Source organism: Rhinolophus sinicus, chromosome X, assembly GCF_036562045.2.
Source record: "Rhinolophus sinicus isolate RSC01 chromosome X, ASM3656204v1, whole genome shotgun sequence".
In the NCBI taxonomy this organism is placed as follows: domain Eukaryota; kingdom Metazoa; phylum Chordata; class Mammalia; order Chiroptera; family Rhinolophidae; genus Rhinolophus; species Rhinolophus sinicus.
This window is the reverse complement of record NC_133768.1, coordinates 36,622,442-36,694,530: the sequence shown is the minus strand read 5'-3', so window position 1 is coordinate 36,694,530 and position 72,089 is coordinate 36,622,442. Positions and strand designations below refer to the sequence as shown.

Here is a 72,089-nt window from a genome sequence, read left to right as displayed (position 1 = left end):
TCTTTTAATATGTGCTTCATTTTAAAGTCTATTTTGTCAGATATAAGTATTGCAACTCCAGCTTTTTTCTCATTTCCATTTGCATGAAATATCTTACTCCAACCCTTCACTTTCAGCCTGTGTGTGTCTTTTGATCTGAGGTGAGTCTCTTGTATACAGCATATACAAGGGTCTTGCTTTCTTATCCACTCAGCCACCCTATGTCTCTTGATTGGAGCATTTAATCCATTTACATTTAAAGTGATTATTGATAGGTACATAGTTATTGCCATTTATAAATTTGTAGTTAGATTGTTTTCATCTTTCTTCTATTTACAGAAGTCCTTTTAGTGTTTCTTGCAATGCTGGCTTGGTGGTAATAAATTCCTTTAGCTTATTCTTTTCTGGGAAGCTCTTTATCTCTCCATCAACTTTAAATGATAGCCTTGCTGGATAAAGCAATCTAGGTTGTAGGCCTTTGTTTTCCATCACTTTGAGTATCTCCTGCCACTCCCTCCTGGCCTTCAATGTTTCTGTAGAAAAGTCATTTGATAGTCTTATGGGAGTTCCCTTGTATGTAACCCTCTGTCTTTCTCCTGCTGCTTTTAGGATTCTCTCTTTGTCTTAACCTTTGCCATTTTAACTATAATGTGTCTTGGTGTGGACCTGCTTGAGTTTATCCTGGTTGGAACTCTCTGCACTTCCTGGGCTTGTATGTTGGTTTCCTTCATCAGGTTAGGGAATTTTTCGGACACTATTACTTCAAATATGTTCTCAATCCCTTGCTTCCTCTCTTCACCTTCTGGTATTCCTATGATGTGCATGTTGTTGCGCTTGATGTTATCCCAGAGGTCTCTTAAACCATCTTCATTGTTTTTTATTCTTTTTCTTTCTGTTGTTCTGTTTGGGTGATCTCTGCTAACTTGTCTTCTAAGTCGCTGATTCGATCCTCTGCTTCATCTAACCTGCTGTTAATTCCTTCAAGTGAGTTCTTTATTTCAGTAATTGTGTTCTTTAGTTCTAACTGGTTGTTCATTATGATTTCTACATCCTTCTTTATGTCGTCTCTAAGCTCCTTAAACATTCTTATCATCAGTGTTCTGAACTCTGTCTCTGATAGGTTGGTTACCTCTGTTTCATTTGGTTCCATTTCTGGAGGTTTCTTCTGTTCTTTTATTTGGGACATGTTTCTTTGTTTCCCCATTCTGGCTGACTCTCTGTGTTTGCTTTGATGTATTAGGTAGATCCCCTAGAGTTCTTAGTTCTTGCTGGGTTATCTTATGTAGTATGTGTCCTTTATATTTGACTTGCACTACTTCGTTCTTCTCCTCTGCGTGTGCTCCAAAGGTGACTCTTGTGTTGTGTATATTGTCCTGTTAAAGAAGCTCTTTAATTGCTTTTCTTTTGTGAGTAGGTGGGGTTAACTCCTAGGCTGGCTAGTTGTGAGATTTAGCTCTGCCCACCGCAGGGTGTTCTGCTACGTGAGGTTTGACCACTTAAATGTGGTTTGGCCTCTATGGGCTCTTGTGCCTGTAGAGAATTCCCTCTGGGTGTGTCACTTGTAGGTCAAACCCGGTAGTACTCTGGTTTGGTCTGGAGTTGGCCTCTGGGTGTGTTAAATCTTATGCCTCTTAAGCTGGGCCCTGGTATGGTAATTTCAGAACAAAGCAAATTACCAAGCACAATAACAACAACAACAAACAAAAAAATCAAATACATTCACATGTAAAAACAACCGACAACCCCAACTCAGATATCAAAGATATAAAGACAAAACAAAACAAAACTAAAGAAGCAGCACCAGTCTTTGCTTAAGCCCACCAAGTAATCTCCAGGTTGTCCTCTGCTGTACCAAAGAGTCCTCTGTGTATTGTGCAGGCTGAGCCGGTCTCCTGGTGCCTAGAGTGACGTTGGGACTGCAGATTTAGATGCGTGGGGCTGAGGGGTCTGGATGGTAGTTTCTACAAAGTCAGTGCAGTTTCTGCCCTTGCTTTCACATGTGTGCACTGAGAGTAGCATCACCAGCCCTGTGTCCAGTTCTCCTGAGTCTTAGGGCACTTCTTCCTTGTGTGTGTGTGTGTATGTGTGTGTGTGTGTGTGTGTGTGTATGTGTGTGTGGCGGGTGGGAGATTTCTGAGCTGTTGAAAGCCCGGAGCTGTGTCTGCTGCCTACTGCTGATCCCTGGGTGTGCCTCCACAATTGTAATTGCCCCGCCCTAGGCAGGCCAGAAAGGGTAGGGGTTGGGGATGGAGGGGTCTTCTCTCTCCCAGCCCAGCCATGTCACACTCTTCCCGCAGGCCAGAAAAGGTGGTGGCTGGGGGTGGAGGAGTCTCTTCTCTCCTAGTCCAGCAAAAACCACACTCTTCCCAGCCTCTTTCCTGGGTCAGAGCTGCCTGCCAGTCTTCCCAGAGCCTGAGCACTAAGGCTCCTCTGTAATCTGACACTACTCCTCAGTTCAGGGTCCATTTTAAGTCTCTGGAAGGACGGGGGTAGGATTGCAAGACTGGGGGGAGGGGCCCAGGTATATAGTTTGTGTCCTTTGTCTGAGGTAGAGCCCAACTGGAGGTCTCAGCTGAGGTTATTGCCTCAAATGCTGGATATGCTGCCCCCTCGGCGGGAGAGATCAGCTGTGGGACGCAGAGAAAGAGCCCACCTGCTGGCTTTTGCGATCTCTGTTCCCTCCTGGTGTCTCCTGTGTCTGCGGATGCCGACCACGTTTCCACAGCCACAGATGTGGACTGCGCTTCCACAGCCGCAGATGCGGGCCGCGTCTCCACTCTGCTCCCTTCCCTCTTCCCCTGCTCGCCCAATTTGCCCACCTTCAAGTAATCCTTGCACGAGTCTCTTAGCTGTTCTGCGGGATGAGCAGAGAGTCCTTTGATGGGTTATAGATGTCCCATTTGTGATAAGATTCAGAGAAGATCTCAAAAATTGTGCCCCGCTGCCACCTTTCCTATTTCTCCTTCAATTTTAAATGATAGCCTTGCTGGGTACAGTAGTCTTGGTTGTAGTTCCTTGTGTGTGTGTGTGTGTGTGTGTGTGTGTGTGTGTGTGTTTGTGTTTAATCATTTTGAATGTTTCCTGCCACTCCTTTCTGACCTGCAAATTTTCTGTTGAGAAATCAGCCGATAGTCTAATGGAAGTTCACTTGTAACTAGTTGTCTTTCTCTTGCTGCTTTTAGGATTCTCTCTTTGTTTTTAAACTTTGCCGTTCTAATTATAATGTGTATTGTTGTGAGTCTGTTTGTGTTCATCTTGTTCGTGACTATAGTTCCTGGGCTTGTATATCCATTTCCTTCACCAGGTTAGGGAAGTTTTCAGTCACTATTTCTTCAAATAAGTTCTCTATCCCTTTCTCCCTCTCTTCTCCTTCTTGTACTCCTATGATGCAAATCATGTTACTCTTGATGTTGTCCCTGAGGTACATTAAAGTGTTTTTGTTTTTCTTTAATTCTTTTTCCTTTTTGTTGTTCCTATTTGGTGTGTTCTGCTACCTTGTCTTCTAAGTCACTGATTTGATCCTCTGCTTCGTCTAATCTGCTATTGATTCCTTCTAGTGTATTCTTCATTTCAGTTATTGTATTCTTTATTTCTGACTGGTTCTTTTTCATGGTTTCTGCATCCTTCTTTATGCTTACTATCTTTTGTTGACGTTCTAAGTTCCTTAAGCATTCTTATAACCAGTGTTTTAAACTCTGTCTCTGGTAGATTGGTTGCCTCCATTTCATTTAGTTCTTTTTCTGTAGTTTTCTCCTGTTCTTTTATTTGGGATGTGTTTCTTTATTTCCTCTTTCTGGCTGCCTCTATTTCCTCTTTCTGGTGTTTGCTTCTATGTATTAGGTAAATCTCCTATGTCTCTCAGTCTTTGCCTGGTGGCCTTATGTAGTATCTGTCCTGTGTGGTCCAGTGGCCTGTGGGTGTATTTCAGGAGTGTCCCTTGTGTGTATTGTGTGTATTCTCCTGTTGTAGTTGAGCCTTGATTGCTCTGGGTATGTAAGGGGGTTGGGTTGACTCTCAGGCTGACTGGCTATGAGGATTGGCTATGCACATAGTGTATGAGCTGCTGTATGGGGGCTGACCCCTCAGCGGGGGATTTGCCACAGTGGGCTCTTGTGCCTATTGAGACCACCCTTTGGGTATACCACTTGTAGAGCTAATCTGGTAGTACTCTAGTATGGTTTGAAGCTGGCCTGTGGGTGTGTTGTTTTGGTGTCTCTTAGAAGGGGCTCCCATGCAGGCCAACCTCAGCCTTGCTTATGGCCAACCTGGGGTTCTCTGGGAGAAGCTAGAAAGCTATATGTGGTTGGTTGCTGCCTGTGCTGGACCTGGAGGCATGTAGGGGTGGCCTCACTGTGAACCGAGGCTGGCTGCCATCAGTATTGTGCCTGGGGCAGCTTAGCAAAAGGCCCAGCCCCTCCACCCCCAGGCCAGTTGCCACCTATCAGCTGCCTGTAAGGCTCAGCCACTAAAAGAACCTCCTTAGGTGTGTGGGCCAGGCTGGTTCACCAGGAGTTGAGAGTGCCCCCAGTGATGCAGTACTAGCTGGGTGGGGTGGGGTCCCAGGGAGTCATGGGGTTTGGGCAGTGGTTTATTTTTACAAAGTTCATTCAGATTCAGTTCTTGCATCATTGGCGAGCCTGTGACCATTCTTCAAACCTCCCTGAGAACACTGTGGCCAGCCACTGCTTGCCTTGGACCCAGGAGCCAAAAGTGCCCCCAGTAATGCAGCAATAGCTGAGCAAGGCGAGGACCCAGGGTGTCACCAAGGTGGTGCTCATGGATGGATTTTACCAGACCAATGCTGTCTCAGATTTGGCCCTTTAAGGGAGGGTTCAACGTAGGAAAGATGGCGCCCTCCTGTAGGCTACATGTGAGGAACGCTTCAGTGTCCCTCCAGCCCTTGCCTCAAAGCCACACAATTCAGTCTTTCCCCATGTGTCTCTGGTGCCTCTCGAGTTGCTGCCCCTCCACCAGAGTCCAGGTAAGTGTTTGCAAGTGAGTGAGTCTGTGTGTGGGCCCTTTCAGAGGACGTCTGGGTTTCCAACCACCTCTGTCTCAGTGGGATGGACAGAGGGAGTCCTCCCTGATTTTCACTTTCAGATGCTATAGGGACTCCTCTTCCTGGCATAGGACCCCAGGAATGGAGAGCCCAGTGTGGACCTGGGAACCCTTCTTCTTCAGGGGGGACCTCCCCTACAGAGATGTCCGTCCTGGTGCTCAACCACTACCTATGGGTTTCGTGTCAGTCCATTTGGCATCTCCACCTTCCTAACAGTCATGATGTGGGCTCTTGTTTATATCCTTAGTTATAGGAGTTCTCTTCAGCTAGTCTTTAGATGATTCTTGATGTTGTTTGTTCTATAATTTAGTTGTAATTTTAATTTGACCCTGGGAGGCATCAGGCATAGTGTTTACCTATTTTGCCATCTTGGACCTTTCTAGGCATTACTTTTTAAAAGAGAAACCAATAATAAAGATACTAAAACTAACAAAATACATTTCTAGTGAAAAAAGACAATAATTTTATGCAACACACTTATGGAAAATTTTCTTCATGAATTAAAAAAATCTTTAGCAAGCTTAATCAAGAAAAAAATGAGTGGAATAAAATTCAAATAGAAGCTAATTATTATGTTACTGTAGAAATTAAAAAAAACAAGAAGATAATATTGTTAACAAATTTGTGCAAATAAATTAAAGAACACACAAAATGGAATATATATATATATATATATATATATATATATATATATATATCCAAAGTTGATTCAAGAAGAGGTAGAAAACTTGAGCAGACTACTAATCACGAACAGTAATTTAATTGGCAATAAAATATATTTATACTCACCAAAGTCCCAGGTAGTTTTACAGGTGCATTTTATGAAATTTCCAAAATTCATTTTATGTAAACTATGTCAGATAATTTTTTAAAAGTTACTTAATTTATTTCATGAGGTATAAGAAAAATTATAGACTAATCACATCTTATTGTAAATTCAAAGATCCTTAATAAAATAGTAGCAACTTAACTATAACCCTGCATAAAAAAGTAATATAGTTTGACTAGGTAGGGTTGTCCAGAAGCAGAAAATTTTATCAACAGTATTCATTTCATTAGCAGAACTACATGTTCATGTTAGTAGATAGAAAAAGCATGTGATAAAATTCAGCACTGATTCAGAATTAAAACTTACAGCAAACTGGGAATATAAGGTAATGGCCTTAACTTTAAAAAAAACCTAGAGCAAACTTCCTGTTTAATGGTAAAATTTAAGAAACATTACCTTTTTAAACTAGTCATATATGCCCATAATAAGCATATCTATTACAAATTGTGTTAGTGTCCTCAAAAATGAAACAAAAAAGGGAAAGCAATTAGGAAGCATAGGTCACCAAGGGAGACATGGTGCTGTTATTTGTAGACAACATGATTTGTCTAGGTAGAAAGTCTAAAGAAACCTAAGAATTAGTAAGAAACTTTAGCAAGATTGCTGAATGCAAGATCAATATATAAAAAACAGTAATATTCTTAAAGCCAAGAATTATATAAAATGCAATGTGTGTAATTATAGCATTTGTAATAGCAAAAAAATTATAAGAAAAAGTACTAAACATTGTTAAAAGACAAAAAAGAAGAGCCATGTAAAATCTCCCCTTATGATATGAAAAATTATGTAGCTCCATTTAAAAAATTAACCATTCGGCTACAAATACCATTATTTATCAATTATAAACATATTTTTTAAAGCATGTCTAAGATTAAGATGTGTCTTACAACCAATGGCTTCTTACTTCTTGTCCCTTGGGATAGATTGTGATGTAGCTGTTATTGTCTAAGCCTGGGTAAACTTTTGGCCGTAGCTGGTCATATTCTTGATACTTCAATTGAGTTATGTGCATTTTTGGACTACATTTGTTGAGTTAAATGGCTGTTTAAAAGGTCTTTAAATGGTAACATTATGATCTAGCATGAAAATGAAATTTTATTGTGTGCAGAAAGGCACAGAAGCAGAGTAGGGGGCATAAATTTGGTACCAAAGAAGCAAATCTCTTTTTAGAAAAATGACTGAAATTGCACATTTTCCTGCAAAGAACAGTCAAGGACCTAAGAAGAGAAGATACTCACAAGTAGGTGAAGCTGAATTATGTTTTTGTAGTGTGGCTGGGAAGAACATTTCAGAGACCGCAGCGGATGGACATTATCAATGTCCTTGATGGCACAGAGGTTATTACTATGTGGAAAAACAGATATTGAAATTTTATAGTCATTCAGAAAAGTCAGACTCTGAATGTCAAGAAGTTTTAGGGATATCTGAACCAATTTATTTCACTTATATTTTAATTTCTATGGACACATAAAAATATGATAGAAGTATGTATCTAAATAAGTCTAAAGAAGCTTTTTCAAAAAGTATAAAATAAGAAGTCTAAGTAATGAAAAACAACATGTCATAGTTGAATGGGCAGCAATTTTTCTTTTTTAGTGGCACATAAAATAATGATGTATCTTAAAATATAGCATCACAGAATAGATGAAATCTACAAATGTGATGCAATTCCAAAATAATAATAATAATAATAATAATAATAATAATAATAATTTTCTTGGAACTTGACAACCCAATTCGAAAACTGTAAAAGAGTAGAGCTATAAGGTGGAAGGTGCCAGGGACAAATCACAGAGGGCTTTGTGGTTCAGTATAAGGAATTGAACATGTTTCTAAGTGTGGTGAGAACTGATTAATTCTTTTTAAGCAAATTAGTGCTCATTTATGATATAAAAATTTACAGTAAAAAGAATAAATCATCCTGTCTGTAATGCAAAGAAATTTTATAGAATACCCCCAAATCTCCTGAACAGCAAGGAGGTGAATTTTCTCTACCAAGTATTGGGACTTATTACAAAGCTATGGTAAAATAAACCAGCATGCTAATAGTTCAGTGATAGATATATTGATTGAACATAGTAAAAAATTTAGAAACTGACCCAAACAATTATGGAAATTTGATAAATACCAGAGGTAGCACTGTAAATCAACAGCAAAAGGCTAGCTGGATAATGGGGCAACTGGAACAAATAGAAATAAAGAACGATTTGATCCTTAAACAAAAATGAATTCCAAGTGAATTGAAGGCCTCAATGTAAGAAGAAAAACTTTTCAATAGAATATGTAGGGTTTCCTCAGGAAGACATAAAAATAAACACAAACCATAAAAAAACCAATACATTTGACAACATTAGAAATTTTTTAAATCTATACAAAAAAGAGCTCATAAACAATAAAAAAACAAATCAGAGACTAAGAAAAAGTTACTTACAATCCATATAACTGATTGAGGATCAGTATATCGATATATAAAGAAATCCTATAAATCCAAAGAAAAATAAAAGGGGACAATAAGGCTTTCACAGATGAGGAAACTTGAATGATCAATAAATATATGAAAGTGTATGAAAAGATGCTTAATATATGAAATAAAATGATGTATTTATAACCAAAATGTTGACAAAATTAAACAATCTGACAACATCAAGTAAGGTCATGATATGAAATAGGAATTCCCATCCATTGTCAATATAACTGTAAGTGAATACAACTACTTTGGCAGAGAGCAATGCTCTCTGACCTTACAAATTCCCATCATTGATGGGAACCTAAAGAGGTTCTCATTCATGTATACAAACGAAAATACACAAGGATGTATATTGGTTCTATTAGTAAAAAATTGGAAACCTCATTTAACTTAAATAGGAGAAAATATTAGCGATCTTGGATTAGGGAAACATTTCTTAGATATAGCACTGAAAGCAAAACCTATAGATATAGGACTGAAAGCCTTTATTTTGAATGGGTTTCTATAATTCCTTCCAGTCTTTTGACTCCCAAATCTTGCACCTGCTGCCTGGGTTGTGGTTATAACTACTGTATTGGCACAAATTTCTACATGTGTTGGCACAAAGTGTAGAATCAATTTTATATGAACTTGGTCATTGTATTTGAGTTTTAATTTTATTTTTCCTTTGGGTAAGAATGAAATTCTTTATCCTAATAAGCAAAGCGTTACTATTGCCTTCTCAGGGGACTAATACAGCATTCTTTTAATTTGTTTAAAATCTGAAACTCATGATGACAAAATGGATCTTTGTATTTTCTATGTTTATTACATCTGTTGTCACAATGCAGTCTGCGTTTATTGTAAACACCAAACATCTTGTTGCATTAAAAGCAAAGAACCATGATATATGGTATCAGTTATGATTTAAAATTCTATTGTTTTTCAACTTTTCTTCATTAGTGTGTTGTATAATCATTTTTAGGTAAAAGAGAAATAAATTTTTACCTATCGATATTTGAATTATTACTTATATAAATTGAATTAGACATAGAAATATAGAAAGCATCAAACCACATTATAACCAGCTAGGATACAGTTTCACTGCCAAAATGGGAAATAATTGTTGTTAATTTTTTTTAAATTTACTGGGGTGAGAATTGTTAGTAAAACTACATAGATTTCAGGTGTACAATTCTGCTTTATGTCATCGATAAATCCCATTGTGTGTTCACTACCCAGAGTCAGTTCTCATTCCATCACCATATATTTGATGTCCCTTACCGTTATCACCCGATCCCCTCCCCACTTACCATCTGGTAACCACTAAACTATTGTCTGTGTCTATGACTTTTTGCTTCTCATTTGTTTGTCTTGTTCTTTTGTTGTTTTTGGTTTATATACCACATATCAGTGAAATCATATGGTTCTCTGCTTTTTCTGTCTGACTTATTTCGCTTAGCATTATACTCTCAAGATCCATCCATGTTGTCACAAATGTTCCTATATCATCTTTTCTTACCGCCGAATAGTTTTCGATTGTGTATATATACCACAACTTCTTTATCCATTCATCTATCGAAGGACATTTTGGTTGTTTCCATGTCTTGGCCACTGTAAACAAAGCTGCAATGAACATTGGAGCACACGTGTCTTTATGGACAAATGTTTTCAGATTTTTGGGTAGATACCCAGGAGAGGGATTGCTGGGTCATATGGTAATTCTATTCGTAATTTTTTGAGGAACCTCCACACTGCCTTCCATAATGGCTGCACCAGTCTGCATTCCCACCAACAGTGTATGAGGGTTCCTTTTTCTCCACAGCCTCTCCAACACTTGTTACTATTTGTCTTGTTGATGATAGCCATTCTGACTGGGGTGAGGTGATATCTCATTGTGGTTTTATTTGCATTTCTCTGATGATTAGTGATGTTGAGCATTTTTCATATGTCTATTTGCCATTTGTATGTCCTCTTTGGAGAAATGTCTCTTCAGGTCCTCTGCCCATTTTTCAATTGGGTTGTTTGTATTTTTTTGTTGAGTTGCATGAGTTCCTTGTATATTTTGGATATTAGCCCCTTATCGGAGGCACTGTTTGCAAAAATCTTCTCCCATTCAGTTGGTTGCCTCTTTATTTTGTCGATGGTTTCTTTTGCTGTGCAGAAGCTTTTAAGTTTCATATAGTCCCATTCGTTTATTTTAGCTTTTACTTCCATTGCCTTTGGAGTCAAATTCATAAAATGCTCTTTGAACCCAAGGTCCATAAGTTTAGTACCTATGTTTTCTTCTATGCAGTTTATTGTGTCAGGTCTTATGCTTAAGTCTTTGATCCATTTTGAATTAATTTTGGTACATGGTGACAGATAGCAGTCCAGTTTCATTCTTTTGTATGTGGCTATCCAATTCTCCCAGCACCATTTATTGAAGAGGCTGTCTTTTCTCCATTGTATGTTTTTGGCTTCTTTGTCAAAAATTATCTGTCCATATTTATGTGGATTTATTTCTGGGTTCTCAATTCTATTCCATTGGTCTATGTGTCTGTTTTTCTGCCAATACCATGCTGTTTTGATTATTGTAGCCCTGTAGTACAAGCTAAAGTCATGGAGTGTGATACCTTCAGTATTGTTCTTTTTTCTTAATATTGCTTTGGCTATTTGGGGTCGTTTGTGGTTCCAAACAAATCTGATGATTTTTTGTTCTATTTCTTTAAAAAATGCCATTGGGATTTTGATGGGGATTGCATTAAATCTGTATATTGCTTTGGGTAATATGGCCATTTTAACTATGTTGATTCTTCCAATCCATGAGCATGGAATGTCTTTCCATTTCTTTGTGTCTTCTTCAATTTCTTTTAAAAATGTCTTATAGTTTTCAGCATATAGGTCTTTCACACCCTTGGTTAACTTTATTCCTAAGTATTTTATTCTTTTTTGCTGCAATTGCAAAAGGAATTGTTTTTTGTATTTCTTTTTCTGAGATTTCATTGTTAGTATATAGGAATGCAATGGACTTTTGTACGTTGATTTTGTAGCCAGCAACTTTACTGTATTCGTTGATTGTTTCTAATAGCTTTTTGTGGAGTCTTTAGGGTTTTCTATATATAGCATCATGTCATCTGCAAAGAGTGATAATTTAACTTCTTCATTCACAATTTGGATGCCTTTTATTTCTTTCTCTTGCCTGATTGCTCTGGCAAAGACTTCCAACACTATGTTGAAAAGCAGAGGTGATAGGGGACAGCCCTGTCGTGTTCCTGAATGTAGAGCAAAGGGCTTCAGTTTTTCACCATTAATTATGAGATTAGCAGAGGGCTTGTCATATATGGCCTTTATTATGTTAAGGTATTTTCCTTCTATACCTATTTTATTAAGTGTTTTAATCATAAATGGATTTTGTATCCTGTCAAATGCTTTTTCTGCATCAATTGATATAATCATATGATTTTTGTCCTTTATTTTGTTTATGTGATGTATCACGTTGATGGATTTGCGGATGTTGAACCATCCTTGTGCCCGGGGATGAACCCCACTAGGTCATGATGAATAATCTTTTTAATGCATTGTTGTATTAGATTTGCTAGAATTTTGTTTAGGATTTTTGCATCTGTATTCATCAGAGATATTGGTCTGTAGTTTTCTTTTTTGTGTTGTCCTTACCGGGTTTTGGTATCAGGGTAATATTGGCCTCATAAAACGAGTTAGGGAGTACTGTCTCTTCTTCAATTTTTGGAATAGTTTGAGCAGGATTGGTATTGGGTCCTCTCTGAAGGTTTGGTAGAATTCACTAGTGAAGCCATCTGGTCCTGGACTTTTGCTTTTGGAAGATTTTGGATGACTGATTCAATTTCGTTACTGGTGATCGGTCTGTTTAGATTTTCCAGTTCTTCATGGTTCAGCCTTGGAGGCTATATGTTACTAAGAACTTGTCCATTTCTTCTAGGTTATTGAATTTGGTGGCATATAGTCCTTCATAGTATTCTTGGATGATCCTTTGTATTTCTGTGGTGTCCGTGATAACTTCCCCTTTTTCATTTCTGATTTTGTTAATTAGTGTCTTCTTTTTTATCTTAGTGAGTCTAGCCAAGGGTTTGTCAATTTTGTTAATCTTTTCAAAGAATCAGCTCTTTGTCACATTAATTTTTTCTGTTGTCTTTTTGTTCTCTATTTCATTTAGTTCTGCTGTGATTTTTGTTATTTCCTTTCTTCTGCTGACCTTGGGTTTCACTTGTTCTTCTTTTTCTAGTTCTTTAAGGTGTAACATGAGGTTACTTATTTGGGATATTTGTTGTTTCTTTAGATAGGCCTGTAATAATATAAATTTCCCTCCTAAAACTGCTAGTGCTGCATCCCCAAAATTTTGGTAGGATGTATTTTCATTGTCATTTGTTTCTATGTATCTTTTGATCTCTTCCCTAATTTCTTCTTTGACCCAGTCATTCTTTTAAAGTATGTTGTTTAATCTCCATGTATTTGTGGTTTTTCCTGCTTTCTTTTTGCAGTTGATATCCAATTTCAAAGCCTTGTGATCAGAGAATATGCTTGGTATGATTTCAATCTTCTTAAATTTGCTGAGGCTGATTTTATGTCCCAATATATGGTCTATCCTTGAGAATGTTCCATGTACACTAGAAAAGAATGTATAGTCTGATGTTTTAGGATGAAGTGCTCTATAAATGTCAATTATGTCCATTTCATCTAATGTGTCATTTAGGGCTGCTATTTCGTTATTTATTTTCTGTTTGGATGATCTATCCATAGCTGTCAATGATGTATTTAAGTCCCCTAGTATAATTGTGTTTTGGTCAATTTCTCCCTTTAGTTCTGTTAGTAGTTGCTTGGTGTATTTCGGTGCTCCCTGATTGGGAGCATAAATATTGATGACTATTATGTCTTCTTCTTGTATTGTCCCCTTTACCATTATGAAATGTCCATTTTTGTCTCTTGTTATCTTTTTCACCTTGAAGTCTGTTTCATCTGATATCATTATGGCTACACCTGATTTTCTCTGGGTACCATTTGCTTGGAGTGTCAATTTCCACCCTTTCTCTTTGAGTCTATGCTTGTCCTTGTAGCTGAGATGTGTCTCTTCGAGACAGCATATGGTTGGGTTTAGTTTTTGATCCAATCTGCTACTCTGTGCCTTTTTATTGGTGAGTTCAGTCCATTTACATTTAGGGTGATTATTGATATGTGAGGATTTCCTGTCATTCTATCTTTAGTTTTCTGGTAAGGCTGTGTCTCCATTGTTTCTTTGCCTTTTGTTGTTGTCTATTATTTCTGTGTGGTGGTATTCTATGATGTTTCCTCTGTTTCTTCTTTTATTACAGTATATATTTCAGTTCTGGATTTTTTTGAGTGGTTACCCTTAAGTTTATGTAAAAGAAAGTTTGATATTTAGAGTATTCCATTTTCTTCAGCACGCTTACTTTCTCCATTCCCATATTCCGGTTCAGGCCTTTACTCTCCCCGTTTTTATGTTTTGGTTGCCACAAATTGTCCCTGTTGATGGTGGTCAAAAAGCCTCCTTTAGTATTTCTTGTAGTGCAGGTCGCGTATTAGAAAATTCCCTCAGCTTCTGTATGTCTGAAAAGGTCTTTATTCCTCCTTCTTATCTAAAGGATATCTTTGCTGGATATATTATTCTTGGCTCATAATTTCTCTCTTTCATTAGTTTGAATATTTGGTTCCATTCTCTCCTGGCTTGTAGAGTTTCTGCTGAAAAATCTGATGATAATCTAATGGGCTTTCCTTTGTAGGTTACCATCTTCTTTTCCCTGGCTGCCTTGAGGATTCTTTCTTTGTCGTTGATTTTAGACAGCTTCAATACAATGTGCCTTGGAGAAGGCCTGTTGGGATTGAGGTAATTAGGTGTTCTATTTGCTTCTTGGATTCGAGGATCCAGTTCTGTCCACAAGTTTGGGAAGTTCTCATTGACAATTTGTTTGAATATACTCTCTGTTCCCTTCTCTTTCTTCTCCTTCTGGTATGCCCATTATTCTTATATTGCTCTTTCTGATGGAGTCAGAAAGTTCTTGTAGAGTTCTTTCATTTCTTTTAAGTCTCAAGTCTCTTTCTTCTTCCATCCGTGTAATTTCCAGGTTTCTATCTTCGATGTCACTGATTCTTTCCTCCATCTGGTCAACTCTACTACCTAAGCTGGCTATTTCATTCTTAATTTCTTCTATTGAGTTCTTAATCTCCAGAAATTCTATTTGGTTCTTTTTAAAATTTCAATCTCTTTCGTAAAATGCTCATGTTGTTCTTTGATTGTGTTTCTGAGGTCAGTAAACTGCCTTTCTGTGCTTTCTTGCATCTCGTTGAGTTTTTTCAGAACTGCCATCTTGAATTCTCTGTGATTTAAGTCACATATTTCCATATGTTTAAGTTCTTTTTCTGGCGACTTTTCACTTTCTTTCTGAGCTTCTTGTTGCCTTGGTTATTCATGGCAATTACTGATTTAGTATTTCTCTTCCTAGACATCTACAAGAGTGGCTTCTGTAACAGGTTTATATGAAGAGGTCTTTCTTTTGTTTTCCAGTACTTGTTGGTAGAATGTTTTATTTTCTCTCTGACTGCAGCCTTTTTTTCTTTCTGACACGGTAGTGTTATATTTTCTGTGCACTCTTCCAGCTTCTCACACAATGGTTGGAGTTCCTGGGAGACGGACTTCTCCTCTGTTAATAGTTCGCCTGGGTCACAGGCCGCAGTGTCCATGTGGGTATGCGGAGAGCTTTTGAAGTTCCAAAGCTCTTCCTGCACCAGATTCAGAGCCAGTATGTTTCATCAGTTCTGTTTACTCCTGCAGGGATCCGCCCTGATAGGTGGGGTCAGGGGCGGGGTGAGTTGTGAGAGGCAGCCTAGAGCAATGGCGGCTACCACCACCACAGCTGGTCCTGCTTGCATAGCTCCCTTCCCTCTTCCGGAACTAGTTGCGCTGCGTATCTGTGTCTGCGGCCCACAGTTCTCAGAACAGCAAATATTCTGTTCTTTTGATCTGACACTGCTACTGTTCCGTTTCTAGCACCGGGCAGGTGGGGGCGGTGTGAGATCTGGAATGGTAGGTAGGAGGCAGCTAAGGCTTCTGTTCTGTGCAGCAGTGAGGGCTTAAACCACCATTTTTAGCCTTCTTCCCTCAGTCTTTGCTCTGAGGTCTCTGCCGTGAGTGTTGGGGTCAGCGGTATTATATGCTGTCCCCTCAGCCCTGTGGGCCATAAGCGGAGCCCTAGCAGTCCGAGTTCTTCCCTCTCCCACAGGTGCAGTAGTTCCGGGATGCAGCGAGCTCGGAGCACTTAGCTAGGTCTGAGTCCTTTGCCCGCGCAGCTCCGTCTCTTCACTTCTCTCTTCCCTCCTCCCCACCCTTGTGGAATTCGCCCACCTTTAGGTGAATTCAGTAGTGGGCCTCTTCGTCTTGCCTGTCTGCTCTGCAAGGAGTCCTTTGTGGAGTTATAGTTGTTCGAGTAGTTGTAAATTCTAGGAGATATTTACAGAAGCTCACCTCACGCCACCATTTTGATGACATTCCTTCATTATTAAATTTATAATTCTCTGAAGGAAGAAATCTGTTGATTGGACCTGCTATTTGTTTTAGTGGATATCTACTTAACTAAGTACAGTGTTTTGTATTGCATTAAGGGTAGACCAGAACTTACTGTATTCTCTCTAGTAGGGAAGGACACTGTTAAAGATAATATTTGTTCATAGTGTAATAGTCTTTCACTACAGAAAGACATTTGTTATGATTAGTTGTCTATTTTACGAACATATAACACATCAATATGGAGCACCTACACAGTGGGAAACATAAAGATGAGTGAGACACACCTTGCCATGAAGAGCTTTATAATCTGGCAAGGAAAGGATGGACATAAGTAATGACACCATAATGACAACAGCTGCAGACGAGATAGAAATAAGAAGGGTACTACCATAAACATTCAGAAGAAAAGTCATGATAACCGCTATGTATTTATTGAGTATTATTTATATGCCATGTATCTTACAATGGTGATTACTAATGCTAATACTCTAATACTAATACCCAGAGATATGACTTTGATACTTACTGTGTGCCAGGCACTGTTCTAAGCATATTATGTTTGTAAGGGTTCAGAATATACACTCCCAAAATACACCACTTTGGCATAATGATTATGAGTATTTTGAGGTGAAGACAATTGAGAAATAGTAGGTGCCAGAAAAGGTTTCTGCTCTCCCTTCCATTTGCCTAAAAGCAGGCTCAGACTCTTAATCATCTGAGATGGAGACACTTATCAGCCCAGAGACTGCCCCAGGCGGAATCTGTATAACAAACCTGACTGAAACAACTCTTATTTTCTGTTAGTTGCCCCCGTATATTTACCTTCCCACAGTTTGCTGGTCTTAGAAGTTTAAAACTCTTTTGTTTTGTCTTGTCACTTCTCTAAAAATTTATTATTCTGTTAAGATGTTGTTATATAAGCCCACATTCTAACCATCTCTTTGAGTTACTCTTCTCGAGCTTGTTTCCTCCCCTATATACATATGTTGGCAAAATCTTTTGATCCTCATGACAATACCATGAGGTAGTTATAATTATTCCCATTTTATGGAAGAAAAAACTGAGGCTCATAAAATTTCAGGAATGTACCCAAGGTCATACAGCTAACTAAGTTAACAAATTACGGTGGAACCCAGATCTGTCTGAATTCAAGGTTTAAGCTTTCTGAAGTGGCTTTGGGTCTTGTCTTCCCCATACCAGTAACTTAATGTGTCAGTTATCTAGCGCTGGGAAGCAAATCACCTAAAACTTAGTAGATTAAGACAACAATGATTTATAATTTCTCCTGATTCAATGGGTTGGCTGACACCAGTTCTTCTGTTGGTGCGACCTGAGTCAGTCATGCTACTGCAGTCAACTAAAGGGTGAACTGAGGCTGCAATATCTAAGATGGCCTCATTTATATGTCAGGCCCTTGATAGGAGCGATATACTGGCGCCTCTGGACTCACCTCCATGTGGCCTTTCATTCTGAGTTCTTCACAGCCTAATAATTCAGCACAGGGGTATCAGGGGTCCAAGAAAGCAAGCCCCAGTACATGAAGGCTTATCAAGCTTCTGCTTGTGTCTCATTTGCTGATGTCCAATCGGTCAAAGAAAGTCAGTTAGTCAAACCCAGAGTAAATATGGGAGGAGACTATACTAGGGCCTGGCTACCAGAAGGAGCAATTCATTTGGAGACATTAATGTAACAATCTACCACATTTATCATACAACTTTTTAAAAAATCCACTGAAACTCAGGTTCTTCATCTGTAAAATTAAGTGACAAAACGGAGTTAACTCTAAGATCCTCCTACTACTTGTGATTGGGAAATAGAGGGCATGGGTGACTTCTATAAGTTTTCCTTCTGCAGCTCAGCTCCATACTCCTTGACATGTTGCCCACTAACTTCCTCCTTTCCCTCAAAAAGAACCTTCCTAAACTTTCTCAACAGTCTCTGCAAATATATTTTTATGATCTGTAATGTCTACCTTAACTTAGGGGGAAAAAGAAGAAAAGAAAAATGAGAAATATAAAAGCTAAAGCACTGTAGTGCAGTGCTTCTAAAATACACATTGTAGATCACTGAAGACCCCGGGGATGGGGGGCAGGCGGTGCATCTGTGGATGGTGTGTTGACTTCAGAGGAAAAGGCAACAAAATAACTTCATTCATTCACTTTGGTCAAATTTGAAACATAAGATTATCATTTTCACAGGAATCCTGTTATTTTGTTAAGGATCATTGCCTTTGTAGTGTAGCTGGGGGGATGGTGGAGTGGTGAGCGGGGAAGACCCCTGAGCAGATCCTGCAAAAAGGTTAACTTTTCAGCAATGTATAAGGTACCATGTTGGCTTGACAATTGTTAACATTATCAGTAAAGGCTGTTAGATGTAGCAGTAGGAAAAGCTAGACCTTAACACAAGGAGCAGGTAACCAATGGTCTAGGTCCTTTTAATGTGCTCATAACATGCTCATTCTCCCACCAACCAGTGGTGTGGGCTCAGCCCACCGCGTACCCTCCCCAGCTCTGGCTTCAGAGCGCTGGCTTCAGCTGTTAATGTTAACAGTGTTCTTGGGCTTGGCTAATATTATCTCATATTGTTTCCAAGTTATTGAATATGTTTGTTAAATTTACATTTTTTTCATGATTACTATTGTGTTGTTATGGTGATCCACAATACATGTAAATGGGTCAATGACTCATGAGTGGTTCATTGAAAAGTAGTGATGAAAAGAGTGATATAAAAGCTTCAACTCAAAATAATACCATAAATAAAACCAACAGGCTCCAGTTTGATTTTACTGTGAGTAAATGCTACCGCAAGTGAATCTGCTAGTGATGCCTTCTGACAAGTGTTGAAAAAGTTTGAACTGGAAGTATAACAAAACAATATCTGAAAATTGGATTTTATTTGGCTTGTGATCTGTTTAAATTTTACCCCACTGCCCCCAAGGCATAGTCTGTTATGTAACTTTGTTAAGTAGTGGGACCAAGACATTGAAACTTCTGTCATTTTCAAATAAAACCTTTCTGGTAAATTTATTGTGTTTATTCAAAACAAAATAAAATAATGCTTCACATTATGTAAATTATTAATCTTATACCTAAAGAAAGAGAAGAAACTGATCTTAAGAGATATGATTCAAAGTCTCCTTTCCTGTGGACAAACACATACATAAATTACATTACTTCTGGAAGCTTGTAAAAGCAAACTCAAAATTCGTGATACGTATTACACTCAAAGAAAAATCAGATTCGATACTGGCAAAAGTATCACGCACTAAGTTGTTATTATGCATTACAGTGAGGTGAAACCACTACTGAAGTGTCAAGTATGACTCAGTGCTTAGCAAATATGCTGCACATATAGGAAGAGGAAGGCCTGGATGACAGCTTGTTCAGATTATAACTGAGAAGTCATGCAGGAGAGATGTTTTGTTCATTAGTGGTTATTTGGTGAGCCACGATGTAGCTTGGCAAAGTGAGAGGTGTACCTGGAGCATGTTCAACTTGATGCTAATCCACACCCTGATGTATTTCCAGAAAATAATCCAGGGGAAACAACCAAACCACGTGACTTTGTACATTACAAGAAAAGCGAATGCTCTACATGTAATTAAATCATTTCTTTTCCAGCATCATGTGCAAAGAAATGAGCAATAAATAAAAAACTAGAAGTCTTCCTTTCCAGACTGAAATATGCTCCCTGGTGAGGGGAAAGGTGTCCACATGAGTTTCTGAAATGAGGAATGTAATTACAAAAAGAAAGTCCTCCACACATCGATAATATCAGTCAGTAAAGACTATTTCAATGACTTCAAATTGCTTGTTCAGATAGTGTACCTCAGTCAAATAATCCGGGTCTTGAACAGAATGAACTTGTCACATGATGGCTTGTGTTCAATCATTCATTCTACAGCTATTTATTGAGTGCCAGCAATGTGTTGGATGGATGGTCAGCCAAAAAGCTCTCTTGCATTGCCAGCCTTTGAGTAATAGTGCACAGATGAGGTACTTACATTTCCAAAGTGGCTGGTATAAACTATTTTTTTCCTTTAAATTGTAAAACAAAGAAATGTAATTTTTCTGTATACCAATAATATACAAAGCAACCAACATGCTTACTGGTCAACAGGATTTATATAGTCATAATAATGTAAATACCTAATTGATCTAGCCAAAATCTAGCCACAATGCAACTATATTGAGAGAATAGCCATAATTGGGATGGGAGTCGCGCCTGTAGGAAAGAGATGAATCCTTGTCTACTGTAGAAGGAAGACCATAGATAGGGCCATAAACTTTAAAATCAAGAATATTTGGAAATATCAAAATTGTTAAAGAGAAAAACACAGGTCCAAAATGGTGTCACCCATGCTAAAAACCCATAATACCAAACCTAGATTTCATACCCAATCTAATTATAGTTTCAACTTCTCCCAGATACATAATCTTAATCAACCCATCTGGAATTTTCTGGTCAACACCAATGAGGTAATCTGTCACGTGGGCCCTCTCCATCCTTCCCCGCCTCATACAAAGAAGAGACAATCTGCGTGATCAAATCCCTTCCAATTCTCTTCCCCCCCCCCATAAAATGATGATGTCTGGTTCCAAAATAATCCTATTTTCTTTTGTTAATAGCTCTCTTGCTCCACCCTTCTTTTTAAAAGCTTTCCATTTTGTACAATCCCTGAGAGTATCCTTCTAATAGATGGGATGCTGCCTGATTCAGGAATCATTTAATAAAGCCGATTAGATCATCAAGTTTACTCCATGGAATTTTGTTTTGTTTTGTTTTGTTTTTTAACAAGATAAACACCAAAACAATCAGTTAAAGAGTTGAAAGTTGCTGACTCTGGAGATATGGGCTTGCAGGATTGGGGAACTACTGTTCTTTGCAACAATCATGTTATAATTATTAAACTATAGGTATGTATAACTTCGCTTTAAAATATTTTTAAAGTAATGTGGTAGAAAATTTGGAAAATAGAGAAAATCGTAAATAAGATAAAAATCTCATACAATCACTTCACCTAATTATTTAAATGCCATACAATCACTTTCAAATGGCTTTAAAACAGTTTCTTAAAATCAGCAGATTAGTATGTTTATCTTTCTCATTTTTCAATAATAAAAAGAATGACAACTTGCGTATCAATATTTGAAATATTTTTATGCAAAAAGAATTACAAAGCTGCCCACCACCAAAGCAGAATGTCTGTTAAAAATAAGCTAACTACCCTCTTACATGAAAGTAAAACATAATTGCACTGTCAGATTTTTGTAATGCTTGCAATTATTTTTAAAATATATCCAATGCTAGGATAATTATGAGTATGAGAAGATAGAAATGAACTCTACTAACTGCATTTTGTGGAATTGAAGGATCAGCATTTCCTCCAAGATGACTTTTCAACTGAAAGGATAAACCTGCACTGGCTCACCTCCCTCCTCCTACCTTCCACCTCTCTCCACCTCCATTTGTGGAGTGTTTGGATCCATTTGTAAGTAAAACAAAGACCCTGACGTTATATAGTCTTTAGGCAAACTTTCTTCTTAATATTTAGTCTTCCAAGTGCTGGTGACAATGGCTTCAAAATCACACACACACACACACACACACACACACACACACACACACACACCCCAATTTGGGGAAAGGTTCAAATCCAGAGGAACTGAATTGGCTACCTACCCTGGGTGGGGCAGCATCTCATTTAACTACTGGCCCTGGCTATACCTCCAGGTGATGATGACACAGCAGATTGTCGGAAAGACTGGTCTTTATTTTTGTTTTGTTCTGTTTGTTTTTAGTAGCCTGATGTGCTGAATGTTTCTGCACTGAAAGTAGGGTCTCAAAACTTTTGTAAGAGATATAATCTCAAAGCACCCTCAAAGAACAGACCCACTTCTACTGCTGTTAGGTGCTGTAGGTATTCCAGAGTGTGAAATTTTATTTTGAAATCTGCTTACGTGCAGGAAGACTTACATCAGGGAATGGGGCTGTTGGCAGCCTTCCCATCTCCTGACATATTCAGACCTGATTGTGCTGGTCATATGTTTGCTTTTAGTCCCCTGAGAAAGTATGTTGTTATTAAAAATACTAGCAAGAAACGATAAAGTCATAGAAGTTTTTCTGGAATCCACCAACTAGCTTTGGATAGCTTCTGATTAGTCAGGTACTGCAGCAAATTTTGTCTATCATTTTAAGGATTTGTATCTGATTGAGGACTATCTCCTTTGCTCCACCATCTCTGACTCATGTGAGCAATTGTCTCTTCTGTATACTCCTTAATAGTAGCATGTTCGCTGATCTGAGATGAGTGCTTCTATCTTTTTCTTTTTGTTGAATTCTTAGATGATATTATTATTAACCTTGTCTTCTTCCTTCTGTGCCTTTGAAAAGTGAATGATTTCTCTTTTGCTCTGGGGTTTTCTGGCTATGATAAGAGATGATGGCTTTTGAGTCTCCCTTTTCTAATCCTAGGCCATTAGAACCCTACTTTTTCGAAAGGAGATATAAGGCTATGTGAGTTTAATTTCTCTAGCAATGCTATGTACTTCTGACAACGATGGGGAAACTGACCTTAAAATGGTTTCCTTCCATGTGGAACTGACCTAAAATGGTGGCCCAAGCAGAGAAAGATGTCCCCAGCCTAAGCCCCAGCCCACTTCCACATAACCCCCTCCAAGCCACACACCGAGCCAATCACCAGACGACAACCACCCCTTCCCCAACTCAAGGAAGTCCCCAACCCATAAAAACTTGTTCAAAACCTTGCTAGGGGCTCAGTCTTTTGGGAAGGATCCCGCTGAGCCCGCCGGCGTAATAAAGCTGACTCTCCTAACTCTGAGTGATGCTTGGGTTCTTTCCAGTCTTGGATTCTGCAACAACAAAACCAGGAAAATTTGGCTTTCTTTTTTATTTCATTTGTTTCCTTGGGAAATTGACTTTTTTAAACCACTCTTCTCATATGGATGTTATTTTATTTTCCGTCCCAGATATTGTAACTTGAGAAAGAACAAGATAACATTATTAACAATACTGTGTGCTATTTATAAGAATCATTATTTTAATATAAATATTAGAGATGTGAGGGAGGAACTAACTTTCCTCTACCCTGAAGTTTCCTCTGGCTGGTTTGATAATCAAATAGACATGAGACAGGTTAGTAAGGGAAAATAACCAAATTTAATACATACATATGTATGGAAGTCTGCATACATGAGAAAGTCAGAGACCCCACATGCAGGAGAAGTTCAGAGATAGAAAAGGGGATTGAGGTATTTAAGACACCCTGATCTAGGGATGAGATAAGGTGGTTTGGGGCTTCAAAGGATCATTGCAGGATGATAAGAGCAGATATTTAGTAAACAGAAGTTTGCCCTGTCATATAGATAGGTCAACAAATGTTATCTCTGATAATCTCTTGTGGGCAAGGCCCCTAATTAAAATTCTTCTAGATAGTTAAAGGGAGGGACAGAAGTTTCTCTTGAGCCATAAGTTAAAATTGCCTTTAGCTCAAAGCAGTTTGCATACCACTGAGGCACTTCTTGTGGTGGGCCATTTTGAACTGCCACAGAGGTTAAAATAATCACTATAATTTGACATTCCTATCCTTTGCATAAAGAAAAGATTTAATAAACATTGAATGAATGAAGTAACTAAATTCTTCTTCTCTTTTTTATTAGTTTCAGGTGTACAAAACAACATGATGATTAGACATTTATATACCTCACAAAGTGATAACTCCAATAAGTCTATTATCCATCTGAACTATACATAGTTATTACAATATTATTGACTGTATTCCCTATGCTGTACTTTATATCCCGTGACTATTTTTTAAAAATTATATTTGACATTCAGTATTATTTTATATTAGTTTCAGGTGTACAGTGTAGTGGTTGCACATTTATATAATTTATGAAGTGATCCCCCCAATAAGTCTAGTACCCATCTGACACTACATGCTGTTTTTACAATATTATTGACTATATTCCCCATACTGTGCTTTACATCGTTGTAACTATTTTGTAACTATGTACCAATCTGTACTTCTTAATCCCTTCACCTTTCTCACACAGCTCCCAAACCCCTCCCATCTAGTAACCATCAGTTTGTTCTCTGTTTCAATGAAACTATTTCTGTTTTGTTTTGTTTAGTTTCAGATGTACAAAACAACATAGTGATTATACATTTACACACCTCACAAATTGATAACCCCAAGTTTACTACACTTCTGATACTGTACATAGGAATAAAAATACCATTGACTATATTTTTTATGTTGTATTTTATATCCCGTAACTATATATTTATTTAAATTATAGTTGACATTCCATACTATTTTATATTAGTTTCAGGTGTACAACATAGTGGTTAGGTGTTTCTGTAGTTTATGAAGTGATCCCCCCAATAAGTCTAGTACCTATCTGACACAATACATAGTTTTTATAATATTATTGATGATATTCCCCATACTGTATTTCACATTCCCGTGACTATATTGTTTTTTTTTACACTTTATTTATTTGACATTCAATATTATTTTATATTAATTTCAGGTATACAGCGTAGTGGTTAGGCATTCGTATAATTTAAGAAATGATCCCCCTGACTACTTTAGTACCTACCTGGCACTATACATAGTTATTGCCATATCATTGACTATATTCCCTATGCTTTACTTTATATCCCTGTGACTATTTTGTAACTACCAATTTGTACTTCCTAATCCCTTCACCTTTCTCTCCCATCCCCCTAACACCATCCTATCTAGCAACCATCAGTTTGCTCTGGATATCTCTGAGTCTATTTCTGTTTTGTTTGTTCATTTATTCTGTTCTTTTGATTCCACATATAAGTAAGATCATACGAGTGGTATTTGTTTTTCTCAGTATGGCTTATTTCACTTAATGTAATACTCTCTAGATCTATCTATGTTGTAGCAAATAGTAAGATTTCATTCTTTTTAATGGCAGAGTAATACTCCATTGTACGAGGTTGGACAATTAAGTTCACGAACTCATCCTAGAAAAAGTGCTGCATACCTCGTTGCTGAATATCACTACAGTTACCTTTGAAGTACTCCCTTTGGAAAGCTATGCACCAATGCCAGCACCTAGTCCACCCTTCAAAGCAATTTTGGAACTCTTTTTCTGGAATGGCAATCAGAGGTGTCATCATATTACCCTTGATGTCCTGAATGTCATCAAAATGTCTTCCTTTCAATATTTCCTTTCTGTTCAGGTAAAGAAAGAAGTCATTGGGGGCCAGATCAAGTGAGTAGGGAGGGTGTTCCAATACACTTATTTGTTTACTGGCAAAAAACTCCCTCACAGACAGTGCCATGTGAGCTGGTGCATTGTCATGATGCAAGAGCCATGAATTGGCGAAAAGTTCAGGTCGTCTAACTTTTTTATGCAGCCTTTTCAGCACTTCCAAATAGGAAACTTGGTTAACTATTTGTCCAGTTGGTACAAATTCATAATGAATAATTCCTCTGATATCAAAAAAAGGTTAGAAACATCGTTGCAACAAGTTTGCGAACTTAATTATCAGACCTCAGTATACAAGTATGTACCACCTGCTCTTTATCCACTCATCTATCGATGGGCATTTCACTTGTTTCTGTATCTTGGTAATTGTGCATAGTATTGCTGTAAACATTAGGGTGCATACATCTTTTCAAATTAGTGTTTTGGATTTCTTTGGATAAATACCCAGGAGTGGAATTGCTGGGTCATAAGGTAGTTCGAGTTTTAATTTTTAAAGCAACCTCCCTACTGTTTGGCATAGTAACTGCACCAATTCATAATCCCCCAATAGTGCATTACAGTACCCTTTTCTCCACATCCTTGCCAAGACTTGCTGTTTGTTGATTTGTTGATGATGGCCATTCTGACAGGAGTGGGGTGGTATCTCACTGTGGTTTTTATTTGCATTTCTCTGATGATTAGTGACGTTAAGCATCTTTTCATATGTCTAGTGGCCATCTGTATGTGCTCTTTGGAGAAATGTCTATTCAGGTCCTCTGCTCATTTTTTAATTGGATTGTTTGTTTTTTTGTTGTTGAGATGTATGAGTTTTTTAAATAAATTTTGGATATTAACCCCTTATCAGATGTGTCATTGGCAAATATCTTCTCCCATTCAGTAAGATGCTTTTTTGTTTTATTTATGGTTTCCTTTGCTGTGAAAAAACTTTTTAGATTGGTGTAATCCCACATGTTTTTTTCTTTTTTTCCCCTTGCCCAAGGGGATATATCAGTAAAAATATTACTTAGGATAATGTCTGCAAATTTACTTCCTATATTTTCTTCTAGGAGTTTTATGGTTTCAGGTCTTACATTTAAGTCTTTAATCTATTTTGAATTTATTCTTGTATATGGCATAAGAAGGTGGTCTAGTTTCATTTTTTTGCATGTATCTACACAGTTTTCCAAGCACCATTTATTAAATAGACTATCTTTACCCAATGTAAATTCTTGCTTCCATTGTCATAGATTAAATGACTATATAGGCATGGATTTATTTCTGAGCTATCTCTTCTGTTCCATTGATCTGTGTGTTTGATTTTATGCCAATACCATGCTGTTTTGATTACTATAGCCTTGTAGTATGATTTGATATCAGGTAGCGTGATACCTCCCACTATGTTCTTGTTTCTGAAGATTGTCATTGGTATTTGGGGTCTTTTATGTTTCCATATAAATTATAGGATTATTTGTTCTAGTTCTGTGAAAAATGTCATTGGTAATTTGATAGGGATTATGTTGAATCTATATATTGCCATAGGTAGTATGGACATTTTAACAATATTAATTCTTCCTATTCATGAGCATGGTATACGTTTCCATTTATTTCTATCTTCTTTAATTCTCTCTTCAAAGTCTTATAATTTTCTGAGTATCTGCCTTTTACTTCATTGGTTAAATTTATTCCTAAGTATTTTACTGTTTTTGAAGCAATTGTAAATGGGATTGTTTTCTTAATTTCTCCTTCTGATGGTTTATTGGTGGTGTATACAAATGCAACTGATTTCTGAATATTAATTTTGTATCCTGCTACTTTACTAAATTCATTTATCAGTTGTAATAGATTTTTGGTAGAATCTTTGGGGTTCTCTACTTATAGTATCAAGTCATCTTCATATAATGACAATTTTACTTCCTCCTTTCCAATTTGGATGCCTTTTATTTCTTTTTCTTGTCTGATTGCTGTGGCTAGAACTTCCACTAATATATTGAATAATGGTGAAAGTGGGCAGCCTTGTCTTGTTCCTGATCTTAAGGCAAATGCTTTTAGATTTTTTCCCATAGAGTGTGATGTTACCTATGGGCTTGTCATATATGGCCTTTACTATGTTGAGATATGATCCCTCTATTCTCACTTTGCTGAAAGTTTCTACCATAAGTAGATGCTGGATTTTGTCAAATGCTTTTTCTACATCTATTGACATGACCATATGATTTTTGTTTTACCTTTTGTTTATGTGGTGTATCACATTAATTGATTTGTGGATATTGAACCAACCGTGCATACCAGGAATGAATCCTACTTGATCGTGGTGCATGATCCTTTTAATGTGTTGCTGAATTTGGTTTGCTAATATTTTATTGAGGATTTTTGCAATTATGTTCATCAGGGATATCAGCCTATAGTTTTCTTTTTTGTAATGTCTTTGTGTGGTTTGGGGATCAGGGTAAAAGTGGCTTCATAAAATGAACTTGGGAGCCTTCCCTCCTGGATTTTTTGAAACAGTTTGAGGAGAATAGGTGATAATCCTTTTTTGAATGTTTGGTAAAGTTCACCTGTGAAGCTGTCTGGTCCAGGACTTTTGTTTATTTGGAGCTTGTTGAATACTGATTCAATTTCGTTGGTAGTAATAGGTCTGTTCAGATTTTCTGTTTCTTCTTAATTCAGCCTTGGAAGATTTTATGCTTCTAGGAATTTATCCATTTCTTTCAGATTGTCTACTTTGTTGGCATTGATATCAATAGTGTAGTTATGTAAAACTAAAAATTTTCTGTCACCTGCTAAAAGGAGAAAGTGTTCTTCTTGGACTATTAGTGTGTTCTTGATAATAAGAGATTGTTACAAGTTGTTTTTTTGCTTTTTACCTTTCAAGTAATCTGCTTAGAAAGCAAAGGTTTTCTGTCTAATCAAAATAATTTCCTGTGCTTCATGTTGTCTTTACCATCAGGTCTTTGATGCCTTAAGAAAATTGAGTTTTCTTAATATTAAAAGAGCTAAGGTTTGTCATAACTATGTACCTTTCTGTATTTATCTTTTAAATCTTTTATTGCCACTTTGGTTAAATAGATAATTTTGTATTGCTTCACAATGACCTGTGATCCTGTTTAGTCATGTTCAAACCTTTTGCTGTTTTTAACAAACTTCCCAAAACAAAATTCTAAGTAAAGTCTTTTTGACCTTGAACTAACTGAGATTTTCCAGAGTGCTCCTAGGACATGTTAAAGAATTTATTCTCTCTCTCCTTATGAAAAGAGTGATATTAAACCTATTAGGCTTATTTGATATGCTAAATTACGTGAGTAGCATTGTCAAATAAGAAGTAATGCAAAATCTTCTTAGGTTATATTTATATAGATATATGTTATTAATGTAAGTATTCTAGAAATCATGTGAAATTCCTAAAAATCTAGTATGTCCTTGTATAATGTTACCAGTTTTAATTCTGGTTATCTTAAATTGTTGTATGTCAGAGAAATAACCAAATTCCCTTGTCAATTGCATTATAAAATCTCATTGGATTTTTAAGTCCTTCCTCATCATTTTTAAGGCTTTTTCATTTACAGAAACTTGTTTTACTCTAATGCTTTTGCAAAAAAATGCTTAATTTTCAAAGAGTCCTTGGGAAGGACTCTGACAAATACAGGTTTCTGATGATTTTCAGAACATGCTACTGAACTGCATAAGAATTTATAACACTAGTGGAGAAACTGATGAATTTATAAAATTGCTAACAAGATCAAGATCAACAAGAATCAATTACAGAGGACTGAATGAACTGATGAAAATAATTATAATTTTTATGACTTTTTATTTGAAACACTGCTGATTATTTGATGTTTTGTTTTTCCAGATTTAGGAAACCTCTCTTACGCTATCTATAGCTTGCAGCAATTTGGGAAATTATATCTTTGTAAACAGAATTGAAACATTTATCTTTTTCTCCCTACCTTATCCCTCAAGAATTATGAAATTCTTATTGAGTATTCGTATTTTCATGGCAATATACTTCTTTGCATAAATTCAATAAAAATGTGTTCTCAATGTAACAGGACACAATTGGAAACATTGGTTATATTACCAAGGCTTTGCCTGGAATGTCGTTTTTGAAAATGATGTTCATAAATCAGATATGACCAGACAGCTTTAAGGAACTAAAGTTGATTTTATGGAACCAATAAAGCACGTTGGAAAAATAGCCTGGTACCTTGCTTACAGGGTTCTCAGTAGCCTTACTGGGTGAGTAAGGAAGGTTACTTCTTGGACCTCAAGATATTCTGGGGACCTAGAAAAGAGGAAATTTATAGGTATTGCCGGACAAGTCTGATGGCAAGTCCTTGGCTTGGCTTTTTAGCTTTGAGAAGCTTTTAAGAGTTCAATCTGAGATTCCTTATAAAAATTCCCAGCAAAGTATACTTTAAAAGAGTCTGTATGATCAATTGCTATACTTGCTGCACTTATATAAATAATCAGGCCAAGTTTAACGAGACTAGACTTATTTTGTAAACAAATTAGCTTTACAGTGACTATCTTTAGTAGAAATGGAGATGATTATATAGAGAAAAATTATGTTCCAATAAAAAAACATTATAATACACCTTTGTGGATATCAGATTCAAGTCTTATTAATTGTCTTTGAGGTTTTGTTACCTACTTGAAAACTAGACTGGATCCTGAATTTTGCTAGTTCCCTCAAATATCTGGCTACAACTCTCCAAAGTAACATTTCTATTTTTCCCCCCTCCTTTTTGACTTGGAATCACTAAGAACAAAAACTGCCCTTTCCCCAAAGCCCTGCAAACTAATGCTGAATAACTTGATATAAATTTCAGAGAGGGCACCACCAGAGCTAATGTTTAGACAATCTTCATGCTTATTGCTGTGTAAGCCATTCAGAAAGTTCAGCAAAATATCCAATGACACTCTTAGAGACATTCAAACTGCAAACCAGGAAAGTCGGTCAGGTTGCCACTGCCTGCCCTCACTCCATCTGAAGATGCTTTGGGCCCAACACCTAGAAGTCTTCTTAACTGACTGTCCTCTGGACTCAAAAACTGAGTTTATAGCTTGTTCTAATCATTAACCTTTACTTTTGTTTCATATGTCGACTTAAGAAATGTCCAAACATTTAGAGAATTTTTATGAGTTTGAGCCAAACTGATGACAATTGCCAGGAAGCAAAATCTCAACGAATTGAGAAAATGCTCCATAGAATGGTAGTTTTGCAGCTTATTTTATACGTTAGAATCAAAGATCAAATATATGGTGATGGAAGGAGAACTGACTCTGGATGGTGAACACACAATGTGATTTATAGATGATGTAATACAGAATTGTACACCTGAAATCTATGTAACTTTACTAACAATTGTCACCCCAATAAACTTTAATTTAAAAAAAAGAATCAAAGGAGAAGATGTAAGGAAGGTTACATGAAATCCATTGGTGGTAGATAAGGAGGTGGGAGAAAGCAAAAGGGGAAATCTCTGGAATTGGATGAAAAGGCAAAATAGAGAAACACATGCTTTTTTTTTACATTGGTGGGTATAGGATAGTTAATAATTAACATTTCATAGCACATAGAGATGGTATTTGGGGAACAAGATAACAATGAATTCTGTGGTCTGTGCTCTGGTCTCCTAAGGGGTCTGGAAAAGAAGATTATTCTGACATTTCAAAGTATGTTACCTTAGATGCAAAAATATGATAGACAGGCTCACTTAAAGTAAAGATTGACCTTTGTTAAGGAAACCACAGGCTTAGGACATGATACTTGCCATGATCCGCTTTTAGTTAGGAATTTTTATTTATTTTTGAAAAGATTTTTTTTTAAATATAGCTAATATACAATATTATATACGTTTCAGTTTACACTATACTTATTCAACATTTATATACCTAAATAAGTGATTATCATAGTAAGTCCAGGAAACATCTGACACCATACCACAATATCACAATATTATTGACTATATTCCCTATGCTGTACATTACATCCCCATGACTTATTTGTTTTATACCTGGAAATTTGAACCTCTTATTCCCCTTCACCTTTGATCCCCACTTTAACAATTCTTTCAAGTACAGTTGACATTCAGTATTATTTTACATTAGGTTCAGGTGTACAGCATAGTGGTTAGGCATTTATATAATTTATGAAGTGATCCGCCTGACTAGTCTAGTACCCACCTGGCACTACACATAGTTATTACCATGTTATTGAATATATTCCCTATGCTTTACTTTACATCTACATGACAAATTTGTACTTCTTAATCCCTTCACCTTTTACACCTGGCCCTCCAAATCCCCTCGCAACTATCACTCCAATAAATCTAGTCCCCATCTGACACCATACATAGTTATTACAATATTATTGACTATATTCCTTATGCTATAACCTACATCCCCATGACTACTTTCTAACAACTAATTTGTACTTCTTAATCCCTTTACCTTTTTTACCCACTCCCCCAAAACCCTCCCATCTGGCAACCATCAAAATGTTCTCTATATCTATGAGTACGTTTCAGTGTTGTTTGTTTGTTTGTTTTGTTCTTTAAATTCCACATATAAGCAAAATCACATTTCACCTGTTTTCCTCTGTCTGACATACTCCACTCAGCACAATATCCTCCAGGTCCATCCATGCTGCTGCAGATGGCAAGAACCCATTCCCTTCCCTGGCCGAACAATATTCTATTGTATAATCATATATGTACCATCACCTCTTTATCCATTCTTCCACCGAGGGACACCCAGGCTGCCTCCACATCCCGGCCATTGTAAACAATGCTGCAATGAACATATGGGTGCACACATCCCTTTGAAATAGCATTTTGGGTTTCTTCAAGTAAATACCCAGAAGTGGGATTACTGGGTCCTTCTTTGCTCTTGTTATAGCCTTGTTCTAAAGTCTATTTTGTCTGGTATAAGTATTGCTACCCCAGGTCTTTTATTGTTTGTTTGTTTGTTTCCATTTTCATGAAATATCTTTTTCAATCCCTTTACTTTTAGTCTATGTGTGTCTTTTGATCTGAAGTGAGTCTCTTATAGTCAGCATATGTATGGGTCTTGATTTGTATCCATTCAGCTACCCTATGTCTTTGATTAGCACATTTAATCCATTTAAATTTAAAGTAATTGTTGGTAGATATGTAGTTATTGCCATTTTATTATTCATATTTTTGATCATTTTTCACGTCTTAAAAAAATCCCTCTAACATTCCTTATAATACTAGTTTGGTGGTGATGAACTCCTTTAGCTTTTTCTTGTATGGGAAGCTCTTTATCAGTCCTTTAATTCTAAATGATAGCTTTACTGGATAGAGTAATCTTGGTTGTAGGTGCTTGCTTTTCATTATTTTGAATATTTTGTGCCAATCCTTTCTGGCCTGCAAAGGTTCTGTTGAGAAATCAGCTGACAGTCTTATGGGAGAGTTCCCTTGTAGGTAACTAACTGCTTTTCTCTTGCTGCTTTTAATATTCCCCCTTTGTCTTTAATTTTTGGCACCTTTATTATAATGTGTCTTGGTGTGGGCCTCTTTGGGTTCATATTGTTTGGGTCTCTCTGAGCTTCCTGAGCCTCTATGTCTATTTCCTTAATCATGTTAGGGAAGTTTTCTGTCATTATTTCTTTAAATAGGTTTTCAATTCATTGCTCTCTCTCTCTTCTCCTTCTGGTACCCTTATGATGTGAATGCTATTATGCTTGATGTTGTCCCAGAGGCTTATTTGTTTTATACCTGGAAATTTATCCTCATTTTCTTGGATTTTTAAACTGTCCTCATTTTTTTGGATTTTTTTCTTCTTTTTGCTGTTCTGATTGGGTTTTCTGCGATCTCATCTTCTATCTAATCTACTGTTGATTCACTCTAATGTATTTTTCATTTCAGTTATTGTGTTCTTCATTTCTGATCGGTTCTTTTTTATGTTTTCTATCTCCATTTTTATGTTTCCTATCTCTTTTTTGAAGTTCTCCCTGAGATCACTGAACATCCTTATAATCAATGTTTTGACTCACTGAGCATTCTTATAATCAGTGTTCTGAACTCTGCGTCTAGTAGATTACTTGTCTCCATTTTGTTGTTGTTGTTGTTGTTCTTTTTCTAGAGTTTTGTTCTGTTCTTTTATTTGGGACATGTTTCTTTGTCTCCCCATTTTGGCTGCCTCTCTGTCTTTGTTTCTATATTAGCCAGGGTTACTATGTCTCCCAGTCTTAGTAGAGTGGCTTTATGTAGTAGGTGTCTTATGGGACCCAGTGGTGTAGTTGAGTGTTGGTTACTGTTTGCATGTCAGTAGGAGGGATTCACCCTCAGGCTGATTGGTTGTGAGGACTGGCAGTGAATACAGTGGAGGAGCTATTGTGGAGGGGCTGACCCTATGAAACAGGATTCACTTTAGCAGGGCTCTGGTGCCTGCCCAGTTTTCCCTTTGGGTGTTTTGTCCTTGGAGGTGGCATTTGATGCTCTGCCTTGGTCCTAACCTGGCCATCAGGCATGCCAGATCCACTTCCTCCTGGGAGGGTCTGTGCCATAGGCCAAATTCAGTCATAGCCTGTGCCCTGCCTAGGTCCACCTGGCATAAGCCACAAAGCAATTGGGAGATGGCCACCACCGATGCTCTGTTTAGTGGTGCATTGAGAGGCCAAGCCATGAACTGAGGCTGGCTGCCACCAGTGCCTGGCTTGGGGCTGCTCAGCAGGAAGTATGGGACACACTCAAGCCAGATGCTGAGAAAGCTGCCCTTCCAGCCCTTGACCTGAAGCCAGACAACTCAGTTTCTCCCTCTGTGTTCCTGGTGCCTTTCGACCTGCTGTCCCAGTGCTGGAGCCAGTACTTCCTCAGAGCGAGTAAGGCTATAGCACAGGTCCTTTAAGAAGAAAGTCCGGGATTGCAGCTGCCCTCCATCATACCCAGCCACAATCTCTGCTAGTTTTCACATCCAGAAGTTAAGGGGGCTTCTCTTTCCAGCACTGGAACCCTGGGATAGGGTTCCTAGTATGGAGCTGGGTCCCTTCCCTCCTCAGGAAGGACCTCTGCAGCTGAGGTACGCCTCCGGATTTTTCACCACCAATTGTGGGTCTGGGACCAACCTGTTCCATGTCTCTGCCCCTCCTATCAGTCTTGGGTGGCTTCCTTTATATGTCCTTAGTTGTAGGATTTCAGTTTGGCTAGACTTCAGGTGATGCTCAATGATGGTTTTTCTGTAGTTTAGTTGTAGTTCTGATGTGGTCATGCGAGGAGACAAGCACAGCTTTTAGCTACACTGCCATCTTGACCAGAAGTAGTCTATATACCACAGTTTTTAGAAATTAATACTTAATATACTAAAAACAATTGAATTGTACACTCTAAATGAGTAAATTATATGACATGTGAATTACGTCTCAATAAAGTTTTTTTTTTTTAAAGTAGCACATTGTTCTGCATCTTGCTTTTTAAATTTTAACAACATATTCTGGGAACTTTCTAAGTCAGGACATAGAGAATGTCTATTTATTTATTTATTTATTTATTATTTATTTATTTATTTATTTCAGCTGCAGCTGTGCAGATAGACTATGGTTTACTAAGCAGTCCTTTAATGCTGGACACTTGGGTTTTCCCCCTTCTCCCTCCAGTTTTTTGCTATCCCAGACAGTGCTACAGTGAATAACCTTGTACATTCATGCAAGGTATCATGTGAACATATCAAGTCTATTGTAACACTTATGCATCTTAATTAATTTGTTAAGTGAAAATTACTATGTCCAATTATTATGAGTGAGGTTGAGGGATTTTTGTGTGTTTAAGGGCCATTTGTATTTCTTTTTTGTGTGAATTCCTTAATGACTGTTGCTGTTTTGTTGGGGTGGTTGGTCTTTTTTAATCTATCTTCTGTTTTTAATTAATTAATTTATTTTAATTTATTATTCAGTTATAGTTGACATACAATATTATATTAGTTTCAGGTATACAACATAGTGATTAGACATTTATATACCTTACAAAGTGATCACTCTGATAAGTCTGGTACCCACTTGGCACCCTACATAGTTATTACAATATTGTTGACTATATTCCCTATGCTGTGACTATTTTGTAACTGGCAATTTGTACTTCTTAACCTCTTTTATATTTTTAAGGACCTTTTACATATTAGGGAGGCTAGTCCTTTACCTTCATTAGGAATTGCAAATGTTATTTTCAATTTGTAATTTGTCTTTGTTTACGTTTTTATGCCTAATTTTTAATTTTTATGTAGTCAAATTTATCAATCTTTTGGTCATTCATAAAAGGCCATCCCTGATGCAAAGTAATGAAGGAATTTGCCCATGTTTTCTTCAATTGTTTTTATTATTTCAGTTTCTACATCTAGATATTTGAGCCATTTGGAGTCTATCCTGGTACATATTGTAAGACATGGATCCAGCTGTATCTGTTTTCAGATGTCAGATATAAGCCTTAGTTGTTCTGACAACAGTTTTAATAAAGTCCGTATTCACCTGATTTGAGATTCTACTTTTATCATATACTCAATTTTGATATATATTGTTTTATTGGACTGTTTATTCTGGTCACTTACTCTGTTCATAAACCGGTATCACACTGTTTTAATTAGTAACTTTTAAAAATATTGTATTTTCATATGTGGTCAGGCTTGTTCTCTCTCACTGCACTTCCATTTTAGAGCTTTTCTGGCTATCTTTGCTTATTTTTCCATCCTGTACTCTTTTACCAATACCTTATAAACCGTTTAGTTCAGCCTGACATGGAGATAAATGGCAAAGGGCCAGAATCAAGTCTGCAATGTAATCCATTTCAGTTTATCAAGTCTTTATGCATCTTTAGCAGAAATTGAATAAATCACTTGCAATAGAACTGTAAATACAACTTGGTATATAACTTTTTTCACTTAAGCACTTTTCTGTTATTACAGTCTTTTCAAACATAACATTCCATAATTTCTATAACTATTCATCTATTGTAAAACACTTTCCATTTTCCCCTATTATTTCTATTCCTTTTCATTGTGAAAAACAAAACAACCCTGTAATGAATTTATACCCGTTTACACTCCAACAAGCTAGTGTATGCAGTATCAACTTTACCACACTTTGCTCAGTAGCAACTGATTATCTCATTCCTTTGAAAGGTCACTTAGAGCATTTTAAGTCTCACAAATGAGTGGTGACTGGGCTCCACTGTATTGGGATTAGGGTCATGCAATACCATTTAGAAAATAAATTTTGCACAGTTTTCTCCCTCATGGAATGCTGGTATGGTCTGCTGAGGAGTAGATTTATTTGCATAATGGCTCAGGTGTCTTATGGAAGTTAATGGTTACAAGCCCCCCTCTAAAAAACACTTCTAGAGACTTGAACTATGAACATTTATATGGATGAATGAAAGTGGAACTGATCAAGGCCCACTGGCTTAAACAAACAGCAAGAGTCTTGAAGTAAAGTTTTCAGAAAGGTTAAGAGAAATGGAATTAATGGGTTAGCCTTGGCACTGAACTGGAAGAAGAGGTAAAGGTTCTCAATTGCAGAGGCTGAGAAAGCTTGGGGAGAAAGAGCTGCAAAGCTCTTTAGTTTAGTCTGGCACAGGAAGACTGCTTTACCTACAAATACTATTTGTGTAGCTTTCATAGCTGTCTTAGTGGCTGAAGTTCTTGCTTCTGTGTCTGTGACCCTAACCCCCAAACCCCAGCCCCTTGTTGACAGCACAATCCTCTTCATTTGGGTCTAGATTCCAAGGCTGCACCAGTCTGAATGGGCCTTCTCTCACTCATACTTCTGGTACGTTCTTGGGAATCCTGAGGCACATAGAGTCGGTAGGGGCTAAGGAACTATATTAGTCTGCCAGGGCTGCCATGACAAAAATACCACAGACTGGGCAGTTTAAACAATAGAAATGTATTTTCTCACAGTTCTAGAGGCTGGAAGTCCAAGATCAAGGTGCTGTCAGGGTTAGTTTCTGGTGAGAATTCTTTCTGGCCTGTAGATGGATCTATCTCTGACAATGCCTAGGGCATTGCCTAGTCCTTTGTAAACGCTCAATAAAAATTTGGTAAATGAATAAATGACTGAATAATAAAAGCTAACCTGTAATGAATATTCATTATGGGCCATGCATTAAGCTCTTTACATGCTTGATTTTATTACCTTATTTTCAATTAATTTTTCTAACTTTTTAAAGGAGAAACCCCAAGCTCAAAAAAAGTTAAAACCTTTTCCAAAGACAAAGCTACGAAGGACAGAGCTGGAATTTGAACCTAGATCAGGCTGATTCCCAATACTTAATGAAAATGCTAAACTATCTGCTTCAAATTCAACACAAGGATCATAAAGAAGGGAGGGAGGTCTTTGGGGAAATAGGGAAAAACTATGCATAAGTTACTTCTCAAATGTATCTTAAAGTATGTCTGAGTGTTGCCTGGCAGAAAAGGGAGCCATTGCTTTTAGAGAGAGAAAAAGCATCAACCGAGTCATGAAGCTCGGAAAAAGGAATGTGTATTTAGAAAACTTAATAAGTTCAGTGGGCTTTTAAGAGAAGGAAACTCAGAGCAAGCTGTAGCAGGGGGAAAGAGAGGTCACTTGGGTCCAAAATGTGAAGGGTTTTATATGCCAGAGGTCAGCAAACTATGACCCAAGGCCAAATTTGCCCCACAGCTAGTTTTTGTAGTCTCTGAGCTGATAATGATTTTTACATTTTTAAAGAATTGTTTTTAAAAAATGTGACAATGACTATGCATGACTAGCAAGGCCTAAAATATTTACTCTCTTGCCCTTTTCAGAAAAAAAATGTGCCCACCCCTGCAGTACGCCTTGAGAGGTTTAGGCTTTATCTTTTTTTTTTTTAATTTATTGGGGTGACAATTGTTGGTAAAATTACATAGATTTCAGGTGTACAATTCTGTATTACATCATCTATAAATCCCATTGTGTGTTCACCACCCGGAGTCAGTTCTCCTTCCATCACCATATATTTGATCCCCCTTACCCTCATCTCCCACCCCCACCCCCCTTACCCTCTGGTTAGGCTTTATCTTGTAATGGGCAATTGTTGCAAGTATTTAAGTAGAGAAAGGATATACAGGTGACCCTTGAACAATGTAGGGGTTAAGAATGCTGACCCCCAAGTAGTATTATAGAAAATCGAGATACAACTTTTTTATATATATAATAACAACATAAGCATTTTATTTTTTCATTAAGCTTCTTAGTTTCTTAGTACCACAATGGAATGATGAGAAAACAAGAACAATAAAACCCCCCACAAGTCTGCAAATCTCTAACACAGAGCAGAGACTTCAAGGCAATTGGGGTGGGGGTGGGGGGGCATGATAGAAGTGCCAAACAGTTCCAACATCATGTTTCTCTGTTTCTCTTTAGCCAGCTTGGCTGGGGGGGGGGGGGGAGGGAGGTGGAATGGTGAGAAGGTGGCACTGTCATAAGTTGTCCTTGGTGTTTCTGTCTCATGACTGATACACGTATGATCTGCATGACCACTACACACAACTTGCCGGGGCCTCGCAGGTACCTGGCCACATGACCCTCTGCCTGCCCCAAATGCCCTGGGCACTCAGACCAGTGTTAAGACACTTCCCGAAGCCAGTTCTGCTGGGTGGGCACAGGAGGAGCATGAAGGATGGCAGAGAGCGGGCACCGCTGCTCTGGGTGTGAGAATCCAGGGAGTAGCCACCACTCATCTGGGAGTCACTGGGGGGTGGAAGGTGAGGTAGTTCAGGTGGCAGCAGTATACCTCTGGTGCAAACAGGCCATGCCTAGAGCTTCGCAGTGCCAGGCAGCAGGCAGTAGTTGCAGAGTCTATAGTAACACAGGTCGTTGACAAGGCTGTGCAAGTTCTGGGTGAACAAGGGCAGGTCCTGGAAGGCAGGGGCACAGCTACAGTCCTCTGCATTCAACGCCCCGAGTCACGCACCCGTCCCTCAGCATTTCCCTCCCAGAGTGTGCCCCACGCATTCTTCACACGACTGAGGCACAACTCCCACCCCTTTCTGTACCCTGTGAGCAAAGGTGCTGTGATGGGAAAGAGTGCGACTCGGTACCTCCCTAGTGTGCGCCCTGGGCCACCTCCACCCAGGGACTCAGACCCTTACATCTGTCGTCCCCAGTGTGTGCCCTGGCCCAATCTCTGCCCAGGTATAACTTTTGACTCTCCCAAAACTTAACTACTAATAGTCTGCTGCTGACCAGAAGTCTTACTGATAACATAAACAGTCGATTAACACATAGACCAGCCTATGTATATTATATGTATTATGTAATGCATTCTTACAATAAAGTGTTAAGAAACAAAATTCAACCTGTTGCCAGAAAACGAGTTCTTGATATTATCACAGGAAAGAATTCAAGGACACACCAAATAAGCCAAGCAAGCAGTGGGTTTATTAAAGGACAGTACATTTTCAAGAAGGTGAGAGCGGGCAGGCCTGGAGAAGAGCAGCTGCCCCAAAGAACAAAGTGGCTTAGAAGTTTATTACTCTTAAAATGAGAGTGCAAAATATTCAAGTTTTAGGGGTGATGTTATAGGCATCCGTAGGCGGGCCCTCACTGACCACTCTTTCTTGGCGGGAGAAGGGATTTTTGTCTTTATTTGGCTGTTGTCAGAACTGTCCTGGCGACACAAGGAACAGAGATTTTTCCTGGCTGCCATACTAATAATATTATAATCCATTATAATTAGCAAAAGTTCACCTTAAGTGACAAGATGGTGTCCTGCGTCTGCTCCCTGCCATCAAAATCTAGTTCTAGCTGATCTGGTAGCTGCACTTTTCTTAAAGATGACCTCTCCTTCCTCCTTTGTCTCCCCTCACCTCCTTTTTCCTTTCCTCCCCTTCTCTCCCTGCAGCCCTATTCTTTCTGCCTACGGTAACAAACCTAGTAAATTTGGAGATCTAATTGGGTCTATTAAGTGATTTGTGAATCAGGCAGCATCCCATCTAGCAACTAGAAGGGTGCTCTGAAGGGTTGTACAAAATGGAAGTTTTGGGGCCTGCCCGGTAGCTCAGGTGGTTGGAGTGCCATGCTCCTAATGCCGAGGTCCCTGGTTCGATTCCCACATGGGCCAGTGAGCTGTGCCCTTCATAGCTAAAATTGTGAACAACGGCTCTCCCTGGTGCTGGGCTGCTGTGAGTGACAGAATGGTGACAAATGACTGGTGACCGATTGCCTCAGCTGGAGTGGCCTTGAACGGGGGAAGGGGGGGAGGCAGAAGAAGGAGGAAAAAATGGAAGTTTTATTTATAGGAAGTAGGGTGGGGCAAGGGAACTATTAACAAAAGGGGGAAAAGGATTGTTTTTTGGAGGAGGACTTCATTTTTTGGGGGGAAGAGAACTGAAAGGGCTTTTATCATGAAGAGTGCCTCTTCTTTTTATGGGGGGTGGGGTGGAATGGTAAGGGCCCAAGTAACAGATTACTTTAGTAGTGCTTGACCAGAAAACTCCAGACTGGTTGATTAAAATTACATTTCTGGGAGAGGTTGATCCTACAATTAGATCAGGTATTAAATCTAGGTTTGGTATTATGGGCTTTCAGCATGAGTGATGCCATTTTGGGCCAGTGGTTTTCTCATGAGCAAAAGTAAGCTAGAGAAAAGAAAATGTTATTAAGAAAATCATAAGGAAGAAAAAATACATTTGCAGCATTTATTGAAAAAATTCAGCATATAAGTGGACTCGTGCAGTTCAAACCTGTGTTGTTGAAGGATCAACTGAGATTTAGGTTTTAGAAGGGAAGATCTAGTGACAGAATAGATTGCAGTGAGGTGGGATTGGGAGAGACAAGAAAGTCCAGGAAGAAGCCAACTGAGAGGCCATTGCAATGGTCCAAAGGATGGCTTTGGAGAGCATCAAGGAGAGAACGGATGCTACAGCCTAGGTGGTGCAAGTGCAGGATATTTTAGTATATGTGCTGCCGAAGCGAGCACGCAAGTGCAGGATAAATGGCTGCTTCACTGTGGGAAAAAGGGAAGGAAAAAAGAGAAGTGACTCTAAATTTGTTGTTGTTCCTTTGGATAGCTTCAAGGACAGTGTGGAATTGGTTTGGACTTGTTGAATTTGTGGGTCATTCAAATGCAGATATCTAATAGGGACAGTTGTAGTAAATGGGGGGATTAGATTATCCAGGGAGTATGAAATGTTCTTGTTTGTTGTTTTGTCTGCTTTTTGTTTTTCTTAATTCTGACTAGATTGTTTTTAACAAATGAGGTTCCCAAAGACAATGAGGAAAGGTGGAGATCAGGAAAGAATAGTTTTCTTACAGTAGCTTCATTATGGATTATATAGAAAATGTTCTCTTTCAAATAAGTGACTCATAAACTTTTGAAACACTACCCATTGAAAAGTTGGGGACTACCCAAATTATGATTTGGTACAGTTGTAAATAAATGTCTTCATGATGAAAATGTTTATTAATGCTGGCTGGAAAAAAATACACTATTTAAAATGGGAATTAAAAAAGAAATCACCCGCTTGAACCCACCAGGAGGATCATAGTGTCTATTAATGTCTGTGTATACAATTTACACAATAAACCATTTGTCATGGAGCCAACAAAATGACAGCTTCTTCTCTACTGGGTAAGAAAAACCTTACATTTAGAAAACCATTATGTAAACAACTGCCTTAAGGTCATAGCAAGGGCATATCATTGTAAGAAGGAAGGGAAGAGCACTAAGAAGTTCCTTCTCAGCCCTCAAGGCCTTTAGAAAAATTATTGTCTTTTAGTTCATTTTTGGATTGACAACCAAAGGTAGTCTCCAATTCAACGCCAACAGGGGTCCTCAATTTGGGGTGCAGTGAGAGGAGAGGCTTTATTCAGTGAAAACAGCTCAATTATGAAATAGCTCAGCTGTGTAATAGCATGGCTGTGAGACAGCTCAATTGTGGAACCACACTGTTGTGGAACAGCAGCTGTGAGGTAGCACTGGCGAGGCAGCCTGGGCAAGGAGGCCTTGCTGTTGCTGGTTTTGGAGCTCTAGCCAAGAAAATATAGCCTTTGATGAAAATTGAAAGTGTGCTCCCTTGAGGCAGAGATGAAGCTGGCTTATCTAGAGAAGAATACCTGCCCTTGGTCCCTAACTGCTTCATTTCTATGCAAATGAAGACTCCAAATCTTCACTGTTTGATTGGTCCAAATAGCACTGATTGGTCAGAATAGAGCCACTCTGATTGGTCAGTGAATATGCAAATGATGATATAGCTGCACAGCCCCAATTGGCTGGGGCAAGTCTTCAGCCCATTGGTTCATTTACAAGCAGTAGGATTTCCTTTATAAAGGTTGGCTCAGATGGCAGGAACACAGTGCAGGAGGCAGACAGCTCAGGGCAGCTTTCCCCTGCAATACAGTGTGCATGAGGGACCTCTGTAAACAATGGTTGCTACACTCTTATTATGAATTTGAGCCCAGTTAACCATGAAGAGTCCTTTTTGGCATGTATATTCTTCTCTGGGTCAACGAGATCTATTTTGGATACAAAGGTTTATTCTTTGGGATCTTAAAGGCAGTGTTTTATTTCCATTTTCTCCCTAATTTCTCAATAATCATTTGATTCTAAATACTATTTATTGCCTTGAGAGGAAAAATGACTTCTTTCTGTAGTTGGCAGATATTGCTAGAAATACATGAAAGTATCTTTTGGATGTCATTGGCCCAGTCAGCCCTACATTTTGCTCTTTCTCCCCCCTTTCTTCCACCTCCCCCACCCCCATCCCCATCCCCATCCCCAGTTCAAGCCGTTGTTTCTCAGTCCAGTTGTGGTGCTCCCTGGCCCATGCTGGTATTATGAGTCGTGAGCAGCTCTCCTCGGTTGCTCACTGCAGCTCAGCTCCAGGGAGAGCTATTGTTCACAATCTTAGCTGTAGAGGGCGCAGCTCACGCCCATGTGGGAATCGAACCAACAACCTCGGTGTTAGGAGCACCAGTGGAGCACGGTGCTCCAACCACCTGAGCCACGGGATTGGCCCACATTTTGCTCTTTCAATTTGTAATTTTCCTCTGTCTTGTTTTACTCCTTTCTCTTCTTTCAATGGCCCATTTGCTAGTTCTCTATTTGTTAGCATTTCATTAGGAGTAGGTGGGCAATGGGGAGGAAGAAGTGTATGAACTCAAATTTATAACTTTTGGAAAATATTTCAGTCAGGACACCTGAAGTTATGTCCCTTAAAGTTTTTTGTTTGTTTGTTTGTTTGTTTGTTTGTTTTAAATTGAGGAACAGTGTGTTTCTCCAGGGCTCATCAGCTCCCAGTCATTGTCCTTCAATCTAGTTGTGGAGGGTGCAGCTCAGTTCCAAGTCCAATTGCCATTTTCAATCTTTAGTTGTAGGGGGCGCAGCCCACCATGCCATGAACGGGCAACCTTGTTGTTGAGAGCTCGTGCTTTAACCTGCTGAGCCATCCGGCCGCCCCTCCAGAAGCTCAGGGGCAGCTCAGTTCACTGGCCCATGTGGGAATCGAACCGGCAATCCTGTTGTTCAGAGCTCACGCTCTAGCCAACTGAGCCATCCAGCCACCCCCAAAGTTGTTTAGTTTTTGAAAAGTGTAATCTTACACAAACTAACTGTCTTTTGAACACTAATATCTCCAGCCAGCCTTAGAATTGCATTTTGAGGGCCACAGGCTAAGGAACTTCAGAGAATCAACCCTTGCATTTAAAGCACTAGGATTTGAAAAGCTACCGTGTAATTATGTAAATCAATGTTTTAAGTAATGCAACCTATACAATAATTTGTTTTTCCATTAAAACGAATACTGAGAGGGATGTTTTAATTGTACAGCAAATGCAGGTGCAATGCAAGTTCAAAATAAGTTTGGGGCTGGTTTTTGTGAACCTGAGTTAGCTGCTTGGTGATCAACACGATTTTTCATTCTACAGAAGCCTATCGGGCTTCAAAGTGAAGAACTTGACCTTGCTCCTCTGTCAGAGTTAAATAAGAAAATGATGTTTAAAAATTACGTCCTCTTTGCGGCCGGATGGCTCAGTTGGTTAGATCATGAGCTCTGAACAACACCGTTGCTGGTTCTTCATTCCCACATGGGCCAGTGAGCTGTAGCTTCCACAACTAGATTGAAGACAATGAGCTGCCACTGAGCTTCGGGAGGGGTGGCCGGCTGGCTCAGTTGGTTACAGCACAAGCTCTCAACAACAAGACTGCTGCTTCAATTCCCTCCATGGGATGATAGGGCTGTGCCCCCTGCAACTAAAGATTGAAAATGGCAACTGGACTTGGAGCTGAGCTGCACCCTCCACAACTAGATTGAAGGACAATGACTTGGAGCTGATGGGCCCTGGAGAAACACACTGTTCCCCAATATTCCCCAATAAAATTTAAAAAATTATGTCAGAGGAATAACTCGAGTCAGGTCTGTTCCTACGGCTTTCTTTACCCCCCTCAGGTTACTGGGCAGGAAACGTGTGGAGAGGAAGTGGATAAAAAATTTTCAATTCCCAGCAGCAGAGCGTTAGAAAAAATTCCACCCATTAGTGAGCCCTTGCCTCCTTAGAACAGTGTGGTTTGAAAAAGGGTTTCTCTTATTTCTTTTTAAAAAGCCTTTTTTTCTCAAGGGCTTGAATTGTGGTACAGTGTTCAAAATGCCAAGCTGGTTTTCGCTTTATACCATGTAATGAAGCCCTCCTCTACAGCCCTGAGACTGTTTAAAATAAAGTAACAATTTAGGTCGTGGAAATTCTAGGGGGGGTGGAGTGGGAAGCTAGGGTTGCCGACGACAACGAACTACAGCTCCCACAAGCCCTCCTGGGACTGCTATCCGACCAACGTCCCACCAGTCTTGCGCTTGCGCAGAAGACCCTGCGCAAAGAGGAGGGGGCGGGGACAGGATAACGCGCTCGGAGGAGAAACAGAAGAAGGAGGAAAAAAGAGACCATAGACTTCCATCTGGGCCTAGAGCGGCTCTTAAAGTAGTGGGGAGAGGAGGGCGGGCGGGGACCACGTTCAATACAGGCCGCCGGCGGTATCATGGCGACCCGGAACCCCCCTCCCCAAGGTGAGCGGCCGGGGCCCGAAGTAGTATCTGAGACGCGGCTCACAGCTCTCGACCTTGTTCCAGGGGCCCCTCTTCCTTCCCCTGCTCCAGGGTTCCTGGGGCTGTTTTTCTGCGACAGCCCCTTTGAGCACCCCTCTGATCTATACTCCCCTCTCCTCTCGGCGGAACGCAGGCGAAAAGCGATCCCCACCCCCAACACAGCCCACCTCCGGCCTTACCTTCACCTGTGGCCCCTCATTTCCATCTTCAGACGCATTTTTCAGTCTTAACTCTGAAGTAATTTCTTCTTGACGGACCCCCTAATCGGTTCTGTCAGGAGAACCCCTTCTTCCACCGATGAAAATGGACCCAGTTCTAGCCCTGGCCCTGAGATTTGCGGGTTACCCTTCATGTTGTGAAACTGATCTGACGCTATTGAAATTTGGAGGTTAACCCCTTACTGCTATGTAACTTTGGCCTGATCCTACTGAGATTTGGGGGAGGGGAACGACCCCTCACTGCTGTGTAACTCTGACCTAGCCCTGGTTCAGGCCCCCAGGCCGGCCCTGGGCCTTTGCAAAGGAGATGCTAGGCCCTTTTACTCTTGAGGCCTTACTTAGTCTCAGGGATTGGATGTAACAAACTCTTAATGTTTCCATCTAGATCTTTTTAACTGTAGTCGAAAAGTAACAGTGCCTTGTAACATAAAAATTGTGTAGGACGTTTCTGATTTTGGTTGACTCTAAATGTATTTTCCCCATTTTGTATTTTGAAGAATATGAAAGTGATGATGAATCTTATGAAGTGTTGGATTTAACTGAGTATGCAAGAAGACACCACTGGTGGAATCGAGTGTTTGGCCACAGTTCTGGACCTATGGTAGAAAAATACTCAGTAGCCACCCAGATTGTAATGGGTGGAGTGACTGGCTGGTGAGAATAACATCTTTTTCATTACATTTCACTGGGAGCCTGACTGCTGCCGTTTTGTACATGGGACAGTTACTGAGCTCACTTACTAGTGGTTTTACACTGTTAATCCCAGAAGAGCTCTAACTTGAGACTTTTCTCTGTGATATGATTAGTGTAATCTACACTCAGAGACTCAGTGTTGGGTTTTGGTGATCTCCCTCCCCGGTGCCCACAATTGTTCCACTGTTTCCTCCACACCCTTCCTTTGATTCTTTATATATTTTTCCCCTTCTCAAATTTAGCTAATGTAGTGGATCTGCTTCACTGATAGTAAAGAGAAAGAAATAGATGAGTTAATTATATATTTTACTTGTTCAGTGCTAACAACTGGAAAAACCTGTGATACTCCCACAGTAGAACTGGTCTCCAGGATTGTCAGCTCTACTGAGAGCACTGAAAATTCTCAGTAAAAATTATTGATTATGATACAGATGATTGTGTTGATTTTTATGGGCTAGTTTGGATTGTAATACTTGAAGAAGAGTTGTAGAACACTGAGCCTTTGTTGGAATTAAAGGGTGGGTTGCTTATTCTAATAATATGGAATACATTAAGCAGTTAATAAGCATTAACCTAACCAGTTAACATTTCAGATCACATGATTACATAATTGCTACTATATATCTAATTCTGTTATTCCTAGAATAAAAGATTAGTTAAGTAACGGGTCAGAAACAAGTTTGACCGTTTATTTTGAAAATGTTCATGACCATAGAGAATTTTTGAAGTTAGTGTGGGTGCTTAACATGTGCACAATCATTTCTTTCCTTAGATTCTAAATTAAATTAATCTTACATTAATTTAAATATTTACATATTTAAACTTGATAAGTATAAAATTAATTCTTTAAATTTGTATTTTACGTGCACCTTGGAACAATGGTGCACTCCTCCGTGCCTTTTTGTAAATGCCATTTGATGGTAGAAACACTCATTGTGAAGGTTCTGTGATAAAGAAGTACAGTATTTATTCATGATGTGTACTTATTAATGCTGCTTATGAAGAAAGCCTGTAATTAAAAGAGATGCCTGGTTAGGGTCCTGGTTATTCAGACGATTCTCCATAGGCCAGTTGTACCTTGATCCCCATAATTCAGGGTCTGGTCCCCTGTTTAAATAAACTCATAATTTGGTGCCGTAGGTGATTGGTTAAAGTGTCAGGGCCTAAAGCCCTATACTAAAAGAGATTAAAAAGTACTTGAGCAATAGAATTAAATCATTGTATGTTTTCTCCTTGTAGCTCAAACTCAGTGAGAAACTCCGTAATTGGCAGAAGTTTGCTTGGAAAGCCTATGGATAGAGCAGGGAAGTTGATTCATTTTAGTGGCTTATGCCATCAAGGACAGACATGCTTGTGGAGCACGCTGCCTGGGATGTTGTTTAGACTTGACTGCTGCTTGCTTCCTCCACTCCTTTTCTGAGCCTTTGTTGAGGACTTCCCACCTGAGGGACAGTCTTTATACTAATGCATGTTTGGATAATAGCCAGACGTCAGCCCAGGAACTGTGTAATAGGACTAATACTACACAGGTGATTTGCTGCAATGACTTTAGATTCAGTATAGTAAATTTTTGTAATTTTCTTAGGATATAAAACAGATGTGCTACTGTGGCATACATGAAGGAAGAATGGTTAATAGGCATTAACTTAACTAGTTAACAATCAGACCAATTCAGGACATGAGTGGGAGGCTGAGGAGATTATATTTAGCTGTAGGTAACTATAGTTTTTTTTATCATAATAAGAAATTAAAACTAATGTCAGGGTGGGTCGTTGCTAGGAGAAATGGAGGTGTGAAGATTAATTAGAGGGTCTAGAAGATTAGTTGGTGTGGTCTGGGAACAAGGTAATGATGACTTTGAGAGTGGAAAGAAGACAAGAGTCAAATAATGGTTTGAAGATAGAGTATATAGAATTGGCAGTCAGTTGGACCCTGAAGGCAATGAAGAAGCAAATTCTGAGATGAATATGAGGTGGCCAGTGTAGAGAATGGTGCTGTCACTTACAAATTGGGACCTTAGCAACAGTTGGTTTGGTTGGAAAGATGATGTTTGCTCTGGGACATTTTGAATACAGGCATATCTTGGAGATATTGGGGTTTCCATTCCAGACCACAATAATGTGAGTGGTAATCTTTCTGCTGGTGAAGGGTCTTGCCTTCAATTTGTGTAAAAAAATGCAACATCTGTGAAGCGCAATAAAGTGAAGCGCAATAAAACGAGGTATGCCTGTATGTAGTTCTGGGTACTAGAGGAGCTCATCCTGTAATTAGAAATGTAAATTTTCCATTTATGAAAGCATATTAGTTTCCTAGGGCTGTTGTAGTAACAAAGTACCACAACTAGGTGGCTTTAAACAAGAGAAATTTATTCTCTCTCAGGTTTGGGGGCTAGAAGTCTGAAAAGTGTTGGCAGGGTTGGTTCCTTCTTGGAGGCTCAGATAGAGAATCTGTTCCATGCTTCTCACCTAGCTTCTGGTGGTTGCCAGCAACCCCTGGTATTCCTTGGTTTGTAGACTTAGTCCAGTGTCTGCCCCGTCATCACATGGCCGTCTTCCCTGTGTGTTTCTGCGACATAATGGATTAAGCCATATTGGATTTAGGGCCACCCTACTCCAGTATGGCCTCATCTTAACAAATTACATCTGCAGTAACCTTCCAAATAACTGAGGTTCTGGGAAGGAAATGGATTCTGGGTGGACACTAACCCAGTACAGAAGACTAGAGTTAGCAATCAGATTCTTTTGCACGCTGTGGATCTGGAATACTGATGGGAATATGAGCTCACTGAAGGAAGGAATCACACAGGCAGTATGGGGTGACATTCTTACAGGATAGATGATACAGAACAAGTTTAATATAGAGATAGATATAGATTATAGATTATAGATATAGATACAGATATAGGTAAGGAAACCATGGGAAAGGTGGACTGAAGTGTAGTCATGAAGGTGGAACTCCAGATGGACCTTAAAGAGTAGAAAACCTTTAGATAATGCAGAGCCATTTAGAAACCCCTAGAAACAGGGAGAGTAATAGCTTAAGCAACGGTGATGCCCTGTTTGGAAACTAACTGGGTTGGAGCAGAAGGTTTGGGTAGCGTGGGGGTTGGCCAGGTGTGTAGAACATCTTGACTGTATTGAAAAAACAAAACAAATCCCCTTTATTGTGGGGAATTTCAACTTTACAAATGTAAATGTAATGAACCACTGAATACTCAACATTCAGTTTCAGTAGCCAACCTTTTTTTCCTATAAATTCCCCTCCTTTTATTTCCATTCCTGAAGCACACCTCAGACAATTTAATTGTGCACTTTTGAGTAGCTTATATAACTGAAGGGAAACATTGAGGGTTTCTGAGCAGGTAAGGAATATGAACAGAAGAAATGGGAAGACATTAAGATTTTATTAGGAAAGCAATGAAAAGTAGAAGAGGGAGAGAGTTTAATACATCATTGATCTCATCTTTTGTTATTTCTTTCATTAAAGGTGTGCAGGATTTTTGTTCCAGAAAGTTGGAAAACTTGCAGCAACTGCAGTAGGTGGTGGCTTTCTTCTCCTTCAGGTATGTCAAAGCTTTAGTTCCTTGCCTTTGCTTACATATATAGCACTTGGGAACTGAGAAAGTCAAGTTTAGCCATTTCACTCCTGTCCATTTTAATAAAAGATGGAATTTTTCTTTTAGGCACCAGTTTATGAAAAAACTAAAGTGAGTTTTCAAAGCTGGCACCTGTCATGAAAGACAACAATTAAAATACTTGAACTTTTTTAAGCATAGTATGATCCCATTTATTAAAAAGACAATTATTGAAATTCGAGGTGCCTCATTTCTTTGTTTCCCTTTAAGCATCTCCCTAGCAAAATAAACATTTCAGCAATACTATAAACCTATTCATCCTGACCATTTTAAACATACATTTAAAATTCATACAGTATATAAAATTCAAAAGGTCTCTTTCTTTCCCGTTTCCTAGTCATCAGTTTTCCTTCCCAGAGGAAATTGCTGTTAGCAATTTCTAACATGTTTTTTAAAACCAGGGAACCATAATAATATAGAAAGTGGAAAATTGGGTTTAAAAAAATCATCCATAATCCTATTTCTGAGGCAGGTGGATTTGAAATTTTAGCTTTGTTCATGTTCCTCTTAGGTTTAAAAATGCTTTGCTATTAGAGGATGTTTATCAGAATATTATCTAGCATTCATGTCTGTTTGGTATTTTCCCAAAAATATTGTTCCCTGAAAATCAAATATAGTAAATCCTGAAATTGAAAATCTCTGGGAATGAATGTTAGCAGCAATTTTACCTGTCAGTCATACCAGATTTTAAATATAATTGATGGTTGTAGCAACCAAAATCTGGCTTCATCACTTAAGCCATTGACCATGTAATAACCAGTGTTGTTGCCTGAAGTACAAAGGGACTGGACTTGTATGTGTTAAGTATATATTTTGAGTTGTTTTCTAAATAACTTTTAAAAGTACATATTTTTTCTCTCTTTTGGTGGCATTATTAGGAGTTATTGCTTATTGTGGTAAGAGGTAAAAAGGAATACGGTTAATATCTAAATATAGTCCTCTGAGTGAATATGCCAGCATTTGTGTAGAAGAGAATTTTATTTAAGCTGATTTTGACTTGGGTTTATACAGAATCAAGAATTAAGGTATTTATAGAATTATCAAGAATTAAGGTATTTAATTCTACAGCTATTTGAAAACTCAGTTGTCATTTCTGTTTAGTGGAAAGGGGTACTGGACTGAAGCAGAGTTTCCTGAAATGTTCATAAAGTAGAATTATACATTGCAATCTACTGCACGTCAGTTTTTCAGAAGTCCATTTCAGTCCACTTGTTATGCACCATTCAAATCCACATGGCCACCTTCTACTTCTCTGGGCTTAGTCTACATACTTTGAGTTTACTAAGCAGAAGAACCTGGGACTTGTCTGCATTAAACTATTTTTCCCCCACAAATATGACTTACATTGAAAATTCGATAGAAGGAAACAAAGAGGAAATAAAAGTGACAAATGGCTTTTAGTCTAATTCCCTCATATTTTTTAGGCTCACTTTCATATTTTTGTTACCTGTACTTATATTTAAAGATAAATACTAGTTTACTTAGAACTTAAAACTTTTCTAGTAACTCAATATTAGGTGTCTTCCAGTAGGTATTTATCACACTGCCATCTTAAAATAGACAGTGGTATATAAATCTTTTAAACTTATTTTTTTAGAGTTGTATATTCCCATAATTCAGAGTCAAACACATGTACAACGCTTGTTACGGATTAGAGTAATACTCTGCCTTCTTCACTAACCCCCCATTTTCCCCTCCTCTTGAGGCAACCACTTTGAACTCTTAGCTGACTCTTAAGATATTTATCTTTTTTTCGTAAACAAGTTACTTGAACATTTCTTGATATTTCAGTTTGAGGTATTAACTATTGGTTTACCAGTATGGAATATGAGAATTTAGCTATCATTTATTGAACTTCTCTGTGCCTCCCAACCCCCATATCACATACTACCGTGTTTCCCCAAAAATCAGACCTAGCTGGACAATCAGCTCTCATGCATCTTTTGGAGCAAAACTTAATATAAGACCCGGTCTTATTTTACTACAATATAAGACAAGGTATAATATAATATAACATATAATACCATGTATAATATGATATAATATAATACCGGGTCTTATATTAATTTTTGCTCCAAAAGACGCATTAGAGCTGATTGTCCAGCTAGATCTTATTTTTGGGGAAACAGGATAGTATGCTCCTCCCCTCCCCCCACATAATCTGAGTGTCATTACTTGAATCTGTAAATATATGTCTTGAATTATATTTGGGAAGGTTTTGGCCATTATTTCCTTTAAATATTTGTTCACTCCTTTCTCTCCTCTCCTTCTGAACATGACTCTGATTACATGCATGTTAGCATTTTGGTAATGTCCCAAGGCTTTGTTCATTTATTTTTTCAACCTTTTTTTTCAAATTGTGTAATTTCTAATGATGTAGGTTCTAGTTCACTGACTCTTTCTTCTGTCATCTACCTTTTGCTATTAAGCCAATCCAGTAAATTTATTTCAGATATTGTATTTTTCAATTCTAGAATTTCCATTTGGTTCTTTTTATATTTTCTGAATCTCTGGTGAGATTTCGTACCTTTTCATTGATTATAAGTGTAGTTTCCTTTACCTCACTGAGCATAGTTATAATAGCTGCTTTAAAGTCCTGATAGTTCCAGTATCTCGGTCACCTCAGGGTTGGCATCTGTTGATTTTCTTTGGAAACTAGGCTGCATTTTTCTGTTTTATCAAATAACTTTGGATTTTATCCTGGGCACTGGGATTGTTTATGTTGTGGAGACTCTGGGTTCTGTTTTATTTCTCTGAAATATGTTGATGTTTTGGTTTTAGCAGGCAGTTAACTTAGTTAGACTCAAATTGCAAACTATTTCACCTGTGGTGGGTAGCAGCTCAAATTTCAGTTTGTTGCTTTTAGCCTTAGCCAGAATGCTTGGTTCTGCCCCTTGAATGTGTGGTTCAGGACTTGGGTAGAGTTTACACGATAGAATTTAGGACTCCCCTTCTCTAGAGCTCTCCCTTCTGGCAGCTGTTATTGTCCTGGGCTCTGCCTCTGGTTCTTTCAGGCCAGAAAGATGGCATATTTTCTGTTGAAGTGTTAGCCACCCTGCAACTGCGTCCTGCACTCAGAATAAAGCCAGAAAAATGGGCAACTCATCTTTTATTGGTCACCCTTTCTACAAGTTTGAACTCCCTTTCAAAATCTGCTTGCTTTTTTGAATTCTGGAGCCCTTGTATTTTATCCAGGGTTTATAGTTGCTGTCTATGGGAAAGTCCAGTCCCTAAGGCTCATCATCACCTCCATGCCTGTGACCCAACAACTACTGCCAGGAAAAGCTTTCACTTGCCATCTGATTTAATCACCACCATTTTGCTGAGGCTGGAGTTTGAAGTGATAGTAGGTGAATAAATACAGGAAGAAATGCAGCTAAATAAATTCTTCTATGTAGTCATTCACAGTGAAAATGGAAGCTAAGATTCCCACCTTATTTATATAAAATTGGATGTTTTTATTATTTGAAGTATTTTATGTGTGGTTCATAGTCAAAGCGATGCATTAAAAGGTTACAAAGAAAGCCTAAGCTTGATAGAAGTGATTTATAATGGTATACAAGGCTTAATTTTTTTATTACTCATGTGATTATTTATATTTTGATTTTATTATTTGGAGGGACCAGCTTACTGTATTGGTTTACTATACGCTGTTGTACCTGTTCAGATTTTGTAGTGTCTCAGTAGCATCATATGGGAATTTTTCTTACGGTTAATAGGCATTTAGCTATAGTTTTATTAAAAGAATTTATGGCATGAAACTTGAGTAGAGCATATTTCTTTTATATTCTACTTTCAAAATCAATTACCAGAAAGTATTCTTAATCTAAGTAGAATAAGATTTAGTGAAGATCTTTTATCAGGCTACTTTAGATTTCTTTAGTGACCTAATAACTGATTGGTTTCTGATGCCTTGTAATTAAACATCTATTTAATTAAAAGTTACGTTTTTATTAGCTGTATAATTTTGATAATCTCTTCTTTTTAGTTAATTCCCAAATTCCAAAAGTTATGATAGAATTATAGTATAGTTATAATTCTTGAAATTTTCCCCTATCATGTACTATACTTTTCTTAACATAGTGTTCATCACATCTAAGTAATTATTTATGCTTAATGTCTGTTTTCCCTAATGACCTGAAGTTGTCTGAGGGTGGGGACTTATGTCTCCCTTGTTCTTGGCTATAGTTTGGAGGCCTAGAACAGTGCTTGGCACAGATTAGGCACTCAGTATCTGTTAAGTGAATTGTGAATAAATTGTGATTTCTTCTGAGCTTCATAGATTTTTTTGAAATCTGAATGTATATATATATTCCTGGGTAATAGATTCATTAGCAACCTAGTTGGTTTAGAATTAACCATTTTTATTACATTTTTGTAGATTGCTAGTCACAGTGGCTATGTGCAGATCGACTGGAAGAAAGTTGAAAAAGGTGTAAACAAAGCTAAAAGACAGATTAAGAAACGAGCAAATAAGGCAGCACCTGAAATCAACAACATAATTGAAGAAGTAAGACAATGTACATTTTTGCCTTCTTTTTTTGGATGGGTCTGGCTTAGCAGAAAATGTGACTAGGGATTTTCTTTTTAAAAAAAAATTGGTGTTTTGGTCATGTCTATAGTATTAAGTAAAATTTGGGACCAAGCTGCCATTTAAATCAATTGTTTTTTTTAGTAGTTAATACAGTTTTCTCTGCCTATCTCCCATCTACTTGGATCTGCGTTTAAAAGCTGGTAACATTCTTTCAGAGTATTTCCTTTGCTTTTACAATTATGTATGTGCGTAGATAAGCTGTGGTAATACTAAAGCTACCTATTTTTTTCTTGAGGTGAAATAGTTTTAAAATGTGTATATTTTATTAATATATTAGTTTTACTAATGTTTTTATGTATATTTGGTCTATTTTCTTCTTCTACTCTGTTTAGAATTGAATTCTCCCTTGTCTTTGTTTTTGTTCTGTACTTTTACTTCTCCTAACTTTTTATTTTGAAAAATTTCAAACCAGTTGAAAAGTTGAAAGACAAATACAGTGAATACCCAAATAGCCTCATCTGTTCACCAAATTGTTCACATTTTGCAGTATTTGCTTTATCTGTGTGGGAGATTTACACGTTTTTTTTCTGAACTGTTTAAGACATCATGACTTTACTCTGAAGTACTTCAGCATATATCTACCCACAGTATGGATATTCTCCTATACAACTACTATTACTCTTATTAATTCTCAAATATTTAACATGGTACAATAATATTTCCTAATATACAGTCCACATTAAATTTTTTTCACAAAATATCTTTTATACCTTTTTTTCATAATCAAGAATTATATTTTGTATTTGGTTGTCATGTTTCTGAAATCTCCTTTAATCTTGAACAGTTACCTCATCTGGGTTTGTGTGTGTGTGTGTGTGTGTGTGTTTTCTGTCTTTCACAACACTGACATTTTTGGTTTTTTTTTTTTTTAATTTTTTAAATAGACTTTATTTTTCACAGTAGTTTTAGATTCACAGCAAAATTGAGCAGAAAATATAGAGGGTTCCCATGTCCTCCCTGCCCCCACACATGCGCAACCCCTCCATTGTGGACATCCCCCACTGCAGTGGTGCAACACTGACATTTTTGAAGCATCTAGGCAGAATATCCCATTGTTTGTCTGATTGCTTCATGATTTTATTTGTATTAAACATTTTGTCAATGTGGTATATTTTTGATTCTGTACATTTTTTTCTTATTGGCTAAGTAGATTGTCATTATTATGCATGCTGTGGGAATTTATTAAGTAATCTGTGTTAATAACTTGCTGAATGCATCATTTATATCTGCCCTACTATAAGTAGATTTCTCTTTACCCATGAGATTATTGCTTGGCTGTGGCTTGGGTCCTAGAACAGTGCTTGGCACAGAATAGGCAATCAGTATCTGTTAAACATACCTGTTATCTCAGTAGCTGAGAAGCTTACTGGGCCTGGCTGGGGGCTGTAGCCTCCTTCAGTTTGTAATAGACAGCCTTGGCATCATGTGTGGTGGTTGGCACATGCTGTAGTAGGTGTACAAGCATTGTTGCTAAGTATTTATTGAATAGAGGAAAACATCTGAAAATGTTATTAGCTCCAGATTCAATAATTAAAAGTATTTTTTAAAATTTTGCTTTGTTTTCTTATTGTGGTAAAATATGCATAACAAGAATTAACATTTTAACTATTTTTAAACGCACAATTCACTGGCATTAAGTATATCCCCACTTTTGTGCAATCATTACCACTATCCATTTCCAGAACTTTATCATCCCAAACAGAAACGCTAACCATTAAGCAATAACTCCCACAGTTAACTCCTCTCCTCAACCCTTGCTAACCTCTGTTCTACTTTCTGTCTCAATGGATTTGACTGTTTATGTAAGTGGAATCATACAACACTTGTCCTTTTTTTTTTTTTGTCTGTCTTATCTCACTTAGCGTAATGTTTTTGAGGTTCACCCATTTTGTAGCATAATTAAGAGTATTTTTGTTTAAACTTACTTTATGTTTCAGGCAACAGAATTTGTCAAACAGAACATTGTGATATCCAGTGGATTTGTGGGAGGCTTTTTGCTAGGCCTTGCATCTTAAGGATATGAATATTCTACCACAGTGGAGTCACCTAGAAGAGAAGTGGTGGCGACAAGATGGGCTGTCAACATTACACGCCGCTAGACTCTCCAGGGTGATGAGAAACAACTAGCTGGACAATATCAAACTCACAACTTAGCGTTTTGCCATCTGCAGTTTGGCAAACTAGTATCTGCTATAAAACAACCTATATGGTACGTGTACAATAGTATTACTGAGCAGAACATGGCTTTCATTTATTTAAATCAGATGTTCTTTATTGTGCTTTATAGTATAGTGCCGATAATTACAAATTTGTATTATAGCTTCAACATTAGGGTTGACTTGTTTTGAAAGATACGTTTGCAATAAACTGAAGAGCTGTAATGCCTTTTTGTGGAAGGATTTAGAAATAGCAGAATTATTAATGATATTAAGCAGATTTAATACCAATTTTTAGGTTGTTTTTCTCTGCAATTCTTACTCTGCTTATATAATGACTGTAGTAAACAGTTTCAAGAAAGGCTCTCCTAAGGAAATGTTACATGTTTAAAGCTCTTTTTCTTTTTTCTTTTTGGTGTCTGTAGTTGTAAAAGTATATCTTCTTGTATGTAAGCTTCTAATGTTTTTATTAATGTATTTATCATGGCAGCCTGAGCAGGACTATTTTGAGGGTACATATAGGTGGGTCATTGATTCATTTTACTAACTTTGAGTGAACCTCCTTTCCCATTTCTAAAAGTCATAATTATTATTTTGGCCTCTTCTTCACAAAGAGATAAAAATCACTTTAAAATACTTAGTAGTGTAGTATGAATTTACTGTCTAAAGAACAGTGATTTTTCTATATAATCATGAAATTATAGCTTAAAGAGAATTGTCTCCTTGATCTAGTCTGAGAGTAAGAGCTAAGGCTTTCAAAGTTTTGGTAGCATTATGCTGGTTGAACACTAGGCCATTTTGACTTGATTCTCAGGGCTGACATCACACTCCCTTTGTGGCTCTTTTGCCCAGAAAAGCTTTCTGTATTGTTTGTTTTGTCTGTAGAGTTCTAGGTTGGAATTGGAAAAAACATTAGAACAACAAGTGTTGGAGTCTTCAGATTGGAAAGACTTTGCAGATATTTAGACTATCTCCTTTTGATAGGAAGTGCCCATAGTATATTTTGTGTATTGTAAAAATAAGGCATTTGATACTTTCAAGATTGGTTACAATCTGTGTGCTTTCATTATTGTAAGACCCCTTAAAATTGAATGTGGGATTGGTCTTCATTTTCTTCTCTTTACTCTCATTAGTGCCTCAGATACAATGCTAAATAAAACTCAAACTTTCTTAATATGAAGTGATTTTGCTTATAAATATTTGTGTTTTTTTCTTTGAGCTTTTCTCGGTTTCTGCCTTACAAGCTATTCATTACTGTGGAATTAAAAGGGAAAAATATTCTAAGTTAGGTAGAACCTTGGCTGCGCTTCTCTGCTCCCTATCTGCGTGATGCTTTCATCTGGTATAGTAGGATGGGCTACTATGGGGAGATCTAGTAGCTGGTTCAATTTGTTCATTTTGGAAATATTTATAGTGTCATGTGTATGATACACTGGGAAAGTGGGGGGAGGGTTTCACAAAAATGTTTGCCCTCAAATGGAGACTAAAATATTTCTGTATGAAAAGTTGTATAATAATATAGGAGAACCTGGCATATGAGTTGTAGGGATAACTACTTTCAGAGTCCAAACATGAATGAAAACTGAAAAAGATAGCACTTCATTTTTCTTTTTTTCTTTTTAAAGCTTTTTATTTATTTTAAGTGTGGTTTTCCAGGACCCATCAGCTCCAAAGTCAAGTAGTTGTTTCAATCTAGTTGTGGAGGGTGCAGCTCACAGTGGCCCATGAGGGGATCGAGCCTGCGGGGATCGAACTGGCAACCTTGGTGTTATTAGCACCATGCTCTAACCAACTGAGCTGACCAGCCACCTTCATTTTTACCTATACATTTCCAAGTACATGTTGATTTGTTTTTAAATACTTGTATAAAATGCAAAATATTACCAGTGCTTTCCATACTGTCTCCTCTCTATTAGTGCCCCTTGTTCTGACTCATGTCTGCGCCATTTTCCCACTAGCTTGTACACTACTTAAAGCAGCTGTATGTATGAATCACTAACCTATGACACACACTATGTAATGCTTTGCTCATGGTAGGTATTCAGTTAATATGGATAAGTGAAGGAGAATGTGAAAAGTATATTATTGTGCTAAAGTTGGTGTCAACCTATAGGAAACCTTCTCTGTATAGCAGTCTAGTGAATCAGGCTTCATCAGAAAAGACTTGGTGGGGCTTGGTTGGAATGAAAAGCTTATAGCCTACCTTTGTCTAAAATGAGGATTTTTATGTTTGAGGGCATGAAGGCTGTTTGCAAGATATATTGAAACTTGAGTATATGGGATATAGGTATTTTGTGGTGTAGGCTTTGGAAGGTATATAAAGACATTTTGACTCATTTTTAATTTTTGTTCTTATATCCTTCTCCAACGACCCCGTCACAAGAAAAGATGATTTTTAATAAGGAATATGAATGAAATATGTTCATTATAGAAAAATACATCAGTGTAAAGAATATACAGAATGTTTATGATATGTCATATTTAGACAATTATTGTCCATATTTTGGCACATAGCCTTTGGAGTCTTTTCCACCTGTATATGAACACATACCATGTATATTTTGTATAAAAATTGAGTCATAGTTTATGTACTATTTTATAAGTAGTTATTTTCAGTTACATTTTAGGAATATGGTTTTATAATAGTAGGTATATTTTTGATGAAAGAACATAAGTGCCCACCCTTATCCCCTTTTATGAGACACCCATTAATAATAGTTCTTTTTATAGACTATATTTTAATACAATTATATTACTTTTATTGTCCAAGTTTGGAGAGTATATATTGAATGTCCACTATGAAAGGTAAGGAATTTTGTGCGCATCCACCCTGCACCCCCTTTTTTTATTGCTAATATATTTGTAGTTTTTTTTAGTAGATGCCTTTATTACTTTAAATAGTATAGTTTTTCTGTCTTTATTTACCAACTTTAGATAATATCTGCTAACTCCCTATAATTAAAGATGAAGAAAATAAGCATACCTTTTCCCTGCTGTCCTTTGGCTTTCTGATTTTTATTAAATTACCGTTACTTTTAATTGTACATTCAAATGATAGAATTCTGTGCAATTATTAAGAGGAATGTAGAACTATATAAATCAATCTAATAAGATCCACATGATAGTGATAAAATCAGGTTATAAACAGTGCGATCCCACTATTTTGAAAAACTACAGGTGAGTATAAGTGTGTACATGGATATTCTAGAAGCTGTCTCTGAGAGGTTGGTCTATAAGGATTTTCACGTGGTATTTTCAATATTTTTATGTTGTCTGAAGCCTTTATAGTGAGTACATATTAATTTGTCGTTAGCAAAAGTTAATTTTTTTTAGAACCAGGAATAGGAATTTAATAGATTATTGCTATTTTAGGGGCCTTTTTTTCACTTTTCTGCTTCATTCACTGAATTTATTTTTAAGTTGTTTTTCTCAAAATAATGCACATAGTTCAAGAAGTCAAATGGTATTTGACTACAAATATGGCTTCTGAAAAAAGGAGTACTTCTCTACTCTACCTCTCTCCAACTTAGTGGCTTTTCCCCCAGCGGAGTGTCAACTGTATTGGTTGTTTGTCTTGGTATTTACTACAACCATATTTCTTAGACTTTCTACTATGAAAAATGACTTGACTTGGACTTCCTATTATGGTAGATATGGATTTAGCTCTATAATACCTTCCTTTTGCGTCCTTGTAATAACAATTTATTAAATTCTTATGAAGTTTTGTACATTACCATGACAAATATTGTTTGCTGTTGAATAAGGACAAAACTTCCTACAGTACCTTTATGTGGGTTCATCTGGAGTCTAGCTTTAGCCTGATCATGCGAATAGCTCTGGAGCATGAAAGGCACTGTGGCTGGCAGCATAATGGCTCCTCAAAGATGTTCAGATCCTAATCCACTGAACCTGTGAATGTATTAGGTTATGTGGCAAAGGAGAGTAAGGTTGCAGATGGAATTAAAGTTGCTAGTTAACCAATCTCAAAGAGATTATTCTGGAGTATCCTGGTGGGCCCAATGTAATCAATCACAAGAGTCCTTAAAAGAAGAAGAGGGAAACAGAAGAGAAAGTCAAAGAGAGATGTGACTATGGAAGAATGATCAGACAGAGGCTGTGTTGTGGCTTTGAAGATGGAGGAAGGAAGCCATGAGCCAAGGAATGCTGATGGCCTCTCATGAAGCTGGAAACAGCAAGAACACAAATGCTCCTGTTGCCTCCAGAAAGGAACACAGCCCTGCTGACAAGTTGATTTTAGCCCAGTGAGACCTATGTTGGATTTCTTACCTCCACACTTATAAGGTAATAAATTTGTGTTGTCTTAAGCCAGTATATTTGTGATAATTTGTTACAGCATCAATAGAAAACTAATGCTGGCACCACTGAGTTGTCCTCCCTTGTGGCAAGGGAACTGGCTTTTTGTATTCCCATATCAAGCACTGGCTACAGTCTGCCCTTAGGGGTTGGGGTGGGTAACCTCCCAGCCAGGAAGGCCCTGTCCTGAGAGCAATCCTCAGGAGAATGGTACAACTGTCAGCCATCAGCAGCTGATACTACAGCTGGGCAGCTGGTATACTAGCCTAACAAGATGGATCTCAGTGGGACACCAACAGTCTCCAGTGCAGTAAATCTAAGCCAGCACTGCATGTGTAAAACAATAGTTATGTCCTCTTGTGGGTAGAAGGGCAATAAAACAAATGTAGAACTGAAATATTTGAATTTGTAACGTAAAATCCTAGTACGTTCCAAAACATTAACTTCACATTTAAGTATGCATGTTAAAAATTTAAAAGCAATCCCTAAATGAATTACTATTGGTTGTGAACAGATAGATACATTTCAAACATACAAAAAAGCAAACCAATTTAAAGGCAGGAAAGGAAGAAGAAAGAAGCAAAGAGAAAGAATAAATAGGAAGCATAAAATAAGATGGCGAAAATAACGCCAAATATATCAATAATCACACTTCAAAAGGAGAAGTGAACAGAATTCACAATGATTTTATATCAACATCACTCTATGCACACTCAAGTAGTGGGATTAGAGCCACAGAAAAGGAAATGTTTATAAAATATCACTGTTCAGTGGAGAATTATCCAAGCCTCCAGATGTAATAAAGCCTCTTAATTTTCCTTCTAATCTTCCTGCCACCAGCCCCAATCTGGGATAGACTCAGCATTTACTGTTTCTTATGTCTCATGTGTTCTTTCTTTTTTTTTTTTTAAGGAGAAAGAGCTCTCTCTCTTCCTCTTCTTTTTAAAAATTTTGTTATTTTTATTTTTATTGGGGAACAGCGTGTTTCTCCAGGGCTTATCTGCTCCAACTAGTTGTCCTTCAATCTAGTTGTGGAGGGTGCAGTTCAGCTCCAAGTCCAGTCGCCATTTTCAGTCTTTAGTTGCAGGGGTCACAGACCACAATCTCATGTGGGAATGGAACCGCAACCTTGTTGAGAGATCATGCTTTAACCAACTGAGCTATCTAGCTGCCCCTCGAGAAGCTCAGTGGCAGCTCGTCTTCAATCTAGTTGTGGAGGGCATGTGGGAATCGAACTGGCAACCCTGTTGTTCAGAGCTCGTGCTCTAACCAACTGAGCCATGCGGCTGCCCCTCGTGTGTTCTTTCTTGGATTACTCATATTTTTTGGTTGAAATATTTTTAAATTAGTTTTTTTTGGTAACATCGATTAGTAAAACTGTATATGGGTTTTCAAATGTATATAGATGATGTAGTCTGAGGTCTGACAAGTTCACGAACTCATCCTAGAAAAAGTGCTACATACCTCATTGCTGAATAGCACTATGGTTACCTTTGAAGTACTCCTCTTGGGAAGCTATGCACTAACGCCAGTGCCTACTCCACCCTTCAGAGTAATTTTGGAACTCTTTTTCTGGAATGGCCATCACAGCTGTCATCGAATTATGCGTGATGTCCTGAATGTCATCAAAATGTCTTCCTTTCAATATTTCCTTTATCTTCAGGTAAAGAAAGAAGTCATTGGGGGCCAGATCAGGTTGAGTAGGGAGGGTGTTCCAATACAGTTGCTTATTTACTGGCTAAAAATTCCCTCACAGGCAGTGCTGTGTGAGCTGGTGCATTGTTGTGATGCAAGAGTCATGAATTGTTGGTGAAAAGTTCAGGTCATCTAACTTTTTCATCAGCCTTTTAGCACTTCCAAATAGTAAACTTGGTTAACTGTTTGTCCAGTTGGTACAAATTCGTAGTGAATAATCCCTCTGATATCCGAAAAGGTTAGCAACATCGTTGCAACAGGCTCATGAACTTAATTGTCAGATCAGACCTTCATATAATACATCATCTATATATTCCATTGTGTGTTCACCACCCAGTGTCAGTTCTCTTTCCATCACTATATATTTGATCCCCTTTATGCTCTTCTACTACCCCCCTTTCCCCTTACCCTCTGATGACCACCAAACTACTGTTTATGTGATTGTCTTGTATGTTGCTTTCAGTTTTACATCCCACAAATGAGTGAAGTCGTATGGTTCTCGACTCTTTCTTTCTGACTTATTTCGCTTAGTATGATAATCTCAAGATTCATCCATGTTGTCCCAAATGGCAGTATTTCATCTTTTCTTAAGGCAGAGTAATATTCCATTGTATATATATATACCACATCTTCTCTACCCAATCATCTATCGGGGGACACTTTGGTTGTTTCCATGTCTTCACTGTGAATAATGCTGCAGTGAACATAGGGGTAACATATATCTTTATGGATAAATATTTTCAGATTTTTTGGGTAGATACACAGAAGAGGGATTGCTGGGTTGTATGATAATTATTATATTTTTAAATTTTTGAGGAACCTCCACACTGCCTTCCATAACGGCTGCACCAGTCTGCATTCCCACCAACAGTGTATGAGGGTTCCTTTTTCTCCACAGCCTCTCCAACACTTGTTACTATTTGTCTTGTTGATGATAGCCATTCTGACTGGGGTGAGGTGATATCTCATTGTGGTTTTGATTTGCATTTCTCTGATGATTAGTGATGTTGAGCATTTTTTCATGTGTCTATTTGCCATTTGTATGTCCTCTTTGGAGAAATGTCTCTTCAGGTCCTCTGCCCATTTTTCAATTGGGTTGTTTGTTGTTTTGCTGTTGAGTTGCATGAGTTCCTTGTATATTCTGGATATTAGCCCCTTATCGGAGGCACTGTTTGCAAATATATTCTCCCATTTGGTTGGTGGCCTCTTTATTTTGTTGATGGTTTCTTTTGCTGTGCAGAACCTTTTTAGTTTGATATAGTACCATTCATTTATTTTTGCATTTATTTCCCTTGTGTTTGAGGTCAAATTCATCCTCTCTGAACCCAAGGTCCATAAGTGTAGTATCTACGCTTCTATGCAATTCATTGTTCAGGTGCTATGTGTAGGTCTTTGATCCATTTTGAGTTAATTTTGGTATATGATAACAGATAGAAGTCTAGTATCATTCTTTTCCATATGGCTTTCCAATTTTCCTAGCACCATCTATTGAAGAGGCTTTCCTATATACTAACAATGAAATTTCAAAAAAAGAAGTAAAAAAGACATTTCCTTTTGCAATTGCAACAAAAAGAATAAAATACCTATCGTATTTCCCTGAAAATAAGACCTAGCTGGACAGTCAACTCAAATGCATCTTTTGGAGAAAAATTCATATAACACCTGGTCTTATATTGCATCATGTTATATTATATAAGACCCAGTATATTATATTTATTGTATTATATTATATTATGTTATATTTTAACTGGTGTTATATTATACCTGATCTTATAGTAAAATAAGACCAGGTCTTATATTAATTTTTGCTCCAACAGACGCATTAGATTGTCCGGCTAGGTCTTATTTTCGGGGAAACACGGTAGGAAGAAACCTAACAAAGGATGTGAAGGACTTATACACTGAAAACTATAAGACAGTATTGAAAGAATTTGAAGAAGACACAAAGACATTGAAAGATATTCTGTGCTCATAGATTGGAAGAATCAACATCGTTAAAATGGCCGTATTACCGAAAGCAACATACAGATTTAATGCAATCCCCATCAAAATGCCAATGGCATTTTTTACAGAAATACAACAAAAGGTCATCAGATTTGAATGGAATCACAAAAGACCCCAAATAGCCAAAGCACTCCTAAGAAAAAAGAAAAAGGCTGGAGCTATCACACTCCCTGACTTCAACTTATACTACAAAGCGACAAAATAGCATGACATTGGCAGAAAAACAGACATACAGACCAATGGAATCGAATTGAGAACCCAGAAATAAACCCACATAAATATGGACAGACAATTTTTGACAAAGAAGCCAAAAACATACAATGGAGAAAAGACAGCTTCTTCAATAAATGGTGCTGGGATTGCAGATTGGTGCAGCTGCTATGGAAGGCAGTGTGAAGGTTCCTCAAAAAATTAAGAATAGAATTAACATACAAGCCAGCAATCCCTGTCCTATCTACCCCCAAAAATTTGAAAAAATTTATCTGTAAAAATGTATGTGCTCCTATGTTCATTGCAGCTTTATTTACGGTGGCCAAGACGTGGCAACAACCAAAGTGACCTTTGATAGATGATTGGATAAAGAAGATGTGTTATATATACTCAATGCAATTCTATTCTGCCATAAGAAAAGATGAATTAAGGCCATTTGCAACAAAATGGATGGATGTTGAGATTATTATGCTAAGCGAAATAAGACAGTAAAAGTCGAGAACCATATGATTTCACTTGATATGTGTATACAAAGCTGAAATTAACAAAGGAACAAGACAAACAAATAAAGAAACAAAAACTCATAGACACAGACTATAGTTCAGTGGTTACCAGCGGGTAAGGGGGGACCGGGATGGTAGATGAGGGTAAAGGGATCAAATATATCATGATGGGAGGAGAACTGACTCTAGGTGGTGAACACACAATGTGATATATACATGATGTATTACAGAACTGCACACGTGAAACCTACGTAACTTTACTAACAATTGTCACCCCAATAAACTTTAATTTAAAAAGAAAGAAAGAGAAAAGAAAAGATACTTAAACAAAATTCAACATTTATGCGTGATGAAATTTGCAAATACTTATTTACCATTTGTCTTTTTCCTTAGTTTATGGTGGTTTTGGAATGCAGTTTTTTTTTTTAATTGTATGTGGTCAAATTTAGCAATATTTTTCTCTTCTTGTTTCTGGATTTTGAGTCCTACTTAGGAATTTTTTTTTTATACCCCTGAACTGTAGAAGAATTCACATAGGATCTCTTCTAGACATGTATGATTTAATTTTTTACTTTTAAATATCTGTTGTATTTGGAATTTATCAGACCTCATTCCATCTTTTTTTTTTTAATTTATTGGGGTGACAATTCTTAGTGAAATTACATAGATTTCAGGTGTACAATTCTGTATTACATCATCTATAAATCCCATTGTGTGTTCACCACCCAGAATCAGTTCTCCTTCCATCACCCATCACCATATATTTGATTCCCCTTACCCTCATCTCCCACCCCCCACCCCCCTTAACCTCTGGTAACCACTAAACTATTGTCTGTGTCTATGAGTTTCTGTTTCCCATTTGTTTGTCTTGTTCTTTTGTTGTTTTTGGTTTATATACCACATATCAGTGAAATCATATGGTTCTCTGCTTTTTCTGTCTGACTTATTTCGCTTAGCATTATACTCTCAAGATCCATCCGTGTTGTCACAAATGTTCCTATATCTTTTCTTACCGCCGAATAGTATTCCATTGTGTATATATACCACAACTTCTTTATCCATTTATCTATTGAAGGACATATTGGGTGTTTCCATGTCTTGGCCACCATAAACAAAGCTGCAATGAACATTGAAGCACATGTGTCTTTATGTATAAATGTTTTCAAATTTTTTGGGTAGATACCCAGGAGAGGGATTGTATTCGTAATTCTATTCGTAATTTTTTGAGGAACCTCCACACTGCCTTCCATAATGGCTGCACCAGTCTGCATTCCCACCAACAGTGAATGAGGGTTCCTTTTTCTCCACAGCCACTCCAACACTTGTTACTATTTGTCTTGTTGATGATAACCATTCTGACTGGTGTGAGGTAATATCTCATTGTGGTTTTTATTTGCATTTCTCTGATGATTAGTGATGTTGAGCATTTTTTCATATGTCTATTGGCCATTTGTATGTCCTCTTTCGAGAAATGTCTCTCCAGATCATCTGCCCATTGTTCAATTGGGTTGTTTGTGTTTTTGTTGCTGAGTTTCATGAGTTCCTTGTATATTTGGATATTAGCCCCTTATCAGAGGAACTGTGTGCAAAAATCTTCTCCCATTCAGTTGGTTGCCTGATTATTTTGTCAATGGTTTCTTTTGCTGTGCAGAAGCTTTTAAGTTTCATGTAGTCCCATTCGTTCATTTTAGCTTTTACTTCCATTGCCTTTGGAGTCAAATTCATAAAATGCTCTTTGAACCCAAGGTCCATAAGTTTAGTAACTATGTTTTCTTCTATGCAGTTTATTATGTCAGGTCTTAAGTCTTTGATCCATTTTGAATTAATTCTGGTACATGGTGACAGATAGCAGTCCAGTTTCATTCTTTTGCACGTGGCTATCCAATTCTCCCAGCACAATTTATTGAAGAGGCTGTTTTTCCTCCATTGTATGTTTTTAGCTTCTTTGCCAAAAATTATCTGTCCATATTTATGTGGTTTTATTTCTGGGTTCTCAATTCTATTCCATTGGTCTATGTGTCTGTTTTTCTGCCAATACCATGCTGTTTTGATTATTGTAGCCCTGTAGTACAAGCCAAAGTCAGGAAGTGTGATACCTCCATTATTGTTCTTTTTTCTTAAGATTGCTTTGGCTATTCAGGGTCTTTTGTGGTTCCAAACAAATCTGATGATTTTTTTGTTCAATTTCTTTAAAAATGCTATTGGGATTTTGATGGGGATTGCATTAAATCTGTATATTGCTTTGGGTAATATGGCCATTTTAACTGTTGATTCTTCCAATCCATGAGCACGAAATGTCTTTCCATTTCTTTGTGTCTTCTTCAATTTCTTTCAAAAATGTCTTATAGTTTTCAGCATATAGGTCTTTCACATCCTTGGTTAAGTTTATTCCTAGGTATTTTATTCTTTTTGCTGCAATTGCAAAAGCAATTGTTTTTTGTATTTCTTTTTCTGAGATTTCATTGTTAGTATATAGGAAAGCAATGGACTTTTGTGCGTTGATTTTGTAGCCAGCAACTTTACTGTATTCGTTGATTGTTTCTAATAGCTTTTTGGTGGAGTCTTTAGGGTTTTCTATATATAGCATCATGTCATCTGCAAAGAGTGATAATTTAACTTCTTCATTCCCAATTTGGATGCCTTTTATTTCTTTCTCTTGCCTGATTGCTCTGGCAAGGACTTCCAACACTATGTTGAAAAGCAGAGGTGATAGGGGACAGCCCCGTCGTGTTCCTGAACGTAGAGCAAAAGGCTTCAGTTTTTCACTATTAATTATGAGATTAGCAGAGGGCTTGTCATATATCGCCTGTATTATGTTGAGGTATTTTCCTTCTATACCTATTTTATTAAGTGTTTTAATCATAAATGGATGTTGTATCTTGTCAAATGCTTTATCTGCATCAATTGATATAATCATATGATTTTTGTCCTTTATTTTGTTTATGTGATGTATCACATTGATGGATTTGCAGATTTTGAACCATCCTTGTGCCCTGAGGATGAACCCCACTTGGTCGTAATGAATAATCTTTTTAATGCATTGTTGTATTCAATTTGCTAGAATTTTATTTAGGATTTTTGCATCTGTATTCTTCGGAGATATTGGTCTATAGTTTTCTTTTTTTGTGCTGTCCTTACCAGGTCTGATGTTTTACGATAAAGTGCTCTATATATGTCAATTACGTCCATCTCATCTAATGTGTCATTTAGGGCTGCTATTTCGTTATTTATTTTCTGTTTGGATGATCTATCCATAGGTGTCAATGATGTATTTAAGTCCCCTAGTGTAATTGTGTTTTGGTCAATTTCTCCCTTTAGTTCTGTTAGTAGTTGCTTGGTATATTTCGGTGCTCCCTGATTGGGGGCATAAATATTGATGACTGTTATGTCTTCTTGTTGTATAGTCCCCTTTACCATTATGAAATGTCCATCTTTGTCTCTTGTTATCTTTTTCACCGTGAAGTCTGTTTCATCTGATATCATTATGGCTACACCTGATTTTCTCTGGGTACCATTTGCTTGGAATGTCAATTTCCACCCTTTCACTTTGAGTCTATGCTTGTCCTTGTAGCTGAGATGTGTCTCTTGGAGACAACATATGGTTGGGTTTAATTTTTTGATCCAATCTGCTACTCTGTGCCTTTTTATTGGTGAGTTCAGTCCATTTACATTTAGGGTGATTATTGATATGTGAGGATTTCCTGTCATTCTATCTTTAGTTTTCTGGTAAGGCTGTGTCTCCATTGTTTCTTTGCCTTTTTGTTGTTGTCTATTATTTCTGTGTGGTGGTATTCTATGATGTTTCCCTCTGTTTCTTCTTTTATTACAGTATATATTTCAGTTCTGGATTTTTTTTGAGTGGTTACCCTTAAGTTTATGTAAAAGAAAGTTTGATATTTAGAGTATTCCATTTTCTTCAGCACACTTACTTTCTCCATTCCCATATTCCAGTTCAGGCCTTTACTCTCCTCCTTTTTATGTTTTGGTTGCCACAAATTGTACCTGTTGATAGTGGTCGAATAGCCTCCTTTAGTATTTCTTGTAGTGCAGGTCATGTATTAGAAAATTCCCTCAGCTTCTGTATGTCTGGAAAGGTCTTTATTCCTCCTTCATATCTAAATGATATCTTTGCTGGATATATTATTCTTGGCTCATAATTTCTCTCTTTCAATTTCTCTCTTTGAATATTTGGTTCCATCCCTCCTGGCTTGTAGAATTTCTGCTGAAAAATCTGATGATAATCTAATGGGCTTTCCTTTGTAGGTTACCGTCTTTTTTCCCAGGCTGCCTTGAGGATTCTTTTTTGTCATTGATTTTAGACAGCTTCAATACAATGTGCCTTGATGAAGGCCTGTTGGGATTGAGGTAATTAGGTGTTCTATTTGCTTCTTGGATTTGAGGATCCAGTTCTGTTCACAAGTTTGGGAAGTTCTCATCAACAATTTGTTTGAATATATTCTCTGTTCCCTTCTCTCTTTTCTCTCCTTCTGGTATGCCCATTATTCTTATATTGCTCTTTCTGATGGAGTCAGAAAGTTCTTGTAGAGTTCTTTCATTTCTTTTAAGTCTCAAGTCTCTTTCTTCTTCCATCTGTGTCATTTCCAGGTTTCTATCTTCGATGTCACTGATTCTTTCCTCCATCTGGTCAACTCTACTACCTAAGCTGGTTATTTCATTCTTAATTTCTTCTATTGAGTTCTTAATCTCCAGAAATTCTATTTGGTTCTTTTTAAAATTTCAATCTCTTTCGTAAAATGCTCATGTTGTTCTTTGATTGTGTTTCTGAGTTCATTAAACTGCCTTTCTGTGTTTTCTTGCATCTCGTTGAGTTTTTTCAGAACTGCAATCTTGAATTCTCTGTCATTTAAGTCACATATTTCCATATCTTTAAGTTCCTTTTCTGGAGACTTTTCACTTTCTTTCTGAGCTGTCTTGTTGCCTTGGTTATTCATGGCAATTATTGATTTAGTATTTCTCTTCCTAGACATCTACAGGTTGTGGCTTCTGCAACAGGTTGATAGGAAGAGGTCTTTCTTTTGTTTTCCAGTACTTGTTGGTAGAATGTTTTATTTTCTCTCTGACTGCAGCCTTTTTTTTTCTCTCTCACATGGTAGTGCTATGTTTTCTCTGCACTCTTCCAACTTCTCACACATTGGGGGGATTCCCTGGGAGTCGCAGTTCTCCTCTGTTAATAGTTCGCCTGGGTCACAGGGTGCAGTGTCCTGGTGGGTAAGCAGAGAGCTTTTGAAGTTCTAAAGCTCTTCTGCACCAGATTGAGAGCCTCTGTGTTTCAGCAGTTCTGTTTACTTCTGCGGGGATCCACACAGATAGGTGGGGTCAGGGGCGGGGTGAGTTGTGAGAGGTGGCCCAGAGCAATGTTGGCGACCACCACCACAGCCCGTCCTGCTTCCACAGCTCCCTTCCCTTTTCCGGAACTAGTTGGGCTGCGAATCTGTGTCTGGGGTCCACAGTTCTCAGAACAGCAAATAGTCTGTTCTTTTGATCTGACACTGCTATTATTCTGCTTTTAGCACCGGGCATGTGGGGGCGGGGCGAACTCTGGGATGGTAGGGAGGGGGCAGCTATTCTCAGTGTCTAAGGCTTCCGTTCGCTGCTTGGCAGTGAGGGCTTAATCCACTGTTTCCAGCCTTCTTCCCTCAGTCATTTCTCCGAGGTCTCTGCCGTGAGCGTTGGGTTCAGCCGTGTTATATGCTGCTCCCTCCGCCCTGTGGGCCATAAGCGGAGCCCTAGCAGTCCGAGTTCTTCCCTCTCCTGCCGCTGCGGTAGCTCCGGGATGCAGCGAGCTCGGAGCACTGAGCTAGGTCTGCGTATGCACCCATGCAGCTCCATCTCCGCACTTCTCCTTTCCCCCCTCCCCCACTCGTGCGATTCGCCCACCTTTAGGTGAATTCAGTAGTCGGCCTCTTCATCTTGCCTGTCTGCTGTGCAGGGAGTCCTTTGGGGAGTTATTGTTGTTCAATTAGTTGTCAATTCCAGGGTAACTTTCCAGAGACTCATGTCACGCAACCATTTTGATGACGTCTCTCCATTTTTTTTCAGTTGATTTTTATTATGGTCCTATGTACATGGCATAATTTTTATCATTTTAACCATTTGCAAATGTACGATTCAGAGGCATTAAATACTTTCACAATGTTGTATACCCATCACCACTATCTATACCCAAAACTTTTCCATCATCCCCAACATAAACTCTGTACCCATTAAACAATAATTTTCCCTTTCCCCTTTCACCAACTCCTGGTAATCTCTATTCTGATTTCTGTCTGTTAAGAACTTCTTATTCTAGGTACCTCATATAAGTGGTATCATACAATATTTATCCTTCTTTTTCTGGTGTATTTCATTAAGCAGAAAGTTTTCAAGGTCCATCCATGTTGTAGCATATATCAAAATTTCTTTTTATGGCTGTCCTGCATTCCCTGATACATTTTTATCATAAAATATATTTATCATTCTTTTATTTGATGAATAACAGTTGTAGTTTCACCCAAATCCTTACCTGAGCTTTTCTCTTTTTTAAGAATGTCATCTAACATTGATTCTCAGTAAATATTGAATGGATCAGTGTTTCAGTGTAATTAAAGAAGCATTGCTACATAAAACAAGTGAAAAGTTAAGGATGAGAAAGCATCCAAGGAAAAGAGCTTTCTCCAGTTAGGAATTTTCAGGCATTTATAATGTATCAGATAATTCAAAGCAGAATGTCCTTTCTTTTTCTCTTGATTGTCAATCCCAAGGAAACTTACTGTGTTTTTTTGTAAGGGAAATGTGAGTGTAGGAAAATGAAATCTATTACTGGTCACAATCCATTAAAATCTTCACATTATAGGCCGGCCCGGTGGCTCAGGTGGTTGGAGCTCCGTGCTCCTAACTCCAAAGGCTGCCGGTTCGATTGCCTCA

The 72,089-nt window shown here is 37.8% G+C and overlaps 1 protein-coding gene across 1 annotated transcript; it reads left to right on the top strand.

Annotated features, from left to right (window-relative positions):
• Nucleotides 1-44,901: 44,901 nt before the first annotated feature.
• On the top strand, nt 44,902-57,619 carry FUNDC1 (FUN14 domain containing 1). The gene is made up of 5 exons (XM_019718198.2): nt 44,902-45,105; nt 45,860-46,016; nt 49,542-49,617; nt 54,071-54,199; nt 56,221-57,619. The coding sequence occupies exons 1-5, from the start codon at nt 45,078-45,080 to the stop codon at nt 56,296-56,298; spliced, it is 468 nt and encodes a 155-aa protein (XP_019573757.1). The 5' UTR covers nt 44,902-45,077; the 3' UTR covers nt 56,299-57,619.
• Nucleotides 57,620-72,089: the final 14,470 nt, after the last annotated feature.

Bases quoted from the DNA above. Each gene is read 5' to 3' on its own strand.
- FUNDC1 (XM_019718198.2), top strand. From the start codon at position 45,078: ATGGCGACCCGGAACCCCCCTCCCCAAG. The intron at 45,106-45,859 runs GTGAGCGGCCGG...TGTATTTTGAAG, and splicing joins CCGGAACCCCCCTCCCCAAG to AATATGAAAGTGATGATGAA. The intron at 49,618-54,070 runs GTATGTCAAAGC...ACATTTTTGTAG, and splicing joins GTGGCTTTCTTCTCCTTCAG to ATTGCTAGTCACAGTGGCTA.